At 39.8% G+C, this 72089-nt stretch overlaps 2 protein-coding genes across 2 annotated transcripts; both read right to left on the bottom strand.

The window, feature by feature from the left end:
- Window positions 1–19570: 19570 nt before the first annotated feature.
- LOC122020575 (pectin acetylesterase 8-like) lies at window positions 19571–39013 on the bottom strand. The gene is made up of 13 exons (XM_042578550.1): window positions 38741–39013; window positions 37047–37170; window positions 36845–36927; window positions 36437–36566; window positions 21241–21320; window positions 21025–21111; window positions 20839–20963; window positions 20682–20742; window positions 20531–20581; window positions 20377–20454; window positions 20186–20291; window positions 19954–20099; window positions 19571–19871 (listed from the first exon to the last, which is right to left on the bottom strand). The coding sequence occupies exons 2-13, from the start codon at window positions 37168–37170 to the stop codon at window positions 19746–19748; spliced, it is 1197 nt and encodes a 398-aa protein (XP_042434484.1). The 5' UTR covers window positions 38741–39013; the 3' UTR covers window positions 19571–19745.
- A 13051-nt stretch (window positions 39014–52064) lies between these two features.
- On the bottom strand, window positions 52065–54625 carry LOC122021198 (BTB/POZ domain-containing protein At1g30440-like). Its single transcript, XM_042579285.1, has 4 exons — window positions 54434–54625; window positions 53875–53943; window positions 52906–52975; window positions 52065–52375 (listed from the first exon to the last, which is right to left on the bottom strand). The coding sequence occupies exons 2-4, from the start codon at window positions 53940–53942 to the stop codon at window positions 52247–52249; spliced, it is 267 nt and encodes an 88-aa protein (XP_042435219.1). The 5' UTR covers window position 53943; window positions 54434–54625; the 3' UTR covers window positions 52065–52246.
- Between the last annotated feature and the right edge of the window lie 17464 nt (window positions 54626–72089).

Raw genomic sequence — 72089 nt, 5'->3', positions numbered from 1 at the left:
GCGCCATCAAGGGCGTGTCACATATTCAGTACTGTGTGAGGAACTACTTCACCATATGGGTGAAGAAGAGCCTGAAGAGGACCAGGAGATGCTCGAGGAAGATCCAGAAATGGATCTAATGGAGAATCCTGCAGCTACCCCATCTGAGATTATCCCAAATGAGTCCAGGTTAATAGGGATAGTGTTGGCTGCTATACTAGTGTTTGTCCTAGTGGGAGCAGTGCTGGCCTATCTAGTTTATTAGTGTTCTGTTTGCTGTTGTTATGTACAAGCAGTGTTAGCTCATCTAGTTTTTGAGTCACGTAACAATTTCTGTTGTTTTGTACGAACAGAATTATATAATAAAAGTTATGTTATATGTTAACTAACTTGGAAATGATTAGTTCATTTCATGATATGATTAGTTCATATAAATATGATTCGTTCATATAAAATGATTTGTTCATTAGTTAGGATATGTGTAATATAATTTATCAGTGTTGATTAGATTAGAACATACAAATGATGAGTGGAAATAATGTTATCACTTGATTTTGTAAACTAACTCTAATTTACACTGAGTCAATAAATAGTTGCACATATATGAATTACACTGAAATAATAAATAATTTGTTTATTTATGTAGATCATGGCAACTAAAAACATCATAGCTGAACTCAATAAGGGTGAGAAATTATATGGGGATAACTACAAAATCTGGCACCTTAAGATACAATATGTTCTTGAGGAACAAGAAGTTCTGGAGGCTGTAAATCAAATCATGGAAGAACCAGCTGATGGTTCTACAGCACAGCATAGACGTGACCTTGATGCCTATAAGGCATGGAAAAGGAAGGACTCCATTGCTAAGGGTATATTGATTAGTTCAATGGTGGATGACCTGTTATTTGAGTATGAGCCATTACCATCGGCTCATGCTGTCTGGGTAGCCCTTAGAGAGAAGTACAGTGGAGTCAGTCTGAGTAAGCTCCGTCAGCTAACTATCAAGTTTGATAGTTGTAAGAAGCGCTCGAATGTTACCATGGCCCAACATCTCAGGGAGATGGGTAACATGATTCGAGAGCTTAAGACTGCAGGTTATACGTTGACCGATGAACAACAGGTTCAGGCAGTTATCCGTTCCCTTCCTGATTCTTGGGAAATGATGAAACAGAACCTGACCCATAGTGAGAGTATCAAGACTTTCACTGATGTCTCACGCCATGTGGAACTTGAGGCAGAGAGGATTGAATCCGCAAGGATTTCGAGTCAAACTTTTGTAGCTGAAGGTTCTGGTTCCAAGAATAAGAACAAGTGGTTCAAGAAAGGAAAGGGGAAAGGAAGGGAGGTTAATGCTGTTGCTGCAAAAAACCAAATCAAGAAGAAAGGAAAGAAAAATGGACAAAAACCTAAGAGCAAGTTGACCTGCTTCAACTGTGGCAAGAAGGGACATTTTGCTCGGGATTGTACTGAGCCTAAAAAGGTAGATCCATTTTTGTCTTCTTTCCATAAGCAATATGTTGCAAGTACAGTGTTGTTAGCTGATTCGTATCCTTTGTGGATTGTAGATTCAGGAGCAACGAACCACGTAGCTCGTGATCGAGCTACATATGTGGAGTACCGTCGGGTACCAGCTGGCAACAAATGGATATATGTAGGAAACAATGCAAGAATTGAAGTCAAAGGAATTGGCACTTGCAAGCTCAACCTACGTGGTGGAGGCACCTTGTTTCTACATGATGTCCTGTACGCTCCTGAGATTCGACGGAATCTAGTTTCCGTTATTTGTCTTCTTGATTTAGGTTACAATGTAAATTTTTATAGCCGTTGTGTGGAACTTCGAATTAACTCTGTGTTAATTAGATATGGTTATGTAACAAATGGTTTTATGGTTCTTGATGTAGAACCAAATAATAATAGTTGTTTTTCAAATATTGCTCTTACTAGTAATGCTGATGTTAATGATGGAATTTGACATGCTAGACTGGGACATATAGGACAAGAACGAATGAATAGATTAGCTAAGGAGGGCCTACTAGGCACTCATGCTAAGATTAACTTGTCTGTATGTGAGCATTGTCTTGCTGGAAAGACGACTAGGAAACCGTTTGGTAAGGCTATTAGGGTTGAATCACCATTGCAATTAATTCATTCGGATATTTGTGGTCCAATGAATGTGAAGGCTAGAAATGGGAGTTCTTATTTCATTACATTTATCGATGACTTCACACATTTTGGTCATGTATATTTGATTTCTCACAAATCTGAAGCATTGGATTGCTTTATTCGTTACTTGAACGAAGTTGAGAATCAATTGGAACGTAAGGTTAAAACCTTGCGCACTGACCATGGAGGATAATATATTAGTGAGCGACAAGATGGAACCATCTCTGAGATAGAGTCAAGAGATGCTACTTTTCTAGAAACTGAGTTCCCAACACGAGGTGAAGTTGATAAGACAATTCCTCTATATGAGATAGAGGAGGAGGATAATGTTCCTTTATCAACGAATCAGGAGATGCCTGAATCTAGTCACCCGAGTGGGAGTAATTTGCCACTGAATGAGTCAGTTTCTCAACAGTCTAACCTTCGAAGAAGTAGTCGTCAGATTATTCCTCGGAGAAGGTTTGATATTGAGAATGAGGCATTGATGGTTCTCCCAGTTGATGATGAGGAACCTCAAACAGTTGAGGAAGCTTTGAGAAGCTCAGTTAGAAAAGAATGGAAAATTGCAATGGATGAAGAAATGGAGTCAATGAGGAAGAATCAAGTTTGGGATTTAGTCGATCTTCCTCCGGGCCGAAGAGCTATTGGGAATAAGTGGATTCTCAAAGTAAAGAGGAAAGCAAATGGATCGATTAATCGATACAAAGCTCGATTAGTTGCAAAAGGATATACCCAAATGGAGGGTATTGACTTTGAAGAGACATTCTCCCCAGTTGTAAAGTTTGTGTCAATACGTGTCATCCTAGCTATAGTAGCACACTATGACATGGAATTACATCAGATGGATGTAAAAACGGCTTTCCTTAATGGTAATCTTGATGAAGAAATCTATATGGTACAACCAGAAGGTTATGTTGCTGAAGGTAAAGAGAAAAGAGTATGTAGACTTCGGAAGTCTATATATGGGCTAAAGCAAGCGTCAAGACAATGGAACATAAGATTTAATGAAGTAATATTATCTTATGGTTTCGAAATGATCAATGAGGATCATTGTGTTTACCTAAGAAAGGAAAAAGGAAAGCTTGTCATTTTATCATTATATGTTGATGATATGCTAATAGCTGGAAGTGACATAAAGAGTGTGATAGAAGTCAAAAGTTGGCTTTCATCACAATTTGACATAATAGATATGGGAGAAACAGAGTACATCTTAGGAGTGAAGATCGTTAGAGACCGATCAAAGAGGCTTTTGGGTTTATCTCAAAAAGCTTATATCACTAAGATGCTACAACACTTCAATATGTCATATTGCAACATTGAACAGACGCCTATTGCGAAAGGTACTGTCTTGAGCAAAAGTATGTATCCCAAGACTCCTGAGGAAATAGCCGAAATGAAGAAGAAACCATATGCCAGTGCTATTGGTAGTTTGATGTACACTATGTTGTGTACTAGTCCCGATATAAGCTATGTTGTTGGCTTAGTTAGTCGTTTCCAGTCAAACCCAGGATCAAGACACTGGAAAGCGGTGAAGAGGATATTCAGATATCTTAAAGGAACAACTGATTATTGCCTCTGTTTCCAAGGATCATATATGAGCCTTAGTGGCTACTCAGATGCAGATTGGGCTGAGGACCTTGATGACAGAAAATCCACATCTGGCTATGTCTTCTTGCTGAATGATGGCGCCATCTCATGGAACAGCAAGAAGCAGGCTTGTGTAGCCTTGTCGACAATGGAAGCTGAGTATGTGGCTTGTGCAGCGGCTGTGCAAGAGGCTGTCTGGCTACTGTGTACTGTGATAGTCAAACTATGATAGCTTTTTCCAAGGATCCCAAATATCACAGCAAAGGCAAGCATATAGAAATTAAGTATAATTTTGTAAGGGATATTGTTGACAATAAAAAGATTATTCTTGAGTACATCCCTACACGAAATATGCTTGCTGATCCTTTTACTAAGCCATTGACTAAAGAGTCATTTCATGGGCATGTGAAGTCTTTGGGACTTCGAAGAATGTAACAATTGTAAAGACATTTTGATAAATAAAAAATTCCATGATCTATTCAGTGTATATGTCTTGGTTACATTCGAATAAAAGTCTCGATAAGCATGTTGGCAGATTGGGATTGGTCCACTCACATGGACAATCGTCTCTATTTGTTGAGTATGAATAGAGGTAAGACCGTTGCTTATGGGACAGCTTATGTAGCTGTGAATAGAGACATACCCATAAGTTAAGGTCGCCTTGACAATTGTGTCAAGATGAGATCATTTGTGTAATGATTGGAGTAAATGCACCCACCATTTACTGAATCTACTTGAAGCCAGATTAGAATTCATATGTTGAATTCAGGATTAGACATTGGGAATGTCTAGATCGAAATCTGTACGATGTTAAATTTAGAAAAAAACATGCGCTCTTTTTAGTAAAGAGAATAACATCGTAGCATGTGATTCATACCACATGTGCTATGCGACAAGAAGGGTTGTAGGAGAATGGATCCCTGCTTCTCTACTATGTGAGACCCTTGAGATTATAAGTTAATCTCGATTTTACCCTAAGTGACTATTTAGCTGTCTACTTGAAGTTCTGATCAGTGTCTGCTACTTTAGCATGTTTCCTATTGGCTATGGATGATTCGGTCTATGGAGCATAACTAGGAAAGCAACTGATTAGAGTGAATGGATTCTAGCTAAAAAAGAAGATTAAGATTGATGACATTTATTCACTGGTACCGGTTACATTTTTAGTTCAGTACATAAAATGTAATTGTGAATAATTTGTTTGATTGGAGGTGTTGAACATGCTCTTGACATATGGTCAATATGAGGGATTAGAGATGTTCATGATGATGTAAATAATTTAATCTGGGGTAAAGGCAAGCCATTTATATCTATGATTTGTTCTATGGACATTTATGTCTCTGATTTGTTCTATGGAGTAGCTAAGTAAGGTGTGACAATCTTCTTAGCAATTGAATGCTCACTGTGCTTGCTGTCGCACGAACCATTTTCCCTAATGTATGGAATGGATGTTCTGATCTGGTCTTCGTGACTTGATCCTCATAAAGTCTATGTGACTTATTTGGTCTATGTGACTAAATTTTGCTCTGGTCTTCGTGACTTGATCCTCATAAAGTCTATGTGACTTATTTAGTCTATGTGACTAAATTTTGCTCTGGTCTTCGTGACTTGATCCTCATAAAGTCTATGTGACTTATTTGGTCTTTGTGACTAAATTTTGCTCTGGTCTTCGTGACATGATCACCTTGTAGTCTATGTGGCTAACATGGTCTATGTGACCATTTGGATTGACTTGGACGAGTGGGAAATGTTGTGCGTTACACAAGAGACGAAAGGGTTCATCCCTTTCGCTGCCGCAAACGGCAGTTTGCTGGAAACGCCAAGGAGACGAAGGGGCGTCCTTTCCCCTTCGTCTTTCTCAGCCTTCTTATAAGAGGCGTCCAAGGCAATCAGAGAAAGAGAGAGGTTGATGCGAAGGTGAACAGCGAGCAAGCGATCGAGGTTATCAGAGGAGCAGCGGAGGTGTGCGATCAGTGTGAGAAAAGGGAGAACATCTATAGATCGGGATTTGGCTCGTGAACCTTGAAGCGCTTTCCGGCAACTCCGTGATCGTGCTTCCGACAGCGGCAATCTCTTCATCGATCGGCGTCTTCGGTTGCGGTTCTTCGGGAGATCAATGTGAGTGTTTATGGTTTCCGCATTATTATTTTAATTACTTTGTTTTAGTTTTCATGCTCTCAAAACTACCAACATAGTAGCCATTAGGCTATCGTTGTAATAAGGATAGCATTTTATCCAATTGGAGGCACCCTGTATGTCTTTGAAGGTGCTTCCAAGCCACGTCAGCAAGTAGCAACTTTATCTAGAATACTAAAAATAGCACCCCTAGAGCTAGGAGCTCAATGACACATATTGTAATCACTTTATGTATTATTTTTGAGCTTCCAAAGTTTGTAAGAGGCTACTCCGCCTTCACAGAGGAATTTTTTAGTGAGCTTTCAATTGTCTTGGATTAACAACCACCTAAGTTATAAGCAAGTAACCCCTCTACCTCTTATTTCTTTATGTTATTTATTTTTTGTTAACTAATTGTGTGTCCTTGCTAAGTTTGATAGCAAGATAAGGTTCTAACCTTTATTGTAGATCATTTAATCACCCCCTCTAGCCGGCCCACAACGGACCAACATGTTGTTTTGCTTGTAAGAGTTTGTTTATGTTAGTTTAATACACATAAAGTCAAATAAATGAATAAGTTTGAACAACTTGTTAAACTAAATGAACAAACTTGAACATATATATGTTTAGCTCGTTAATATTCATAAATATGGATTGTGAACTGTTCATGAATAATGTTCACGAATAAAGTTTGTGAATAATTCTCATCATCAACATAGTAAATTGTTAGGACCCGATGAACTAGGAGGGTGAATAGCTTTGATCACATTGAGATGATTGCGTAGCAGAAACTTAAACAAATCAACAACACAATGCAAACAAGGTCAATTTTACTTGGTTCATCTTCTCCCAAGGAGACTATGTCCAAGGCCTAGTCCTAATGACTATGACTACTATCCTTCTCCTTCTTGAATATCTTCTAGATGTAGAGAAGCCTCTTACAACCTATTCTTGATCAAGATACAAGTAAATACAAAGATAAAATGAAAACAGAAATACAATTTAAACTAATAAGTTTACACAAATTGAACTCAACATTGCTTGTTGTTGATCGCTTGATTTTGCCTCTTGTTAGTTGGAAAATGTACCAACACTTCACTTCAAAACCTCCTAGAATCGGCTCCTCTAATTTGTCTAAAAACATCTTTTATAAGTTCATGTTTGGTCTAATTTCCACTTAGAAATCGATTGCTAGCCTTCACCAATTGATTGCTTCATTGTAATTTGATCGTTGACACCTGTAACAACTCTTTCCATGTTATTTGACCACCATCAATTGATTGTTGAGACACGGTAATCAATCGCTAGCCTCTAGTCGAACTGACCAATTGATTTGGAAGTGTTTTGTTTGTTCGAATTGACTTAACAATCGATTGTTATCACCCAACAATCAATTGGTATCATCACATGCAATTTGACCCGAGCTCGAGTGGGTTGCTTCATGGTCAATCGCCGATGTCCGATGCTGAGTGGGTTGAGGTCGTGGCTAAACATTGAATTCTGAAGCTTGAGCCTGAGTGGGTTACAAGCGTGGTCAAAAGCCAAAGTTGGAGTCAGTTGAGGTCGCGGTCAAACCCCGAAGCTTGACTCAGCCAACTGTTTTGTTTTGAGCTCGAGTGGGTCATGGTCAACTCCAGCATGTGCTAGAGCATCCCAAACTCGATCAGCTCAAGTCTAAATGGGTTGTTGTAATTGACTATCTTGTTCCTGAGCCCGAGTGGGAAGTGACTGACTCCCACACATGCTTGAGCATCCCAAGCTTGATCAGCCCGAGTCTGAGTGGGTTGTTGGACACTCACCCTGTAACGCCCACAAAAATGCTAAGCTATACCTAGGAGTATTTTTCCTTAAAATAGAAGAATAAAAGAAAGAAAGAAAAAAAGGGATAAATAGAAACCAAAATAAAAAGAGGTGTGGTCAAGGATTGAACCTTGAACCTCCCACAAATGATAGAGTTAAATTGGAGTATGATAACCACTAGAGACATGAATGATATGTAAATAGAAAAGAATAGAAATATTAGTTAAAGGTGAGAGGATGGTTAAATAAAGGAACAAGAGAAAACCAAGTAGCTTACTTTCTCTTCCTCTTGGTTAAGAGAAGAAGCAAGCAAAAGACAAGTTGCTTGCTTCCCTTCTTTTCTCTATTTGCATGGGAATTAAAAGAGAGAAGTAAATAGGAGGGCTAAGGGGGATGAATGAAGGTATGTTCATTACAAAGGAAATAAAAAGGATGAAAAGAAGGAAAGACAAGTGATTAATCTTTTTCTTTCTTCTTCCTCCTTCCTTCTCCTTCTTCATTCTTCACCGAAACCAAAAGCTCTCCCCCTCCTCATTTCCAAAAGCTAAGCTAAGGTTCCTCTCCAAGAAAACTAATTTACAAGAAGGAGCCTTCAAGGTCTACCCCTTCCCAAGCAAGAGAAATCAAAGGGAGTATTAGAAGAAGAAGCTCTCTTCTTCCTCTTCACCTAGAGTATTCTTCCTTAAGAAAAACCACAAGCGAAAGGATGTAAGTATCCCCTCACCTGTGGTACAAGTTGCTTTTGTTATTACAAAGGAGTAGAATGCTTAAAACCTATGGTAACAAGTTGGAACTTTCGGCCAAGTATAAAATAAAAGGAGTTGTTTGGGTAGATCAAGATCTAAATAAAGCATGTCCATTATGATCTTATGATAAGTACCCTAGTATAAGAAGCTAGTAAATGTTTTCATGTTGAATGTTTGACTTAAAACCTAGATTTTTAAATATGAACTTTCGGCCAAGTATAGATGAAGGATCTAGGGAAGCTTAAGACCTAAACTAACCATGTTTACTACATCCTTATGATATGTATGCTATGTTAAGGGATTGGGCTGGTTTTTCTTATGCTTGAAAGTTGTTAAAGTTAGCTTTCCCTTCATGTATGTTTTGGCCAAGAACAAAACTAGGGCTTAGAGAAGTTAGAAATTTAACCTAACATGCTCATGTATCCCTTGATAATGTGATATGAATGTAGTTAGGTGTTCATGCTTTTATGTTGTTTTAAAGTTAGCTTTCTCCTTAAATATGTTTCGGCCAAGAACAAAACTAGGGCTTAGAGAAGTTAGAAATTTAACCTAACATGCTCATGTATCTCTAGATAATGTGATATGAATGTAGTTAGGTGTTCATGCTTTTATGTTGTTTTAAAGTTAGCTTTCTCTTCATGTATGTTTCAGCCAAGAACAAAACTAGGGCTTAGAGAAGCTAGAAATTTAACCTAACATGCTCATGCATCTCTTGATAATGTGATATGAATGTAGTTAGGTGTTCATGTTTTTATGTTGTTTTAAAGTTAGCTTTCCCTTCATGTATGTTTCGGCCAAGAACAAAACTAGGGCTTAGAGAAGCTAGAAATTTAACATAACATGCTCATGTATCTCTTGATAATGTGATATGAATGTAGTTAGGTGTTCATGCTTTTATGTGGTTTTAAAGTTAGCTTTCCCTTCATGTATGTTTCGGCCAAGAACAAAACTAGGGCTTAGAGAAGCTAGAAATTTAACCTAACATGCTCATGCATCTCTTGATAATGTGATATGAATGTAGTTAGGTGTTCATGTTTGTATGTTGTTTTAAAGTTAGCTTTCCCTTCATGTATGTTTCGGCCAAGACCAAAAACTAGGGTTTTAAAGAAGCTAAAAGTTAACCTAGCATGCTCATGTATCTCTCAATAATATGATATGAATTTAGTGTAACGCCCGCCCCTTTTACTACCACTCCTGCCTAGTGAGGGCGGGGTTACTTTCTTACCCTTAGACTTAGTAAATTTAAACATTCATACATACATACAGCGGAAGACATACCAAGCATATGAATATGAAATAACATGGTTCAACTTAAATAGTCATAGTATCCATTTCTAGCACATGCATAAGGAATCATAAAAGGCATCACATAACATAACATATTATTCTAAGTTCATTTCAGCAGGTCATTTTATTTCTTTAGCCAAGTCACCATCACACATCTCTTGCCCCTTCCCGCTGCTCCTCTAGTTTCTCCATTCTTTACCTTTATCTGTGGTATAAGGAAAAGTATCTATAAGCACTCAAGGCTTAGTGAGATCCTTTCCTACTCACAAAAACCAACGTAATCATGCAACATCATCAAATCATACATTAGAGTAATTGATGCTCATCTCATCATGAAATTAAAACATATCATATCATGGCATGAATCTCAATAATAACATAACGTAAGGTAGACAACATATTATGGCATAAATCTTATCATAATACATGTAACATCATATCCTAGCATGAATCACATCATAACATAAGAAATCATCATATCATGGTATAGTTCATATCATAGCATGGAGGTACTAACATAACATAAGAAAATCATCATATCATGGTATAGATCATATCATAACATAAGTGTACATCATAGCATGAGTAAATCATCATATCATGGTATAGATCATATCATAACATAAGTGTACATCATAGCATGAGTAAATCATCATATCATGAGCATGGATGCAAGATGTCCTTTAAAACATGAGAAATGTCATGTACAATATGCCTTTCAAAACATGATTTATGTCATGGGTGGGATGTCTTAAAACAATATCATATAGTACTTGAAAATAATCTCAACATGAAAGGGACCCGGCTTAGTACCACATACATACATAATGCGCGCATCCTAAGTAGACCCAAGGTAGCTAGTCTTGAACCTACTAGGAAACTAGGCCCGTAGCTCGACCTAGGGGCACGTAAGGAGCCCACCCTTTACTAGGCCCGTAATTCGACCTAGGGGCGCATGAGGAGCCCACCCTTTTGGTACAAGACATTCAAAGTAAAATACATGTCATATCATATCTCTATCATTTCATAACATAATTATATCGTTCATAGCATATCTTATTCATGTCATTCATAGCATATCATGTTCATGTCATTCATAACATGTCATATTCATGTTATTCATAGCATATCATAATCATGTCATTCGTAGCATATCATGTTCATGTCCTTCATAGCATATCGTTGTCATTCGTAACCTATCATTTCCTGTCATTCATAAGGTATGCATAAATGGGCACATAGCCATGCATACTTGGGCACACAGCCATCATACTTGTCTTGGGCACATAGCCATTATATTTGGGCACATAGCCATTTTTAGATATCATTCTCATGCATGGTTCATAAGCATATTCAAATGAGCAATATGACACAAAAAGAAAACATAATCATGCATGGTTCACAAGTTAACTTCTTCTAATTCATGTCATGGCAAGGGAAGTACATATTGAGTCATAACTTAGTCTAAATTCTCAACCCACTAAGGGTGGCCGAAACATGCATAGGCTCACTTAAGTTTCATGAAATCATACAAGCAATTGAACCCACATTCATTTCCATAACATTTAACATAGGGAACATCATAAGCATATGTGATTTTAGGTTCTATGCTTCCTAGGGTTTTAAACCCACCTTGGCCGAAACATACAAGGTCCCATCTAGGTTACATATAGCATGTAAGCATGTGAATCTAAATAAATTTTTCCATACATTTATCATAGGCATTCACATGAGCATATTAGGTTAAAGTTCAAGCTTCCTAAGTTCACCAAATGTAAGTGGCCGAATGCCACCAAAGCATGGATTCTAGACATGTGGGTACTCATAAATTTCATAGCATACATGGAGAGGAACATAAACATGTTAGGGTTGAATTTAGGCTTGCCTAAGCCCTACATTTCATGGTGGCCGAATGTTTAACATGTGAAAAACATAACCCTAAGCAACTTGAAAACTCAAGTGCATAATGTTATCTTCATATCTTTTCATAAGGTAAAACATAAACAAGCTAGATTTGAGGTTGAGCCTCACTAAGGTATTTAAATCCCTACATGGCCGAAACCTTGTGATAGGGTCCTCCTAGTTCTAAGCAACATACAAGTTATAAACATCAAGAGAACATTAACAACATATGGTGGAAAACTTCATACTTAATTCTTCTTCTAGAATTTACAAGCATGTGAGTACCTTATGAATTTCATAGCATATCATGGGGAGGAACATAAACATGTTAGGGTTGAATTTAGGCTTGTTTAAGCCTTACATTTCATGTTGGCCGAAAGTTTATCAAGTAAAAGACCTAACCCTAAACAACATGAATCCCAAGTGCTTTATGTCATTTTTCATATCTTTTCATAAAGAGAAACATAAGCAAGCTAGATTTGAGGTTTAACCTCCTTAAGGTATTAAATCCCTTCATGGCCGAAACCTTAAAGTAGGGGTCTACTAGTTCTAAGCAACATACAAGTACAAACATCAAGAAAAACATTCATATAACATCATAGAATAGGTCATAGACATGTTAGTTTTTAACTTGAGCTTTCCTAGGTTTTAAACCTCTTCATGGCTGAACCCTAAAGTAGGGTATTACCTAACCCTAAGCCTTATACAAGCATGAAATATCAAGGTTATATTCATAACATATCATGAGGAAAACTTAAACTTATGGATTTTGGTTTTTAAGCTTCCATAACTTCACAAGCATCATAACCGAAATTTCTAAAGGAGAACTCTAGGTTAAAATTTCATATAAACTCAAACGAAAACCATAGAACCACTTGTACCACAGGTGAGGGGATACTCACATCCTCTTGCTTGGTCTTTTCCTAAGAGAAGGTACCCTTGGTGAAAAGAAAGAAGAGAGCTCCTCCTCCTAGTGCTCCTTTGTGTTTTTCTTGCTTGTGAGAGGTAGATCTTGAGGGTTCCTCCTTGTAGTTTGGTTTTCTTAGGGAGAAAACCTTAGTTAGATTTTTGGGAAAGAAAAGAGGGGGCTCTAGGTCACGACAAGGTGAGGGAAGGGAAGAAAAAATGAAGTCTCTTCTTGATTTTTCCCTTTATGCTAGGTGGAAGTAAGAAGCAAAAAGAGGCTTTGCTTTCCCCTCTTCTTAACTCATCTTTTATTCTCTTAATGATGAAGAAATGTCTTCATTCATCCCCCTACTTCCTCTCCTCTCCTTCTCTCTTGTTATCCACGAAAATGAAAAGAAGAAGAAGAAGACAATTTGTCTTTTTCTTGCTTTCTTCTCTTAATCATGGTCTTATCTTTATCTACAATATGCATTCTCTATTTAACAATAACTCATGATGGTCTAATGGTAATTCTATAATTCTTAGCTTAAGAAGGTTCAAGGTTCAATCCTTGACTAATTCTATTTATATATATATATATATATATATATATATATATATATATATATATATATATATATATATATATATATATATATATATATATATATATATATATATATATATATATATATATATATATATTTTCTATCTTATCTTCTTTTATTCTAAAAGAAATCTTCACCTACTTAGCTTAAGAAATTCGTGGGTGTGACATTTAGCTAGGTGATTATGCTTATATGTTGATTTAAAATCTAGTTTCCTTCATGTGTGTTTCGGCCAAGACCAAATTAGGGTATTGAAGAAGCTAAAAAGTGAACCTACCATGCTCATGTACCTCTTGATAATATGATATGAATTTAGCTAGGAGTTCACACTTGCATGTTGCCTATAGCTTGGTTTTCTCCTTATGAGTGGTTCGGCCATTATGAGTTTAAAAGCTTAGATATGCTTCACATGATGTGTTATGTATTAGGAAATGTTATTTACTGATGCTATGCATGATTGTGTCTTTTATGATGTGCCTTGTGCCCAATTATGCATGTTTTATGATATGATAGATGACATGTTCATTATGTATGCTTATGATCCATGCATGTGCTTTGTGCCCAATTATGCATGTTTTATGATATGATAAATGACATGTTCATTATGTATGCTTATGATCCATGCATGTGCTATGTGCCCAAATATGCATGTTTTATGATATGATAAATGACATGTTCATTATGTATGCTTATGATCCATGCATGTGTTGTGTGCCCAAATATGCATGGTTTATGATGTGATAAATGACATGTTCATTATGTATGTTTGTGATCCATGCATGTGCTGTGTGCCCAAATATGCATGCTTTACTCCTCATGATATGATAAGATAAGATGTGTTATGTTATGATATGAACCATGATATGATATTTTACTTTGTATGGCTTGTACCAAGGGTGGGCTCCATAAGCGCCCCTAGGCCGACGGACTATGAACGGGTCTAGTAAAGGGATGGACTCCTTAGTACGCCCCTAGGTCGACGGACTATGAACGAACCTAGATCCCTAGTAGGTTCGGGGCTAGCTACCCTGTCCTAGGGATTGCGCGCATTTATATATGTATGTGGTACAAGCCGGACCCTCATAATGATATTATGTTCAAGTACTATATGCTATGTTTTAAACCATCTTGCATATGACATGACCCATGTTTTAAAAGACATCTTGCATGATACGATTTATGATTTATAGGACATGATGATTGATGATATGATACAGCATGATGTTATTTAAGAACTGATATGATATGATTTACGATATGACATGCTATGCTCCTATGACATTTGGATTTATGATATGATTTAGCATGATGTTCCTTATGATTTATGATATAACATGTTATGCCCTTATGATGTTAGATGATCATATTTTATGGTTGTATGCTTATGTGTTTATGCATTGATATATGGATTTTGTGAGTAGGAAAGGATCTTACTAAGCCTGTGTGCTTATAGCTTACTTTCCTTGTACCACAGATAAGGGCAAAAAATGGATGACCTAAGGGAGCTGCAGGAGAGGCAAAGGAGATGTGTGTGGTGGTGGCTCGGCTAAGACAAATGAAGACATGCTTAAGTTATTTGGTTATGTTAACATGGACTAGTGTGTTATGTTATTGTCCGTATGACTTCGAGATATTCTTATGTGTTTTTACTTTTAAAAGAAATTTTAATATGCATATATGCTTCCGCAAATAGAAATAGAAATGGTTAAGTATGTAACCCCGCACCCTACTAGCAGGAGGGACGGGCGTTACACACCCAAGCACACTAAGTTTGAGATTGTGTGTGTCCTCACAGCCGAGTAGCCCAAGTTCTGAGTGCGCTCCTGAGCACCCAAGTTTGAGTGGGTTCCCATGCACCAACTCCTGCGGGCTCCTAAGCACCCCCTAGCCCGAGTCTGAGTGGATTGATGGGCACTCGCTCAAGCACCCTTTTAGCAGTTGATTTCCCCCTTCCTAGCAATTGATTGCTACCCCCTGTTTCAACCTTTTCCAAGCTGAAAACTCATTTTGCTAAGTATTCGGTTGATCTCAACTTATTAAGACTTCCTTTCCTTAACATATAGTCACCCTTGACCTATCGAGCTTTCACGCACCTAGCATCCGGTCACTCTTTACCTACCAAGACTTCATCCATGCCAAACATTCAATCTTCCTTGACCTATTTGGGCTTCCTATCACCAAGTTTTTGGTCAACCATGACTCATTTGGACTTTTTGTCTTATGCCAACTCTATATTGGACTTCCGACCGTCAAGTGTCTGGCTACCCATGATCCACTTGAACTTTTCATCCCGTGTCAACTCTTGATTGGGCTTTCGATCACCAAGTATCCAATCTACCATGATCCACTTGGACTTTTTATTTTGCTAACTCTTTGTTGGACTTCTGACCACGAAGTGTCCGATCACCCATGACCCACTTAGACTTCTCACTTTTCAAGTCCTTATTGGACTTTTGATCACTAAGTATTTTGTCAAGCATGACCTACTTAGACTTTCTGTATCTTGTCAAGTATTGGTCAACCTTGACCAACTTGACTTTTCACTCAACTAACTTAATATATTGATCGACTATCAAGTATTCGATCAACCTTGATTTACTTGACATCTCAATCGACCAACTAACTGATTGATCAAATATTGAAACCCAACTCGAGTTAACTCGAGCTTGGTCAACCTTGATCGAAAGTCGATTACACCAACATAAATAAATAAACATTTAAAATGAGTAAATAAACTTCTATTATCAATCTTAATAACTAATCAAATAAGCTTAAAATTGTAAAAAAAAAAAAAAAACTAAATAATCAAACAAACGTGAACTGAGAGTTTGATAATATATAATCGAATCAAATTCAAGCTCGTAAAAAAAATCAAACCAAACTTGAACAATCATTTTAATAATTAAATTTATTTTAAGTTCGACTTAACTTAGTCCGATTATCTTATCATATTTGAACACTACAAAATTTAATTTTGCTTAACTCATTTATATGTCTATCCAGAGAATTACTTATGTACACTTAGAGACTGAACTTTAGAATATGGTTCTATTGAGATTTGAATTTTGGTCATCTTATTATTCCTCTAAATTCTTTACCATCACACTCGTGGGGCCACTCAAATACTCTTTTGGTAGAGTTTGTAGACATCTCTTTGACCTTTTCTATTTGTTTATAGGAATTTTGAAAAAAAAAAAATCATGTTTGCGACAGCTCATTTTCAAACCCTTGGCAAATCAATCAAAGGCTGTTCTTGTCGTTCATCCTAATGTCCTTCAAGGCATCGTTTTGGTTCACTAAAAATGTAGTTTCATAGCCCTTCTCAACCACCCTATATACATCTCAGGATCCAAGTACGATCTTCATTTGAATGCTCCGATTCTCAGAGTCGTTGGTGGAACATATATAGGATGGCAAAGAACATGTTGATGGCAAGAATAACTTAGCTTTAATACCAATTTGATAGATTTGGTATAAAAGGAGAGAAGACATTTTTTAACAGAGATATATATACACTCTAATATGTTTTTCTTCTTCTTGCACGCACATGCAAACACACAAAAAGTTGAGCTTTTGACGACCACTCTTTGTTTTAATTAACTCTCATGACTTCATGCATCCAAAAGTAGCCAAATCTAAGCTCGACTCATCTCCATACATGAGTTAAGCAAATTAAATTAACCCTCGCATGCATTGGATTGTTAGAACTCAAACACTAGAAAATAGTTAGCCGAATCACACTCATAACATAATGCGCGGGGAGTCCGACTAAACATTAATTTCAGCAAGTCCCTCATAGAGCTATGCCCTCAAATAACCCCCAAAGATCCACATTCTAAATTCACAAGTCTCTCAATCCCAATCAACAAGAGAAATCATATTGGCTGTCACGTTGGCAAATGACAACTGCATTAGTCCTCAATATCCCCGCCAATTCATTCCAGCACCAATACGGATGAAGATATTGGCTGTCACAAAGCTTATAGAAAGGGACACCTCAGTGTAGTTGAGCTTCACATATTATATATATCCTTCCTCCTGCAAAGTCATATATATTTTATATATTTGTGCATGAGTTGGAAAGTGTGGTGTACTGCAAAGTATACTTTAATAATCTCACAAAAGACAGGGCAATCCTTAGATACATGCACATATTTTGCATGGAAGAAATATATTACTAGAAAATTAAATGGGCCACTTTAGTTATTAGAATGGTGGAAATGATATTTTTTTTAAAAAAAAAATTTCTAGCATATTTTTCATGTTAGAAATACTTTTATTTTAGTATTTTTTTTTTTTTGTTTTTGCAGTTATGTTGTATAAACTATATAACATATAGTAGCTATGAAGTAGATGTCGTGGTAAAAATAATTATGCATAGAGTATTTTTATATTTAAAATAATTTTTATTAATTTTGATTAAAATTATTTAAATATTTAATGGTTGTTGCAATGTTACAGCAGTCTTTAAATAAATTTTAATAGTTGCTATAATAGTGTAAAAAATGATCATTTTAAAATAAGTTTGATTAAGTTTAAGTAATTTTGATTAAGTTAGTAAAGAATTTTTTTTAATATAAAAGTGTATTTTTTTTTATTAAATTAATAGGACAAAATAACATTAAAATAGGGTATTTTTCGGAATGAAAAAATATGATAGAGCACTATTTTAATTTATTTACTTTTTAAAAAACAAAGGACCACTCTTTTAACGTAGGGATGCCCTTTTAATTTTTTTCCCCCCAATTAAATAACAAGGGAAAAATTTTAAAAGATTATATTTGTTATTATTAAAAAAATAATTTTAAAAATATTAAAAGTGTGGTATTTAAAGAGTTTAACAATTTGATGGATAGCATCAAATCACATATCTTTATCTACTTTTTTTTCATTTAATATCTCTATGATCTCACCTACATTTTTAATTTTAAGACTACCACTCTTAAAACAAAACCTCAAATCTCATTCCCATAATGGTTAGAATTTTTTTATTTAACATTTTAGTTTCATAAATCTCTTTATAAATTTTATATTAGAGTTGTCCTTAGTCAAATAGACCCTTCGGATAAATGCCATTTAACATGCCCTCCAAACTAAACTTTCTTCCAACCCTTCTCTTGTCCTTGTAGTTGACATCGAGCCAATTTAACATCGAGCTAATTGCGATGAATTGACTTTAACAGCCAACGATCCAGTTTTAATTCGATTAATGACCTCCTCTAACCAATCATAAATTGAGACAAAAAGTCAACTTGCAATTAATTAGAGGATTCATAATTCGCAGTTGCCGTACGTAGACAAATGCTGCATCAATCTTTGAAAAGTGATTCCTTGGCAGGTTCTTCCACGTTCCCCCGTTGACGTTTGAAGGAGCAACCATAACGGGTTGGGAAGTCAAATCTTTTAGCATTCAATGCATCGCAGGATAAGGCAATCATGAAGCTTAGACTAAAGACACATACCGTTGACATTTTGAATGCGTATGGGTCAATTTCCAACATGGCTCTTGAACAAGGCCAAAAAGTAACGACTGGAGATCAAAAATGACAAACTAGCTAGGAACAGTCTCTAGCTCTGCCGACATCTTAATCAACGAATGTTTTGATCAAATCAACTCTTGGAAAGTCGCAACCAATTTCTTATTTTGACTAGTAGTTGATGAGACAATCAAATGCAAAAATTCTTATCCTAATTTATTTTATATATATATATATATATATATATATATATATATATATATATATATATATATATATATATATATATGGGTAATTTAGATATTTATTTTTTTTAATCAATTAATTTTAATGATGATCGATCTGATCTTATAAAAATTTTTAATCGATCATCAGAACAAAATCCAAAAACGCTCACAGTAGTGCGTTGGCAGACGACCTTCACAGCCCGTTCATTATTGTAGCATAGTCCATACCCCACTTGAGTTTACAAGACAATGTACTCTATTAACATGGTCGCTCCGTCAAATGTGGGCCCGCTCAACTCCATCTGGATTTATAAGACATTATATTTTTTTGCACAATCGCTCTGCCAAAATAGAGGATGCATGCATGCCCCAATTAAGGATTAAACCATGGTGCTCTGAAAATCCACCAAGCACCGTACCATTACATCGTGCCTGAAGACAGATATCATATCATCGTGTGTACAATAAATTGCCAAATAAAGTTTTTATGTAGTCAAATTTTCTTCGATGAAAAGATAGAAGTCACTTAAGAAAATATTTTTAAAAATTTACTACCAAGAAGTTATTTTTCACATTCAAACCCGTGACCTCTAGGTCACACGTAGATAATGACTACAGACTTTAAAATTTATCAAAGAGGATTATGCACCTCTAAGATAAGTTGATATGAAAGATCAAGAAGATCTCAAGGATCTTACTCATAATGAAGACAATGAGATGATCGGTAAGGGTCTCTCGAGTATCATGAAGATGAGAGAACGATGCATTTTGTAAGTTAATTTTCTTCGGCTTTATTGTTAGAAATGTCATTCTTTTACAGTTATGTAAATGAATGAATGATAAATTGCAAAGCAACAGCAATTTAGAATGCAATGCGCTTATTCTACTCGGGGACAAAGTTACTTAGCATTCCTTCTGAATGAGCTTGGATATGAGAATGAAACTTGCCGGATGCGAAACAAATTGCTATCCTTCTGACACCTCGTCAGGAGAGACATTGTTGTGACAAGTTGAATCGCATGGGTAGGGGCAATCGATCTTTATGATGGATCTTCGATCGTAGAACCAATCTGCAACTGCCGTCGCAATTCGCTGGACAAGTACAATACCCATAAGACAAGATAGACAATAAACGCAACGAGTGTATATCAATCGGACGGTTTAGGGAAATTACTGTCTTGTTAAGCATAGGAGAGTCAGCAGCAAACCATGTCTCTTGTATCTCCGACTGGCAGTGGACAAAGCAGGAGTTTATGAACAGACCTCTCGAGCTTAAATTGCCTAATCCATTCAATGCATTCAAGAAGTCCATTCTGTACCCTGTGGCGTGAAAAACAAAAATACTACTATGAAAGATATCGTTAGACATTTATTTTAATGCCTACTAAGGAACATGACTAGTTCACCTTGAATGATTTCAAGTTGAGCTGCAGAGCATTGATTTATATCAAGCTTGCAGGCCTTCCAAGTTCCCTGAGGATCAGCATTTCCATATACCAAAATATTCCTTATCTGAAGTGGGTACCGAAACCATGTAAAATATACTATGATCCATTACTACTCTACCAAGGCACACAAGTCAGTTTTTAGTACATACCTGCCATGTATCGTAAGCTGCATTTAGAATAAACAGCTGTGTATCGACTCCTTGAGCCATGTATTGAGGGAAGAAACACTGTATTATGTAGAGTTATCATTAGTCGGAAAGGAAAAAAGAGAAAGTTTACAATGCAAACTTCAAAACTACTTGCCAGTCCAGGTTCTGTTGTTGAAGAACAGTGAGGCAAATTCTTTGCTGATCCCTTAAAAACATGAACAACCATTTATGAACATTACAAACAAAAGTGTTTTGAATTTACATATAGAATATTTGTCTATTAAGTAGTTGCAGCAAAATCATACATGTGTTGTAACCACATCATTGTAGAAGGTCTTGATATGTTCAGTTCCAGTAATATCCTTCCTGTCAAATGGCACAATTAATGAATCTTTTGCTGAACTTGGTCAAGTAGAATTTTCCTTGGTGTGTTTTTTGATTCGACAAGAATGCACAGCTTACACATTTATGAAATAACCAGCATCTGAAAGGCATTTGACCTTGGCACTTTCTGGTAGAAAGTCCCGAAAGCTGTCACAGTGTAGTATTGAAGCCAATCCTCCAGCTGAACAACCAGAAAGAAGTGCCTGCAATACTGACTGCGTCACCAATGTTTTTCCATAACCAAATTAGCACCTAGAAGCATACGTTTTCAGCCTCACTCATTCCTTGAACAAGTAGATCTTCCATAACGGCACGCCATACCCTGGCTCCTCTGTAGTGAAGATTGGTGACCTAGTAAATTCAAAAACGAATTAATTTATATAAAGCCCAAACTTGTGATCTTGCTTCAATATGTAACATGAATGGTATCCTTCCAAAGTACATTATTGTAGCAGCAGATGGAAGGTCAATCTGACTCACAGGATCTACTTTCTCTACATCCCCCGTGAACGATGAGCCATCACAATAACGAATCTTGACTCTGTTCCAGTTGTAGAAATCTGAATGTCAACAGTTTGCACAGAAGATGTCAGAAAAGAAAAGTAGAACATAAATTGTTTGTGATCTGATAGCGGCATTTATAAGCAAAGATCTGTAGAGTAGAAGTGGCAACTTGACTTTGAGCTGGAAAAATTATATTTTGTATTATACTTTACAATATGAGTTATGTAGGTAAAAATCTGCATAATTGTACACCCACTTGGGTTTCTTTGTCATGATGGTGTTGTTCGGAATACTTGTCGATGTTGATCCAATGGCATCGGATCCAGTCAATTAGCTTGTTTGATTTTCAGTTTAATTATGCACAAGTCATACATAATTTAGACAGGATAATAGTAGGATGTGCAAATAGACTAACTCTGTGATTGCAGGCATCCTAAATCCAACTATTATGGCCCTATTGTGTTTTGTGTGTGATTAGACCCTCGGACATGTCGAGGGCATTTTATGTGTGTGCATAATTGTATATATTAAATACAACAGGAGTTGTATTAGTTATTAGGATTTTATATTCTGTTCGATCTAGATTACATGTACATTCCTTCGTGGAATATAGGATCAATAAATGTAAAATTTTATTTTTGTCGCGGATCGTATCCTTGCGAGGCGTGGTACTGATTGAGCACCGGAGGCGCAGCGGAAAAGTAAGTATGATGGACGCAACGACGTAAACCCTTTGGCGGCAGCTAGGGTTGGTGGCATACGGAGGACAGCATTGGATGAAGCCATAATAGTTGGAAAACTTTCCAACCTGCGAGTCTTGCTTGGAAGGGAAAATGACCAAGAGGCCTTTTAAGGCAAAGGGGTATACAGCCAAAGATGTGTTGGAATTAGTTTATTCTAATTTGTGTGGACCTATGACTATCCAGGTAAGAGGTGGTTTCGAATATTTTATCTCTTTTATAGATGACTATTCGAGATATGGGAACATTTACTTAATGCGCCGCAAGTCTGAGTGCTTTGATAAGTTCAAAGAATACAAGGCTGATGTGAAGAAGCATCATGGTAAAAGTATCAAGACACTACGATCTGATTGTGGTGGTGAGTACCTCTCGGGAGAGTTTAGGAATTACCTATCAGAGGCTGGGATTCAATCTCAATTGTCTGCACCTGGTACACCCCAACAGAATGGTGTGGCGGAACGAAGGAATAGGACTCTTATGGAAATGGTTAGATCGATGATGAGTTATTCTGAATTACCAAATTCGTTTTAGAGATATGCTCTAGAAACGACAGCATACAGTCTGAACTTGGTACCTTCTAAATCAGTATCCTCTACTCTCACAGAATTGTGGAATGGGCGTAAGCCTAGTTTAAGACATGTTCGGATTTGGATTAGTCTAGCATATGTGCTGAAAGGAGATGCTGATAAGTTGAAATCTCGTACAGAAGTCCGCTTGTTTGTGGGATATCCTAAAGGAACGAAAGGTGGTTTGTTTTATGGTCCTAAAGATCATAAGGTCATTGTTAGCACTAATGCCCGATTTTTAGAAGAGAACTATGTAATGAACCACAAACCCATGAGTAAAATTATTTTGAAGAAGTAAGAGAGGACACGTCTAATCTAGTACCAACAATACAAGATGAGATACCACAAGAAACTGTAACACGTGTCACAAATGATGCACAATTACAGGTAGTGTCTCGTCGTAGTGGGAGGGTTGTTAGGCAACCTGATAGATTCATGTTTTTAGGAGAGTCTTCAGACTTGATCCCTGGTAAACATGAACCTGATCCCTCGACATATGACGAAGCACTCCAAGATAAAGATGCAACATCTTGGCAAAGTGCAATGAACTCTGAAATAGAATCTATGCATTCTAATAAAGTCTGGGAGCTAGTAGAACCACCAAATGGTATAAAAGTCATTGGATGTAAGTGGGTATACAAAAGGAAAAGAGGGGCGTACGGGAAGGTAGAAACTTTTAAAGCAAGGCTTATTGCGAAAGGATATACTCAGAAAGTGGGAATCGATTATGAGAAAACTTTTTCACCGGTAGTCATGCTTAAGTCTATCCGGATTCTTTTATCTATTGTTGCTCATATGGATTATGAGATTTGGCAAATGGATGTCAAGACAGCTTTCTTTAATGGAAGTCTTGAAGAAAACATCCATATGAAGCAACCAGAGGAATTCATTGCAAAGGGCAAAGAGCATCTCGTATGTAAGCTCAATCGGTCTATTTATGGACTAAAGCAAGCTTCAAGATCTTGGAACATCCGGTTTAATGAAGTGATCCAGTCTTATGGATTTATTCAGTGTTCGGATGAGTCTTGTGTATACAAGAAGAATGACGGAAACGTGGTGGTATTTCTTGTACTATACGTAGATGATATTTTGCTCATTGGCAACAATGTCAAAGTATTATCAGACGTAAGGGTATGGTTGTCCAAACAGTTTGATATGAAGGACTTGAGAGAATGTAGGCATATTCTTGGGATCAAAGTAATAAGGGATCGCAAGAAAAAGATGTTATGCTTATCCCAAGCTTCATACATCGATACTATCCTTGCTCGTTTTAGTATGCAGAACTCCAAGAAAGGTTTCTTACCTTTTCGGCATGGAGTACCTTTATCTAAAGAGATGTCTCCTAAGACACCAAAAGAAATAGAGGAGATGAAGGCAGTACCTTATGCTTCGGCTGTAGGAAGCCTAATGTATACAATGCTATGTACGAGACCAGATATCTGTTTTGTCGTAGGCATGGTTAGCAGATATCAAAGTAATTCAGGACAGGAACATTGGACTGCCATAAAGCATATATTAAAGTACCTAAGAAGGACTAGGAACATTATGACTTGCTCCCTGTAGGATACACGAATTTTGACTTCCAATCAGATAAGGATAATAGTAAGTCAACCTCAGGTTATGTGTTTACTTTGGGAGGTAGAGTCATAGCATGGAGGAGTGTTAAGCAGAAGTGTGTTTCAAACTCCACCATGGAAGCTGAGTATATAGCAGCTTCTGAGGCAGCCAAAGAAGTTGTATGGCTCATGAACTTTTTGATGGACTTAGATGTGATTCCTGGTTTGCCCAAAATTATCATGGTTTATTGTGATAATAGTGGTGCAGTAGCAAACTCGAAGGAACCACAAGCCCATAAGGCAAGTAAAGACATTGAACGCAAGTACCACCTGATACGAGACATCGTAAAGCGAGGAGAAGTTGTTGTCGCCAAGATTGCATCAGTAGATAACCTGGTAGACCTTTTCACTAAGGCCCTTCCGACGAGAGCTTTTGATGGGTATGTTGAGGGGATGGGAATGAGATGTATGGCAGCATAGTCTTTTAGTATAAGTGGGAGATTGTCAGAATGTATACTAAAAGCCTAATTTTTTATATAAATATTTATTTTGAAATAAGAATCACATTGGTCAAATATCTTCATTTATGTTAAATGTAGTTGTTCATTTAATTTATATTGTAGATAACATGGTGTGTGGTGTCACACAGAAGATCATGTTATCAGTTCCTTATAAATTATAAATAGTAGCTCACGACCAAAATGGATAGGGACAAACCATTGGAACGGTCGTAGTGTGATTTAGTATTAGTTTATCTTGACTATAAAATTACACTAGTACACTCTGAGTGTATTGAGCATGACCATTTAAAGTTATTCTTTTATACTGATTGCATGAAAGAACAGGACCTCTGTTATTATGGAAATACATACTCTTAATCCCGATATAATGACAAACACATATATTTAGTATTTATTTCTTTAATTTATCAAAGGGTGAGATTTAGCTCATTAAATCAATAGGCCGATAAGTTGAGAAATAATATTATTTATATGGTGTGTTGTTGATTATAAAAAGAAACTATGTCCTAGTTATCTAGGTTGATGATGCCCCCTTGAGGAACTCATAAGGGTTGTCATGTAAACCCTGATGGTGAACTTAGTCCGGCATGACAATAAAGTTGAGTGGTACTACTGTTGGAGCTAGATATTAATTAAGTGAGTGTCAGTAACTCATTTAATTAATGGACATTAGATAATCTTAAATACAGGGAGTTTAACGCATTCATGATAAGAAGGAGCACATAATATAATTTGGGAATGGTGCGGTAGTTCAATAATAACTCTTTAGTGGTATGAGTTATTATTGATAAACTTGAGTTGAGTGTTCGGGGCGAATACGGGAAGCTCAAGCTCATCGGGAGACTAAAGTCAATTCCTCCTCTAGGTCCCTATTGTAGTCTCTTATATAAAGTCTTATATCCACCCAAAACCTAACTTATTAAGCCTAAGCTAAGGCCAGCCAAGCCTTGCTTGGTGTCCAAGCAAGGGGTCGGCCAAGCCAAGCTTGGAGCCCAAACTAGGGCCGACCAAGCCTTCCTTAGTGCCCAAGCAAGGGGTCGGCCACACATAGAAAAGGAAGTTTTATTTTTTGTAAAATCTTTTCTTTTATAAAGATCCATAAAAAGGATTTAAAAGGATGATTTTAATTATAAAACTTTCCTTTTTAGATTGGTCACAAAAGGAAATAAAAGGAGTTTTTATCTTGTTAAATCTTTCCTTTTATAGAGATTCATAAAAGGGATTTAAAAGAGAGATTTTAATTATTGAAATCTTTTCTTTTATAGACATCCACAAAAGGATTTAAAAGAGATATTTTAATTTTATAAAACATTCCTTTCATAGTTATTCACAAAAAGGATTTTAAAAAAGAGTTTTTAATTTTTGTTTAAAATCTTTCCTTGTTTGATGAAGAGGGTTTTGGCCAGCAATGATAAAGAAATTAAAGGAAATTTTAATTTTTTTTTAAAACTTTCATTTTTTGCATTCACCAAAGATTATAAAAGAAGAGGAGGTGGTGCCTTATGGTTTAACACATCTTCTATTCTCCTCTTCCCTTCCTTGGTGACCGACCCCTTCATCATCTTCTTCTCTTCTTCTTCCTTGTGGCAGGCGGCATCAAGCTTGGAGTTCTTTTGGTGGCCGGATACTTAGAGGTGAAGAAGAAGAGAAAGGAAGCTCTCTAGTTATGACATCCCTTGGTGGCCGAAAGCTTGGAAGGACGAAGAAGGTTTGGGTGGATTTCATCTTGGTAAATCGTCACCCACACGATGTCCAAGAGGAGGAGAGGAATACAATAGAAGATCGAGAGGTTATTAAATCTTCAAAGAAAGGTATAACTAATTATAAGTTTCCGCATCATAATTAGTTCATATTCTTTGATTGGATCCTGAAATACCAACACAAGAGGCTATCGATTTTAGGCTATCGGTTTTATGTTATCGATTTTGTGTTTCAATTTCATGTTTCAATCTTGTGCTCCTATTGAGGTCTCTTTAATTAAACCGAAGGTTACTGTAAGAAGTTTAAACATCGAATTTCTTTGAAAGACTTTGTCTAGGAAGTGGTGGATGATCCCATACCCAAGAAGACCTAGTGTCTCGCCATGTTTAACCTGGAAGCCAACCTTTGAAATAAATGTTTAATCATCTTTTGTAATATGGTTTAACTTAGGTAGATCACATCGGTTAAACTTAGAGTAAAAATGTTAAGTATCGTTTCCAATCCAAGTTTAACTTCTGAAGAGTAACTTGGGTTAATAATGTTAAGCATCGTTTGCAATCCAAATTTAACTTCAATAGAGCGCATGAGTAGTTAAGTTCTGTGCTTGTATAAATTTTTGTACAGGGGAACAGAACGGAATCCAAGTGTAGCAACCAGCAAAGGGGCTCGACCCTGCTACCACGATGGAGGTCAAAGGAGGTCAAAGTCAAGGTGGTCAACGCTTAGGAGTCATTTGTCGATCGGACGAGCATATCCCGATCGAAAAGAGAAAGGCCCGATCCGATATCACCTTTGATATGGCCATGAGTCGAGCACGCGACGCTCAAATAAGAGGACGACAAAGGGAGCAGTATGCAAGAACCAGGCCGAGCGGCTCTTCCGCTCGGCCTAGCAGCAGACTCGACATCAGCCGAGCACGCGGACAGTGGACTTCCAGTCGAGCGGTTATCCCGCTCGGCCCAGCAGAGTACGCGAATAGTGGACTTCCGACCGAACGGCTATCCCGCTCGGCACCGCAACAGAACAGGTGGAGTGGAATTCCGGCCGAGCGGCTATCCGGCTAGACCCAGCAACAGATAACACTCAGACGACGGAATTCCGATCGAGCAGCTATTCTGCTCGTCCAAGAAACAGAAGCAGGCTATCTTTCGACATCCTTTTGGGAGCTAGTGTCGCTGACAGGCGGTATGGTCAGACAGAGGATTGTACGGCAGAACCTTCCACTGTCATTTCAGAGATATGTTCAGCCTGTTAAGGTACTATGTCAGGGACGTTTTACTGGCAAGTCTTTTCAGGGAAAGCTTTGAGATGCGTGCTCATCTTGGGAAGCATGCACGCGCGCTACCGGAGCTCTATATAAAGAGGGTTCCAAGCATCGGCGAAGATATGCAATATTTTACTATTGCGCTACAGTCTTCTTGTTGCTCCGCTCTTTGCTTCTTCTTCGCCGGAGACTGACTTGAGCGTCGGAAGGTCATCGCCAGGACCCATTCCCTGGCTCAGCACTGACGCCACTTGTGTTGCAGGTCAGAGCGAAGTCTATAGGAGGTCAGCGGGAGCGCCACATCTCATCGACTTTCAGACAGGATCATATTTGACACCGTCTGTGGGAACGTCACCTGCATCCGAGCCGAGAAGATAGAGGATGTTGGACGGCTCACCACCGTGACGCTCACTCAAAAGGAGCTGGAGATGCTCGTGCAAGCCCGAGCGACAAAAATGATCGAGCAACAACAACAAGCGTTCGCCGATCGGCTAGCGCCGCAACCCGCGACATCGACAGCAGGACGAGCGGGGCACGAAGACCAAGCGGAGCAACTCTCTATATGGGGACAGAATAGAAGGCTGACCGGCACGCTAGGGGAAGCGCCGCCCGCGCCAATCCCCTTCCATCGCGCCCTATTCCAAACCCCCTCAGAGATAGCCCAGGCGAACCAAGAGAGGGGATCATCCTTGGATGACGCTCCTGTTCAGGACGCACGAAAAGGCAAGGCGCCCCGGGGCACCGCGTTGCCCGAACGGATCAACCGACAGTTCTCCGAGGAAATCTTGCAAGACCCCCTGCCAAGGCATTATACTCCATTGTTGATCGGAGAGTACAACGGGTCGACTGATCCAGACGATCATCTGGATAAGTTTGACACTGCGGCCACACTTCACCAGTACACAGATCGGGTGAAGTGTCGAGTGTTCCTCACCACCCTCTCCGAGTCGGCGCATAGATGGTTCCGAAGACTACCGGATGGATATATACGCAGCTTCAAAGACTTCCGAGCTACCTTCTTACACAAGTTCGCTAGCAGCCAATGCTATCAGAAGACGAGCGTCGGCCTCTTCTCCATGAAGCAAGGATTGAAGGGGGCACATGCGAGCAGCACAGTGGGTGGTAGAGCAAGTGTGAGATGGTGCGGGCCTCACAAATTGAGAAAGTGAGGTGGGGCTACTCATGTATGAGTGTGAGAGATACCATATAGGCATAGAGAGAGCATGTACAGAGAGGGGACAAATTGAGAGTGAGGGCGGTGTAGCTTGTATTTTGGTCATTGAGCGGGGCATGGGGGGTGAGGCATGGGTGAGGATGGTGAATAGATCTACCATAATGATCTATCTAGTCCGCAGCAAATGGCTCGCGGTAAGGACAACACCAAATCCGTTGATGGCTGGGGCTTTGCCAAAAAGCCCAAGAGGGCTCATTGATCGACCAGAAAGATCTATCTAGTCCGCAGCAAACGGCTCGCGGTAATAACACGACAAATCCGTTGATAGTTGATCACTTGCTAAAAGTGGAGCAACGACACTTTGCGAATGATATCCTTGGTATGGGTGACCTCGTGACCTCATGTGGATTAGTAGCGTCACCATACAGGCGATGGACTGCACACTACAGCAGGCGGATGCCCTTACGGACGGTTGCTACAGACAGGATGCCAGTAGAGGTGTTGAGGATGAGCTGCGACCAGGATCGGATACACTCTAGATGCAGATACTGGTGGGCCTTGTACGATTGAGATGTTGGATGCGGACAACACCCGACTACTCATTGCATAGTGCTGGGACGGAGGAGACTAGATGCGAACAGCACTGAGATACACATTGCATAGTGCTGGGACTAATGAGACCAAGTACAGGGAGGTTGAGCACTGCGATATTGGCGCCTTCTTGGTATCTTCAGAGACTAGTGCAGTGGAGCGCAGGATGTTGATTGTATTTGGGAGAATGGTATAGTGAGGGCATGTGAGACTGCATGTGAGTTGCGATTCGATGTATTTTGAGGAGATGATACAGTGAGAGTACATTACATATACATGGGCTCCTTAGAGGCCATACCTCAGATAGCCACCCGGATCTGACACTTCGTCAGAGCCGATTGGATATCCTAGGACATGTAGATTGTACACCTTTCTTTGATGATATATAATTTACCTTTTATCAAAAAAAAAGGATCGAAGGAGACACTCCGAACTTACATCCAACGCTTCAATAAGGTGACCATGGACATCCCATCGGTCTCATTCGAGACCATGATGAACGCCTTCATACAGGGGCTCGTCGAGGGAGAATTCTTCCAATCGGTCATCAAGAAGCCACCCAAGGACTTCGACCACCTGCTCAGAAAGGCCAACGAGTACATAAATGTGAAAGAAGCCTAAACGGCAAGGAAAAAAGAAGCGTTGGCCGAGCCTACACTAGCACCCGAGCGGTGTCTGACAAGTAGTCACCAACCGCCCAAGGGGCCAAAAACGAAGGCAGCACGACCACACCAGGAGGCCCGGACGCATGCTGTGCAACATGTGTTCGTCGCTCGGTAGAAGGCGTCAAGAGGCAAGGTATAGACACCAATGTTTTATTCTTTTCATTAGTCAGCGACGCACAACACGTATGATTGTCACGGTCTGACGCCGATCGTAAGCCGACCGGCCCCCAGAGGATATCGTCACCGCTCCCCATCTCCTGATCGGCGAGATCGGCACCGATCCACCAGGCAGAGAGAGGACAAAAGAAGGTCGGTCGAGCGGCACCATCAACGGCAGCGGAGAGATAACGCTGATCCCTCCAGAATCTTGGCCGAGCGAAATAGGTCTTCCGCTCGGGAGGAAGAAAACAGAAGCAATGCCGCTCGCGGAGAAATTGGCATGATCGTCAGTGAGCCGACCGGCGGTGATTCCAACCTAGCCAGGAAGTCGTGTGCTCGGCGGTTGAAGATCCACGTCGTGGGATGCAGCAAGGAGAAGGTCGAAGGACCCCAGATCAGCTTCAACCCTAGCGACTTGGATGGAGTGGAGATCCCTCATGATGACATGCTGATCATCCGGGCGATAATTGCTAATTACTCTATTCACCGAACTTTTGTTGATACAGAGAGTTCGGTGAACGTTATTTTCAAGACGTCGTTCGATCAATTACAAATTGATCGGAGTGAGTTACTGCCCATGACGACCCCGCTGTACGGCTTCACGGAGAATGAAATACTGTAGCTCGGACAGGTGCGTATGGCCGTCTCGCTCGGAGAGGAGCCACTGAGGAGAACAAGGACCACAAACTTCATCGTTGTGGGTGCATAGTCGGCCTACAACGTCATCCTGAGCCGACCGGCCCTTAATGAATTTCGAGCGATGGTATCTACCTATTGCCAAAAGATCAAGTTCTCGGTGAACGACCGTGTAGGTGAAGTCAGAGGCGATCAGCTAGCCGCTCGACGATACTACGTCGAGATGATCAAGACCGAAGTAAGAAGCATTCGGAAGAATCCGCGCTTGGAGGTGAATGTCGTCATCAGAAAGCTTCGGGGGATGATCTACGAAGAACCTCAAGTCCAGAATCATCCCAGCCGGACGAAGGTCACCATATTAATTACGGTCGATCGGGAACATGAGAAGAAGGCAGAACGATTGTAGAGCGCGAATCATCTCCAACTTTATAGGGTCGGATAAGAGGTGCGCAAGTGAATTTATGTATTTTTGTATGTCTCCCGAACGTAGGGCAAAATATGAAAAGCGAAGGCCTTTTTGAAATATGTCTCCACCAACAGTCAAGCGACGACCTTAAACCTGAGTATACATCAAATCGTCGAGCGGCGACGTTAAACACGAATCTACATCAAATCGTCAAGCGGCGACATTAAACCCTTGTCTCCATCGACGGTCGAGCGACGACCTTAAACCTTTGTCTCCATCGACGGTCGAGCGACGACCTTAAACCTTTGTCTCCATCGACGGTCGAGCGACGACCTTAAACCCTTGTCTCCATCGACGGTCGAGCGGCGACCTTAAACCCAAGTCTACGACAAACCGTCGAGCGACGATGTTAAACGCGAGTCCACACAAACGATCGAGCGGTGACCTAAAATCAGGGTCTTCATCAACAGTCGAGCGGCGACTATAAACCTTTGAGCCAGAGAATCCCGCGCCGATCGGCCGGGTTTGAGTTATATTAGAGTCATGGGCTCTAGAAGTCGAGCAGTCTTCACCGGTCTCGAACCAGCTTATCGGATCTCATATCTCCCCCGTTCGGGGTCGAGTGGCCTTCCCTGATCTCGGACCAGCATACGGGATTCCTTGTCTCCCCCGTTCGGGGTCGAGCAGTTTTTCGAAAGCTCAGTGAGTGGGCAAACGTCGATGAATGGCCGACCGTGAACCCAGGCTACTCAAAAGCTTGAAGTCTTCAGAATATAGTGACCGTTCAGCGCTATTCTTTAAAATACTCCCATGGCCGAGCAGGAGATCACGGAATCATGGACTCTGGATACCAGAGGAGTCGACCTGCTGATAGAATCATCATGAACAAGGTCGCGAGCACTTGCAAATAATCAAAGGGAGTTGAAAAACATGCAAAGAAATAAAGCTTGTCCAAACGGACAAGTATGCATTTAAATTTCAAAAATTTCACATCTTACAGGGGCGCTCGACCTCACTCAGGAACGCTCGACCTCACTCAATATAGTCTAGGACATCATAAGGCAGCGCGGCTGTGAGCTTATCTCGGCTAATAATGTTGCTTGTCAGAGCTGCCGGTAGATAGTCTCCCTCGCGGAGTTGATCGATCATCCCATCGATCGCCAGATCGAACAGCCGGAGGGCCCGATCGGCGACTTTGTTGTTGAAGGCATCCGAGCGGATGAAGGCTTGCGTCATAGCGTCAAACCTACTCGCCTCGGCATCTTGATAAATCCTCAGGGTTGCTCGAGAGCCCTCCAGTTCGTCCTTGGCAGTGGCCAGCTCCTTATCTTCATCGGCGAGTTGGCCCCGAAGAGTAGCTTCTTCGGCCGACCGACTGTGTCGCTCAACCACCAAAAAGTCTTCGTCCTCCTTGAGCTTTTGGGTGAGGGCCCGAGCCTCTTTATTCTTCTCGTCAAGGTCGGTGATGGCCCCGTTCTTCCGCGCGTTCGCCGATTCTATCTTATTGTCAAAAGTGGCAACCTGCTTGTTAAACCGCTCCAGCATCGTGGCCTGACCGGCGCTCTTGGCTCGTTCGACGTCAAGCAGTTTGTCGCGCCTCTCCAGAGCGGCCCGCAGCTTGGCCACCTCGACGTCTGTTTTCTCCTGAGTGGAGGATTGGTCGCTCGACGCATTCAGTTGCTTTACTTCCTCCTCCAAAAATGCAAGCCTATGGCACATGGCCAGGTTCTCCACCAGTACTGCGGACGAGCAAGAAAAGGTCAGCGCCGATCGAAGGTAATGTAAGAAGGTATAATAAAGGGAACATTTACCCCAGTGGGCATCTGGGTGTGGCTATTCGCAAGCAGACCCGGAGGCATCATCGTCGCCTGAGCTCGTGCGTCCACCCAGATCTTAGCGAGCGACCCTTGGATGATGATCTGGTGCTCGAGGCCGCGAGAACCAGCGCTCAGCTCGCTATATTCTTCGGTGGGCAGATGAAGGATCGTCGTTATGTGGCGTTGGCCGCTCGAGGCCGATTGCGTCGAGGGCGCCCGGCCCGATAGGCGAGACGCGGACGTCGATCGAATGTCAGACTTTTGAACCTTCGAGGGCTTCGAAGGTGGCGACATGAAGGCCACCGGAGGTGCGGCGAGGGTTTCCTGCAACAGCTCAGCTAATGAGGGAGTTCGGTCGGATGATGTAGCGATCGCAGTTTCTGGAATAGTGGTCGAAGTCTCGACCCGCTCGGTGGTCCTCACTGCCGAGGAAGCGAAACGTGACGAAGGCTCTGCGCCGCGCCTTTCTCGACGGATCAGCGGCTCTCCTGAGGACGCCGAGCCGGACGCTCCCTCAACATGGATGGACTTCAGCCGCTCGAGAGGTTGTTGCGAACCCTCAGCCGCCCCAACACTGGGAGTCCGGCTGGTCGTCCCTTCGCCCACCACAGAGGACGTCTCCTCGCTCTCGCCAAGCGGATCTTCGTGTGAGCTAACCGGCTTCAGGCCGCGGCTCATCAGTTCTTCAACAGCTACCGCATTGATCGCAGCATCCTTAAGCTTTGCCTTGCCAACCAGACGCACGCGCAACATGACTTCGGCTGCAAAATAGAAAGAGAAATCAGTTAGCATCAAAGGAAGAATTAAAGAAGCTTCATACCTACGCTGGTCGGTAGCCGGGTGCGGATCAGACTTAAGCCGAAGATATAAAGGACGCCTTCCAACAACAACTTGTGGATGTCGTACTTCTGACCGGCCAACATCGAAGCTGCATTCAGGTAGTCCGATCGGCTCTTGTAGCTTTTCAAAGGGGACTGAGGCACCACTTCGAGCTGCCAGTGGATCGGGAAGTCTGGCCACTCGGGAATGCGCATGAAGAAAAAATATTCTTTCCAGTGCTTGTTGGAGGTTGGCATCTTGTCGAAGAATACTAAACCGACTCGAGACTGGAAGAGGAAAGTCCCCGGATCAAACAATTTAAGGTAGTAAAAATAATGAAAGATCCGGAAGTAAGAGGAATGTCGTGCAGACGGAATATGACGATGACTTCGCACAGCAGCCGAAAGGAGTTCGGCACAAGTTGAGGAAGGGAAATGCGAAAATATTTACAAACTGCGGGAATAAAGGGATGTATAGGGAACCGCAGACCGACGATAAATTGGTCTCCGAAGAAACAAAAGCAGTCGGTCGGTGGAGAATTGGGCCGATCGGACGGAGAAGGCAGAACGATCTGATAGTCAGGAGGGATTTCAAAAACATCTCGCAGGCTCTCAGCGTCGTCCCCATCAAACCTAGACTCCATGGATGTGTACCAGAGTCCAGGGACAGAGACAAGCGGTTGCGAAGAACTTGCCATTGCAAAACCGAGAAAGGCGAAAAGAAAGCTACTAGAATATCGCCGGAACAAAAAGAAATGCCGAAAAAGATCGAAGGCAGAGACGCGATTGGGAGAAGGCTAGCGGGAGAAAGGTCACCGGGGAAGCAGGAAAGGAGGAGCGTAGCAGGGGCACAGGCGGAGTGTCGTCGGAGAATGAAGCGCAGGAGCAGAAAGGTCACCAGAAGCACTCGACGAAGGCGAAGTGTAGAGAAGAAGACGACGCTGCAGGCTTATAAGCCTCGGGCTCGGCCGACCAAGGCCTCCGATCTAGGTCATGGAAACCTAGGCAAAGATCGAGCCGTTGATTTCAAACCGCCAAACGTCGCATAGATATCCTGTCACGTCAGGCATACGGCGGCAGCCGGCGTAACACGTGGAGCCTCGCCACAGGTCGACATTTAATGATGGCATGGAAGCACGCTCAACCTTAATGCGCAGAGATTTGCACGATTTCCCAAAAATCTGGGTGACATCAGCATGGCTCGCGCTCGCCCAAGACATCCCAAGGAGAGATTTCACAAGTGCAAACCTTCGTTGTGCCGATCAGATGGGGGAGCTTATCTACAGCCGAACAACAAACCTCAACAAGCCGACCGACAGGGTGAAGTCGCCTCTCGAGCAGAAACCACACAGTGTCGAAGGTCGATCGGGAGGAAATCTGCTCACACAATTGTCCAGTCAGTCGGACTTACAACCTCGTTCGACTAGACTTGAGGGGGAGGCTTGTGATGCACTGATGATGAGGGGCCCTACCCTGCTGCCACGGTGGAGGTCAAAAGAGGTCAAAGTCAAGGAGGTCAACACTTAGGAGTCATTTCCCGATCGGACGAGCATATCCCGATCGAGAAGAGAAAGGCCCGATCCGATATCACCTTTGACTCGGCCATGAGCCCAACACCCGACGCTCAAATAAGAGGACGACAAAGGGAGCAGTATGCAGGAATCGGGTCGAGCGGCTCTTCCGCTCGGCTTAGCAGCAGACTCGACATTAGCTAAGCACACGGACAGTGGACTTCCGGCCGAGCGGCTATCCCGCTTGGCCGAGCAACAGAGTACGCGGACAGTGGACTTCCGGCCGAGTAACTATCCCGCTCAACACCACAACAGAACAGGAATTCCGACTGAGCGGCTATCCCGCTCAACCCAGCAACAGATAACACTCGGACGGCGAAATTCCGACTGAGCGGCTATTCTGCTCGACCAAGCAGCAGACACAGCAGGCTATCTTTCGACATCCTTTTGGGAGCTAGTGCTACAGAGACATGGTCAGACAGAGGATCGTATGGCGGAAGCTTCCACTGTCACTTCAGAGATATGTTCGGCCTATTAAGGTACTGTGTCAGGGACGCTTTACTGACAGATCTTTTCAGGGAAAGTTTTGAGATAAGAAAAACTGACTCATCAACTTTTAAGGCTTAAGAAGGAATCTAAAATTGCTAATCTAAGCTTATAAAAGTTTCTTTATTAGTACACAATCCACCGTGCAAAACTAATCATGCTGAGTTTCAACATTGAAACAATAGCATACAATTCCGACCAAAGACCAACGTGGAAGGATGCCTTGATAATTAGATTTCACTTAAAAGAAAAGTTGAAGAAGCATTGACTGGACTTTTGCAATGGGTGAGGTGTCGACATACTTTACAGTTTTTCTAAAAAGAAAATAGTATACTGCAAATTTTAGATAACCAAGTAACATGTGCAAAATTTTCAAGGCACATTAGGAAGTAAAAATATTCAAGCTGAATAAAGGCAAACAACCACTACAGCAAACATGAAAAATATTGCTATGCTAACAAGAGCAAGTAGCATATAAGACAAAATTTCTTGCTTGTGTACCTGGATTAAATGCTTGACTATTGCTTAAGATGCCTGAAAAAGCAAGTTGTGTAGCCATTTGTTTGGAAGAGCCTAAACGGGTATTCTTTCGTGCTAGACAAGTGGTTAAATTGTTGCACCATCCTCCTCCCTGAAAATTAGAAGAGTATCTTTTATGGTCTCAAGAATGAAAAATATTCCTTTGATAACAAGATAAATTTACTTACAAAAAAACATTGCTTGTTACTGAACAAGACTACTTTGTGTTTGGTCTATATGCTTATTTTATTAACTTGAAGTCAAGATTATGACGGCATTACAAAATACAAAGATAATGTAAAGTATGAAGTCCAAGGAATTTTCTAATTCAGATAAGCATACTTTTAGCTAGTAGTCTTATAAATATTAGCGTAAGGTGTTATGACATACCTCAAAATGGACCAACCAACTATTGTTTCCTGATCCAGAACCTCTAGACAGATGATAAGCCGGGGGACTTCCATCCAAACATACTACAAAAATATATCATAGTGAATAATAGATGAGACCTAACTGCTCGATCTCGTATGTGATGGCAGATTGAATGATGTGAACTGCACACAAATAAAGAGGAAATCCAAGATGCTCTCACCTGCACCTGCAGCTTTGGCTACACCACTTTCGACATATGTAATATTTACAAACTCTGCTTCTGCTTTAAATGGTATCAGTACAGCAAGCATGCAAATCCAACCATATAATATAGCATTTAACATCTACAAAACAAAACAGATTTATCATCACAACATATACCCTGCTTTCGTAATTGGTTCAACAATTTTTCTAGAAAACATCACAAATCCAATATAGCTAGATAATAATTATTCAGATGGGTTGAAAAAATTGGTATGGAATAGTTCCTAAACCTGAGATCAAACTGAAACGATACAGTTACACTGAAGGGCTTTTGAGTATAATTTTACATGTCACTTGGCTGATATAGGCTTAGAAAAAATCAAAATCTTACATGATAATGAAAATCTTACTTAAATACCTTGCAAAGGTTTGATTTAATCCAACTTGCCAGGAAGAGAAAATCTATCTGTACCAAAGATTTTGATGGGTACGAAATCAGGTTTATAGAACCAAGTGGTAAGTTGTAACATTGAAATGTATGATTATCTAATAATAAGTATGGTGCATAACTAGGCAGGAAAAGAAAGGAAAAGGGGGACAAAATCCTACTCATTGAGAAGGAAGGGAAGTTAATTCAGTCCAATTTCTTCATTTTATCTTCCTTTGAATCCCAGCAATATATAAAGTAATTCCTTTCTTTCCTTTTCCTACTTCCTTCTGATTAAACACAGAAGCAAATAAAGTAAGAACTTTAACTCAAACTCCAACACACAATTCGTAGCCGACAGCTATAGTCAGTGTGTAAAAAAGCAAGTTTCTACTTTAAAGAAAATTTCATTTTACTCCTTATAGATTACTGCCTTTTCCTAAATGCCTCCTGCACTTTTAAAGTTATCATTTTACCACTTATACTTTGAAATTCTCATCGAAATGTCTCATAATTCATTAACTTTAACCAAAGCTGACAGTTTGCACATGACAGAATGTACAGCAAGTTGATTTGTAAATAAGTTTGCTATGGAATTTTTATTAAAATAATTTTTTTGGAATGAAAAATATTAGTATATTTTTCAAGTGGAGCTAACAACCTTAAACTAGCTAAAAGTGTTGATTTTAAAATCAATTTACACCATAAAAAATCGAGCTAATATGACTTATTAGTGGTATCGAAAAGCTCAAAGTGGCCAAAATATTTAATTTTTAGGCCACACATTAATTTTTCAAATCAGCTTGCACCATTATAAATTTCATCACAAACTATTCTGCAAAGCAACTAACAAGGAAATTAACTTTTTTCGAGTAAATAAAATTTTAAATATGTCCTGTTCGTTGATTTAGCTTATTCTTAAACCAACTCGCAGTATATTCTGTCACGTGTAGTATATACGATAGCTCAGTTTTAAATTCTACGGCATAAAATAACAATTTTGAAAGTACAGGAACATTTTTAAAAAGTAGGCAAACTACAGGTGGTAAAATGGCAATTTCTTTGACAAGGAAGGAAAACAAATTTTCTTTTCTTCCTCAATAGAGATTCTAATACAATCAGAGAAGAAAGGAAAACAAATTTAGCAGAAAAGCATGAAATCTTAGCGTTGAATGCTAAATATCTCAGATAAACATCGAATAGTTTCACCCAAAACAAGGGCAAAAGATCTGCATTCACATTTTCTTCCTCAATCAAGCAGCAGATAGAGAGTCAGAAATCACCTGAAAATGGCGGAATATGCCGTGCCCCTTGTGGAAATCCGCAAGGCGTTACTTCCGATATAACTATGAATGAATCTCCAGCCCAAGGAATCCAAACAACAACAGCAAGGAGACAAACAAACAAGTAAAAAATTGGATCTTTGAAGAAGACGTTTTGGTTGCAGGCAGCACAGAACAGGTGTAGTGTTAGGTATTCAATGAAAAACAATGGGAAGCCAGAGAGCTGCGGTCCTTTCTCGGGTCTCGCGAGTTTCAGCAGCAAACACAGCGAGTCGTGATAAAGAGCAATCTGGGGTGCAAAGAGTAAATATTGATTAGATAAATTTTATAATATTTTATTATTATTAATTAAATCTAGAATATTTTTGATGAAAATTATTATAACATCACTAAATAACGATATTATTTCTTTAAAAAAATATATATGTGTTCTTTTGATATTATTTAAACATACAGTGTGCTTTTGGTAATAATAATAATAATAAATAATATTTTTTTAATTGATAAACAATTAAAGAATGTTTTTAAATATCTATATTGTTAAAAGATATCTTTTTAAAAAATTATCAAAATAATATTTAATCTATAATTTTTTTCAAATTAAAATTATTCTAAATTTGTCATGTTAATAATTTATTTTCCTAATTAAGAATAAAAAAATATTGATGGATATTATTTTGATAATTTTTAAAAGATATACTTTACTGACAATATAAATAATTAAGACATTTTTATCTTTTTTATTTTTACTCGACTAATTTTAAATACTTAAAGGCAAAATACAAGTGCATTAAACGGGAAAAAGCCAGAAATTGTTTGGAGAACACTGTATTTAAAATCGATTCTTTTTGTTTTTTTTCCCTTGAGATTGGTATAAAATTTGATCGTTCAGCTAAATCGGTCCGATCTGTGTTTCATAGCTTGACCACTGTAAATTAGTAGTTAGATCCTATCTTTAAGTATATATAAATCTACTACTACATTTGGAAATACATAATACTAAGGGTGATAACTCTCATTATGAAGCCCTTCTAAGGTTATTCACGAAAGATTTTATTTAGAACGGTGGCCCTTCGTATGAGGTCAAGTAACCCATGATATATTTTGAATATACTGAAAATCGATCTCTATTACAACAATGTCATATGCAAATACCAACTGTATCAGTCCGTGGGAACTAGAAATATATATAGAGTTTTATTACCCTATACACTCAATTATGTGCAATCTATAAACACCTAATATTAATTTTAAAAAAACACTTCTTTTAATCCAAACCCTAAATTCTAAATCATACATCATAAGTCTTACTCTCAAAAAAAATAAATAAATAAAACGAGGTGCTCATGGGTTGTTCATAGATGGGTGCGCAAAGTAACAAAACTATGAGTTTTGTTACCTTGTACACTCGTTTACAAGTAACTCGTGAGCACCTAGTATTAATTTTTTAAAAAAAATCATTTCCTTTAGCCTAAACACTAAACTCTAAATCTTAAATCCTAAATCTTAAACTCCAAACCTTAAAAAAAATGAATAATAGGTGCTCACGAATTGTCCATAGCTGAGTGTGTAGGATAACAAAACAATATAGAGAGAGAGAGCGAGCGAAAGAAAGGTTACACTGTGCGCCTGAGTGCATGTGGGGTGCCCAAATCAGTTCCGGACACCCTACATTCACTCAAGCGCCCATGCAGGGTGCGCACGCAGGGTGCCCAGCAGATCATCTACTTATATAAGATGACGCGTAGTGCGATCCTGTGTGCGATTGTGCATCGCCCAATTTTTTCCTTTTTTAGTTTATTTATTTTTCTTACACTTAAGCCATTTAGGTGTAGGGAGATTGTTGGTGCAATTGTCTTCAGGTTAAGGTTGACCAATTTGACTAAGCTCGAGTGAATTCGAGCTTGAGTTTCGATCTTTAGACAATATATTTAGAAAATATCTGAAAAGGTCAAGTAGGTCAAGGTAGACCGGATACTTGACGATATGTGAGAAGAAAGTCAAGTAGGTTACGAAGGATCGGATATTTGATTGATAAAGTTCTAACTAGAGGTTAGACAAGGCAAAGTAATAACTCAAGGATTAGGCAAGGGTAAAATCCTAAATGGAGATTAGGGAAGGTAAAGTCCAAGTATGTCAAGGAGGATCGCATGTTGGTAAAGAAAAGCCCTAATTACGGTTAGGAAAGAAAGTCCAAATGGGTCAAGGAGGATCATACGTTGGAAAGTAAGTCCAAACTGTGGTTAGGAAAAAGAAAGTTCAAGTGGATCAGTGAGAACCGCACGCTAGCAAGAGAAAAGTATTAACTACGGTTAGGCAAGAGGAAAATCCAAGTGAATCAAGAAGGACTGCACTTGGTGATCAGGGGTCCAACGAGAAGTTGACAAAGTCCAAGTGGGTCAAAGGTTATATTTGGTGAGAAAGTCTCAACAAGTCACAGTTGACGAGATGTTGGGTAATGGAACCCTAGACTTGGATCAAGCAAGTTAGGGTTAAACAATCAATTAGGACAATAGATTAGACCGAGTCTCATCAATTAAGGCCGCTCCAATCAATTAGGATGCATTTCTAATCAATTGGGAGCTTCGTGAAGAGAAATCATGAAAATATGGTTGAATAGATTGACCCAATCGATTTAGCCACTATTGGGTCAATCGATTAGGTAGTATTTTATCACGAGAATGAATAATCGATTGAGACAATTGATTAAGAAGTCTTAATCTATTGGGCTAATCGATTAAGGCATTCTTGCGAAATCGATTGGGTAATTGATTAAGGCTCTCTGAATTGATTGAGATGTTTGACAATCAATTAGGGTTTGAAAAAAGAGTTATTCTACAGGTTGAATGGGTATATCCTACGTGGCAATTGATTAGGAGTGAGCCTAATCAATTTGGAGACGTCGAAGAACCCTAGTGATCCGGCGGTTAGAACAGGAGACCCCCATTTTGAGGGGTCAACGCCACGTGGAAGTCAAAGGCTAGGTGGTCCGTCGAAGAAGGGTGAGCCGACCGGACTCATGAGAAAAGGGCAAGCCGACCGGTCTGCCAGTAAACATCTGATAGTAAAAGGCGCCCTGACAGGGATCGGGGTTCCGACGCTCAATGAAACAGTAAATAATGACCGAACGGAAGGCCTAAGAGAAGGCAGGACGTAATGGGCGCGCCGCCCGGCGGCGCAGGGAATTAAAGCCTTCCGGACGGCGCTCTTCGTCTAGCCGGCCGGATGGGCATCCTGGCCGGCGGTGGGTAAATAGGGACAGGAACATCTGCTGACAGCCGTCAAGTCGTATGGCTAAGCCATACTCCTAATCTGACAACGGGGTGTCCTGTTGTCCCATCAAAGGCGTGATGGGACTGTTGCAGTATGGCGTCAGGTAAGCTTTTTGACAAACACATACCGAGGTATGGGCTGCGGACACGTATGCGCCTCGGTGGGCGTGTAGAAGCTCTTTCACCGCTCTATATAAAGAGTCGCAGACTTCGCCGGAGGTACGCGTTCAAGGCCTTTGGAGCTACTTTTTCCACCATCTGCTTGCCTGACTTGAGCGTCGGAGGGTCGCCGCCGGGAGCCCCTTCCCGGCCCGACTTCTTTGTAGGTTCGCCGGAGCATCGTCCGACCGGCCGGAGATCCACGTCATCGACTCGGAGAGCGCCACATGCCCAGCGTCCGTTGATTCAGCATTCGGACAGGATCAATTTGGCGCCGTCTGTGGGAACGCGCCTGCATCCGAGTGGAAGAGATGGACGAAGCTGGACGACCACACACCGTGGCACTCTCTCAAGAGGGATTGGACGCTCTAATCAAGGCAAGAGCAGCTAAGCCCATGGAGTAGCAGAAACAAAAGGCGCAAGCCGAACGCCTCGAGCAACAGGCGACGACAGCATCATTAGGCCGAGCGGAAGTACACCTCCGACCAGAAAATATCTCAACATGTGGCCGAGATAAAGGTCCGGTCGGCAGTCAAGGGGAAGCACCACTTGCCCAAGGGCATTACAGGTCGGCAACCTAGTATGGAAAAAGGCAAAGTCGGTTGGAAGAGATGGGCAAGTTGAAGACTCCTTGAGCGGGCCCCTCCAAAGTCATCGAGAAGCTCCGCTCGGGTTCCCATTATTTGGAACGCAAAGACGGGCGACCCGGAAAATTCTGCCATCCTCATGGCCTTGATGGGTTTCGATGAGTACATCGTATCCTCACTCCACGGGTATTCGGGAGTTGAGAAATTGAATCAGATCCTCTGCTGGTCGGCAGGTTAGTTTTCAAGCTGTATTTTATTTCGGTCATAGAATTTCAGTTCCTCAAGCGAAGGCCCCGAGTCGTTCGGCCGGAGGTATAATATCCGAGCCAAGCGCTCGACGGACGAAGGCCCCGAGCCATTCGGCCGGAGGTATAGTATCCAAGCCAAGCGCTCGATATCGAAGGCCCCGGACCGTTCGGCCGGAGGTTAATTATCCGAGCCAAGCGCTCGATATCGAAGGCCCCGGGCCGTTCGGCCGGAGGTTGATTATCCGAGCCAAGCGCTCGATGACGAAGGCCCCGAGCCGTTCGGCCGAAGGTTAATTAGCCGAGCCAAGCGCTCGATAGCGAAGGCCCCGAGCCGTTCGGCCGGAGGTATAATATCCGAGCCAAGCGCTCGACGGATGAAGGCCCCGAGCCGTTCGGCCGGAGGTATAATATCCGAGCCAAGCGCTCGACGGACGAAGGCCCCGAGCCATTCGGCCGGAGGTATAATATCCGAGCCAAGCGCTCGATATCGAAGGCCCCGGACCGTTCGGCCGGAGGTTAATTATCCGAGCCAAGCGCTCGATATCGAAGGCCCCGGACCGTTCGGCCGGAGGTTAATTATCCGAGCCAAGCGCTCGATGACGAAGGCCCCGAGCCGTTCGGCCGGAGGTTAATTAGCCGAGCCAAGCGCTCGATAGCGAAGGCCCCGCGCCGTTTGGCCGGAGGTTAAGTAGCCGAGCCACAGGCTCGAGGACGAAGGCCCCGAGCCGTTCGGCCGGAGATATAGTATCCGAGCCAAACGCTCGATATCGAAGGCCCCGGATCGTTCGGCCGGAGGTTAATTATCCGAGCCAAGCGCTCGATATCGAAGGCCCCGGACCGTTCGGCCGGAGGTTAATTATCCGAGCCAAGCGCTCGATGACGAAGGCCCCGAGCCGTTCGGCCGGAGGTTAATTATCCGAGCCAAGCGCTCGATGACGAAGGCCCCTCGCCGTTCGGCCGGAGGTTAAGTAGCCGAGCCACAGGCTCGAGGACGAAGGCCCCGAGCCATTCGGCCGGAGGTATAATATCCGAGCCAAGCGCTCGACGGACGAAGGCCCCGAGCCGTTCGGCCGGAGGTATAATATCCGAGCCAAGCGCTCGACGGACGAAGGCCCCGAGCCATTCGGCCGGAGGTATAGTATCCGAGCCAAGCGCTCGATATCGAAGGCCCCGGACCGTTCGGTCGGAGGTTAATTATCCGAGCCAAGCGCTCGATATCGAAGGCCCCGGACCGTTCGGCCGGAGGTTAAGTAGCCGAGCCACAGGCTCGAGGACGAAGGCCCCGAGCCATTCGGCCGGAGGTATAGTATCCGAGCCAAGCGCTCAATAACGAAGGCCCCGAGCCGTTCGGCCGGAGGTTAATTATCCGAGCCAAGCGCTCGATAGCGAAGGCCCCGCGCCGTTCGACCGGAGGTTAATTATCCGAGCCACAGGCCCGAGGACGAAGGCCCCCGAGCCGATCGGCCGGAGGTATATTGTACGAGCCGCACGTTCGATAGCGAAGGCCCCGCGCCGTTCGACCGGAGGTTAATTATCCTAGCCAAGCGCTCGATAACGAAGGCCCCGAGCCGTTCGGCCGAAGGTATATTGTACGAGCCGCACGCTCGATAGCGAAGGCCCCGCGCCGTTCGGCCGGAGGTTAATTATCCGAGCCAAGCGCTCGATATCGAAGGCCCCGGACCGTTCAGCCGGAGGTTAATTAGCCGAGCCACAGGCTCGACGAAGAAGACCCCGAGTCGTTCGGCCGGGAGTACGATATCCAAGCTGGGGGAAGGTGCGCTAAATGTAAATTTATACACATTTCGGTCGCCTATGTCCTTGTAAGGCAGGAAGCAAGATTATAAAGATGGCAAATATCTTCGCCGACCGGCTGTATTGAAGTTAGCCTTGAAAAAGACCGTCGAGCTCCGACGTTAAATATCGAGAGACGAGCCGGCGTCTATAAACGTCCGAGCGGAAGACCGTCGAGCTCCGACGTTAAATATCAAGAGACGAGAGCCGGCGTCTATAAACGTCCGAGCGGAAGACCGTCGAGCTCCGACGTTAAATATCAAGAGACGAGCCGGCGTCTATAAATGTCCGAGCGGAAGACCGTCGAGCTCCGACGTTAAATATCGAGAGACGAGCCGACGTCTATAAACATCCGAGCGGAAGACCGTCGAGCTCCGACGTTAAATATCGAGACGAGGCGGCGTCTTATAAAAGACCGCGACCAGGCGTTAAATATCAAGGGCGGTGACATCTATAAACGCCCGAGCGGAAGACCGCGAGCCGGCAAATATCGAGACGAGCCGACGTCTATAAACGTCCGAGCGGAAGACCGCCGAGCTCCGTTAAATATCGAGACGAGGCGTCTATAAACGCCGGGAGACCGCCGAGCTCGGCGTTAAATATCAAGGCGAGGCGTCATAAACGTCTGAAGGAAGACCGCCGAGCTCCGGCGTTAAATATCGAGATGAGCCGTCTTATAAACGCGTCCGGCGGAAGACCGCTGAGCTCCGACGTTAAATATGGAGAGACGGCGCGTCTATAAACGTCCGCGCCGTCGAGCTCCGGCGTTAAATATCGAGAGCGAGCGGCGTCTATAAACGTCCGGGCGGAAGACCGCCGAGCTCCGGCGTTAAATATCGAGACGAGCGGCGTCTATAAACGCGTCTGACGAAGACCGCCGAGCTCGGCGTTAAATATCGAGACGAGCGGTGTCATAAATGTCCGAAGCGAAAGACCGCCGAGCCGACGTTAAATATCGAGGACGGCGTCTATAAACGTCCGAGTGGAAGACCGTCGAGCTCCGACGTTAAATATCGAGAGACGAGCCGGCGTCTATAAACGTCCGAGCGGAAGACCGTCGAGCTCCGACGTTAAATATCGAGAGACGAGCCGGCGTCTATAAACCCGCCGAGCGGAAGTCCGTCGAGCCCCGACGGTAAAAATCGACGTTAAAAGGCGGGCAACTGGAGCCTATAAAGCCGCAGGACGGGTAGCTCTCTGCGTGGTCCTACTCGGTTGTAAAGGTCGACCTCAGATCGGGCGTGCTAATGAGGCAAGAATAAAGAGAGCGTGGGGCCGAGCGACTCATTTATCAAATGTACTTGGAAGGGAATACAAGGCACGGGCCAGACACCGCTGAACGGATGTGCATCCCTAAGCCTGGCCGAGCGGACTAATGCAGCGGCCGTTACTCAGTCTGACCGGCAGTCCAGTCAGTCGGACTTCGCCTCCTTCGACTAGACTTGAGGGGGAGGCAAGTGATCCGGCGGTTAGAACAGGGGACCCCCATTTTGAGGGGTCAACGCCACGTGGAAGTCAAAGGCCAGGTGGTCCGTCGAAGAAGGGTGAGCCGACCGGACTCATGAGAAAAGGGCAAGCCGACCGGTCTGCCAGTAAACATCTGATAGTAAAAGGCGCCCTGACAGGGATCGGGGTTCCGACGCTCAATGAAACAGTAAATAATGACCGAGCGGAAGGCCTAAGAGAAGGCAGGACGTAATGGGCGCGCCGCCCGGCCGGCGCAGGGAATTAAAGCCTTCCGGACGGCGCTCTTCGTCTAGCCGGCCGGATGGACGTCCTGGCCGGCGGTGGGTAAATAGGGACAGGAACATCTGCTGACAGCCGTCAAGTCGTATGGCTAAGCCATACTCCTAGTCTGACAACGGGGTGTCCTGTTGTCCCATCGAAGGCGTGATGGGACTGTTGCAGTATGGCGTCAGGTAAGCTTTCTGACAAACACATACCGAGGTATGGGCTGCGGACACGTACGCGCCTCGGTGGGCGTGTAGAAGCTCTTTCACCGCTCTATATAAAGAGCCGCAGACTTCGCCGGAGGTACGCGTTCAAGGCCTTTGGAGCTACTTTTTCCACCATCTGCTTGCCTGACTTGAGCGTCGGAGGGTCGCCGCCGGGATCCCCTTCCCGGCCCGACTTCTTTGCAGGTTCGCCGGAGCGTCGTCCGACCGGCCGGAGATCCACGTCATCGACTCGGAGAGCGCCACGTGCCCAGCGTCCGTTAATTCAGCATTCGGACAGGATCACCTAGAAAAGAGTTTTCGTGGATATTTTGAATTAATTCCTTCACACACACACTCTCTGCCAATTCTTGAGCAAGTGTTGTTGCACTTTTCAAGATTCAAGAGGCATCTACAAGCAACGAGAGATCAAGCAAGTAAGGTTTTCATTGTATTGTGTATTACTTTCTTGTTTTCTTTATATTCTTGTTGTGAGCTTGTACGAGGCTTCTCCGCATCTAGTTTGTTTCCAAGGAGTGTGTTATGCACCGCAAGTGTATGGTTACATTGTCAGTAATAAAAAAAATATCGAATCCACAAGGACTAATTATAACCACTAAAGATGTCTCAAAGCGAATTAGCTAAACAATCGAACAAATGATTATATGACCTAAGAAACAATCAAAGAATAGAAGTAAAAGGTTAAATGTAGAAACTTAGTTTTGTTAAGGTTCTAGGAGATCTGGTTTCTTTGTGATACTCATTAATGTGAAACGATCTACTGATCCTATCCTCAATTGAAATGTATTTGTAAGAAGTCACCGATTATTTACTACAGAAAATACCAGTCAAAGTTTCTTATCTAAACCTTAAGTAATCAAATAGTTATGATCCCTATGAAGTCCGTTTAATGGGGCAGCTCTGTCACGACGCCACACGGTCATACAACATAGAAACACATCACTAATCAATTCACATTAAGATATAGAATTCAGTACTTCAATCCATCCTACTTCTTTGTAGATTCTTGTTTCACTCCTCAAAGTTATCCCCTAAATGTCCGTTTAATGGGGCAACCCTGTCACGACGCCCCGCAAAATTACAATCTAGAGAATTCCTCTACAAGATTCCACAAGAAATACAAACAACCAATCAAGAATGGTAATTAGGTTCAAAGCACAATAATCCATACAATATTGAATTGATACAAAACATTTCAATGTCATTGAATCAAGAAAATGGCAAATCCTTAAAATCTCACATCAATTACATCACAAATACTCGCTCCATCCTAAAACAATGAGATATACTCCATATAACACAAGAAAAAATCGAAGACAAGAAGATCATAAACATTCCGATCCCAATCAAGAAGATAGAAATGAAATGCTTATCTAAAAGATGACGAGTGGTCTTAGGAACCAATCCATGCTATCGGAGTCGAATCTTGGATGAGAATGTCTCTTGATCCACTAGAGGCACGCCAAGGATGTGGAAAGAAGCCTCAAGAATGAATCTCCCCAATGGGAGAGTCTTCCCCTTTCAAAGAGGAAGAAACCCCTTTAAATAGAAGAGAGCATTTGGGTGTCACATGGCTCATGGCACCGCTGTGTGAACCCCACACAGCCATGCCCACTTCCCTCTCGGCCAAGGTCACACGACCGTGTGACCATCATACGGTCGTGCCTTTCTTTGTCCCTGGTTGGCTTGCGCGGCCTTGCAGATCTACACGACCTACCCAATCTTCATCTCTGGAAATATCACACGGTCATGTGCCACACACGTCTATGTTATTCTTTGTCTCTGGAAAGGCTACACGACCGTATAACCATACACGGCTATGTACTGGTTGGCTTCAAATGTGACACGGCAGTGTGGCTCTCACACGGCCATGTCATTCTCCTTTGCTATTGATGCTACACGACCTATCATCTCCACATGACCAAGGCCATTTTCCCTTGGCATGACCATGTAGCCCTCATGGCTGGTGTTAACTTCCTTCATTTGATTGCAGAATTGGCTACGAGCATCAATTCTTCTCCAAATTCACCTCCTGAAATCAAAAAATGCACAAGAGCAGATCCCAGAACAAAGAAAAGTAAATATGCTAAAAGGGAAACAAGGAGCATGAAAATGCATAGATAAAGCATGTATAAACTATAAGAATGTGCATCAAAACATGCTAAACAAGTGTATACAATCTACGCACATCAGAGTGATTTTATAGTGGATAAGATTGTGATGAGAGTGAACCCTTGGATTTGTCACCTTAAGAAGATGGATACCAAGTAAAATCCAAGTGTTAGCATTGGTGAGCCTTCGCTTCAAGCACTACAACAAAAATCCTCATAGACATCGGTTTTCCACCGGTGTCTATTTCATTTTCGACCGATGTCTATGAAGCCGATGTAAAAGGTCTGCCATTTTAGACATTGGTTTAAAACCGGTGTAGTATCACTTAACGACACCGATTTTTGAATCGGTTATTAACCGGTATAGTATTATTTAACGACATCGTTTCATCAACGGTGTAAAACTGATGTAATATTGTATGTTAATAACACCAGTTTTGGCAGCGGTAAATGACCGATGTAATATTAGTTAATAACACCGGTTTTGCAGCGGTGAAAAACCGATGTAATATGGATATTTTTTAACAATTTGATTTCCGAAACAATGAAAAACCGACAATAATAATAAAAATACACAAATATTCATAAATTATACAAATATTCTTCATTCAACAATATCCATAAAATATACAAATATTCACAAATTATATAAATAATCTTCTTACAACAGTATTCATAAAATACCCAAACATTCTTTTTACATTAAAAGCTAGCTAATAGATATCAAAATCAATGTAGAACATTCTTTTAACAACACATCAAGGTAGAATCGCACTTCAAATGTAATCTAGCATGCATTCAACCCACTCGAACCGCACTTCATCAATTTCAACTCTGGAGTACTTGAGATTTGTAAACTGTAAAAACACATAAATAATATATTAGTAAAGATGCAATTTTGAAAGCTAGAAATGATAAAGATGCAATTTTGAAAGCTGGAAATGGTAAAGATGCAATTTTGATTTATTTATTTTTCCCAAATATCTGCTCTAGCTCTAACGAGGCCAGTCTAAAGATGCAATTTTGAAAGCTGGAAATCAAGCATTTTGAAAGCTTTTCAGTGATCTGATTTTGGGTTGAGAACTACCAATAAACTAAATTTGGAGTGCAAAATATCTAAACCAAAGAAAGTCTCTTTCTAATTGATACTTGCAACAAAGATAATCTACAATACTTTATACAAAGTTAATTCATGATCAGGATCCAATAATCCACCATATGTCAAATAACTAAAATAAATGTGTACATGTATCAAATAAAATAGAATACTGAGTTTTTAAAGGCTGCTGTGGAAGATAACGAATATAACATAGAATCTAAAACTTTCATATATGACACTTAGTATATGCTGCTTAGAATATAACATAGATAATTTGCTCCTTCTAATTCAAGTGTACAGATTGATAAGAACCGACAACATCATACAACAAATTACTAGGCATGATAATGGTTGAACAAAGAAATATAACTACACAACAAATCCAGTGAAGGAAGCATAGAAGAACAAAGCTACCTCTGATGAAGAGATATACTATTTATTGTACTACCTCTGATGCCATCTTCCAAATCTCATAAGCAAGAATGCAACTGTGCCCTTTGTATACACATGGCTAATAGACATAATACAAATAAGGAGCAAAAGCTATAAAAATCATTGTAACAAAAGCATAGCATCCGGTTTGTATCAAAAAAATCATAGCAAGCACCAGGGGAAAAGCATAGAAATTATCAAAATCACCAGGGGAAAAGCATCCAGTTGTTCACAAAAAAATCATTGTAACATAGAAACACATCAAGCACCAGGGGAAAAGCATAGCAGCAGGCACTGGATATGCAAGTGAGAGTGATATATAATGTTATTCTTACTCACCCAACATTGCATGGCACAACAACCAATTGACCAGTTGAGGTACCAATTAGCCTACCGCTTAAGTAACAAGCCCTTTTATTTAACTGTTCTTGGATGAAATCTCTATTCTGATTTCTTGATGGTACATACTCCACAGGCACTGGATCCACCAATGTGAAATCCTGCAGTAACATCGTTTCCTGCATCTTTCTATATAGATGCCTATAATTGAAAAATATCCCAAAAAAATGATTTGGAGAAGACATCATTCCCAAGGAACAGCAGACTTTTCTGCTATAGAAGAATGGATGATTCTAAAGATCATGTTTAACCTTATCATACATGTTAAGTATAATCATGTCATATAATATCATATGTTTAATATGATTATAGCTTTAATGTTTAATAATTTATTTCCTCAAGAATGTCAGTATGAAGATGAGAAATTATCTTCATAAATTAATTCAAAAAACCAATTACCTATGATTCAGTAAACTTACTTTAACCTTGTTTAATGCATCAAGGAGATTCCTAGGATTAGTGCAACCATCTCGAAAGTATTCTGCAACAGCAATGCTATGAAGAACTTGAAATAAATAGAAAATGATTAAGAGTTCACACAAACAAGAACTACACATAGTAAATAAACTTCTCTTCTTTGGTACGCAAGTCAACAACAAATCATCATGTACTTTAAAAATGAGTAAGATATTAGTTAAAATAGAAATAATTAGAGGAAAAAAATAGACATGTTTCATATAGCAGCCAATTAATACATTTTGACATGGAGAAACAACATCAAACCCTGAGTTGCAACTATTAGGGAGACCTAAAGACAAACAATGTAAAAGCCTTCGCACAAAAAGTAGAAGTGTGGATACCAAATATGCAATTTCTTCTTTCATATCAAACCTAGCAAAGAATCATTGGATCACTGTCATCTTTGGGAAGCAATGAGATTTCAATTAAAATAGAACAAATTTGAGGAATTTTACATTCTTGATTTGTATAATAACTGGTCAATTGATTTTCGTATGGAGAAGAACCAAGTAAAATATAGTCAGTGTAAAATCCTTAAGAGTTGAAGTCGAATTATATTTCAACTAAAATACACATTAAATCAATGACAAATGATAATCAAAGTGAAGAAATAAACAAGTAGACAACATGTTCCATTATCACAACAGTTCACAGAACCTAAACATTCTAAAAATAATAAATCTAAGAATTTATTTGTGATAAAGAATCTTAGCTTGCTGCGCATGAAATTTAATGAATCTGGAATGCAAATGTTAAACACACTAGGAGTTGAAGTCTTATGAAAGGTTAGGTGCAAGAAAAGGTGAGGACGCTAAAGTTAATGCAGGCTGATGACTTTAACTCTGGAATCTACAATATCCATAGTTCACACATGATTACAGTACACTCTTCTTCATAGTACACAACACAGAGTAGGATCCACATGAAGTCAACGTACTCAACACTAACTTCAATAACCATAAGTAAGAATTTAATGTTTAACTTAGCCACAAGTTCAGAACTTAGCCACAAGTTCAAATGCTTGTGCACCACCAGGAACATCAGCCTGTCTTGTCACAATATCTTCTTCATCAGAGTTCTTAATTAACCTTTCCAAAAGGCTACTTTTTGATAACAAAGGAAACTGCAAGAAGTACATGAATTAATTTTATAGCACAAGGAATTTGCCTATCCTCGCAAACTAACTCAAAGCCATGAAATCTAGCACGGATACCAAAAATGATCATTATCCAATATACTACAACATTCAGAATAAATTTGTTTCAAATCCTTCAATGAGATATTTAGAGTGCCTAAAATGGTATGTACTGAATAATCCACATTGCTTGTGAGGCTAGGCCATGATTATATAAATGCCATGACTTGAACCTTAAAACTATGACCAGTAGAATTGAAAAGTAGTTACACCTTCAAATTGTTGCAGCTATGTATTACTTGCGAAACAAATGCAAGTGTAGGAATATTCAAATCAAAACTTGGCTGATGCAAATCAATTTGGAAAAAACTACAACAATATCAAAGCTTTAAAAAAAAACATTCCCACTTCAATTGATTTAAGTTAATAGTATGATTGAGGAATGCAAAAGATATCAATGAACATGACTAACTAGTACAAGCCAATTTCAAGATAAAATTCTGAGTTAGTGCCCTCGCCTTGTGGAGATGGAAGGTCATTTCTTCAACTTCGACAATAACATCACTAGGAAGTCCTGTTGTGCAAAACCTGAAAAATACAAATATATAATTTGATGTCTTATTTCCTTATTCAGGTACAGCCTCTTGAAAGGTTATGTGCGGAAAAAGTGAATACACATGATTTTATTGCATTTGGAAGCTTACGGTAGAAATAAAATTAAGAAACCAATATCAACCTTCTGCAAGGTCTCAGCAATGATGAGACCAACATAATTGGTTATGTTTCAAATGTAGCCAACATAAATATCAGAAAACTATCTTGCAAATCCATAATGTGTCATGAAGTTATAAGGACAAGCATTTCATCTACTGAACCCGTGGGGGCATCTTCAAGTCAGTAACAGCATGCATGCTAGCTGTTTCATTCTCTCAAACGTAGCAGTCGATACTAATTAACACATATCTTGCTCATGCAATTGTAGTCAATATAATCATATGAGAGAACTTTGTTGCCCATCCAATGATTGGAAAAGTAAAACTATGAGAAGCAGGAAATTCAATAGGAAAATTCTGAACTAGGTACCACATCCAGTAAAATGAATTTGCAGAAAACCAGCAATGACATTCTTCTAGATAAGAAGCACAAAACTGATACTTCATAGAGATTTTTGCTAAAAAACTTCATGGAGGTGTAATAGATCAGAGTAAAACCTTTTCAAAGGCAGGACACTTTTTGAATGCCAAAATTATATATGTCATCAATATCATAAATCATATAAGTACTTTAAAATAGAACCAGAAAGTAGCGTGGAGATGTAAATCTCATAAGACATTACCCAAACTACCAAAAATAAAATAAAATGGCAGATCTGAACTACTTAATTCCTGCAGCCTAGAAAAGAAGTAGGTCTAATGACTTCAATTATTATAGAAGTAGATTTCCAGTTGACATCAATAAACGAAGTAAAAGAACAGAATGAACCATACCAAGCTTGCCCTTGTTGGTGGAAGGCATCGGGTTTTGATCCCAGTTTCATGCATGCCATTTTGTACATCCTAAGCAAAGAAAGCTCAAAACAAAAACTCTCAAACAGAATCAAGTAGAAACCAAGAATCCCTAGCCACCACCTTGATTTTAGAGTGTCTTGGTCGATGTTAAGCCTATCTTCTTAAATTGCTAACGAAATCGACAAATCTACAGAAAACCAAAAGAAACACGCTAAGTAGGAAAAAACTTTGCAGCTTGGTTTCCGAGTCCAGTAGCAGACATCCGAAACTCTCAACCAAGAGGAACGCTGAGTTCATCGCCCATCTATCCAACTCTATTAGACTCCTCTCATCTGTGCAACCCTAAAAATGCCTCACCTGAAGCAATGTCAATGGCATTCTCCTAAAACCCACAGATCTGATCCCCAACTCCAACCCTAGTTAAAAATGGGGATTTGAAACAGTAATAGAAGATTAAAAAAAATAAATCTTTTATCCAGAATCAAGGTCGCAGTCCCATGGTAACCTCGGTAAAACGAAGAAGGGCTCCTCTTCTCACCCAAAGGGAGGAGTTGGAGGAGATGCGGTGTGGTTGGACGGAGAAACAAGGGCGTCATGTGTTGATCCTGATCGAGAGAGGAAGGGGCGTCGATCTAAGAAGGGAAAGAGGGAGATGAGGCTGAGAGAGATGGTCGAACGGCCAGCGGCGAGGAGGAAAGTGGTGGCGGCGTTGCGACGGTATACGGTGGACGACGCGATATAGGTTTAGGTTTGGATGGAACTTTGTGAAGTGTTATAAATTTTGGCAGTGGGAAAATTAAATTATTTTATTTTGGTTCATTAACACCAGGTTTTAAAAACCGCTGTTAAAATCGGTGTCTATTAACGAAAAAAAGGGCGCTCATAGAAGCAAAAATCTGCGCTCATAGACACCGGTTTTTGGAAAAACCGATGTAAAATACTCAAAGACATCGGTTTTTGCTTAAAACCGTTGTTGTTCCACTGATGTCTATGAGGATTTTTGTTGTAGTGAAGATATCTATTGTAAATCATCATCGACGAAGCAATTAAAACTATTCACCCCCTCTAGCTCCCAAACTGTTCTAACAAGTGGTATCCGAGCGAGATCGCTCTTTATTGGACTAATCACCGGGAGAACAACTAGTTAGAGGAAGAAGAAGACATTGAAGCTTGAAGCCCTAATTTCAAAATCAAGAAATTATCATTTAAGGAACTCAAGTTCAAAAATAGAGTGTCAAGATGGATTCAGATGTGATATCCGAGCACCTCCACCATTTGGAATTGAAACCTTCGATCTTTGAAAATCAAGGGTCAAAAATTTCTTCATGATGGAAATAGAGCAATAGTTTACTCTAATAGTGGAATTTCAAGCTTTAATAGATAGCAAAGGGAAGCTCCTTAAGAAAAGAAAATGGACCAAGGAGTAACTAAGAAAATATGAGGCAAATGATAAGGTAACCAAAGTTTTGGTTAATTTATTGTCTAACAATATTTTACGCAAAATAGGATATTACAAGAGCGCAAATGAATTGTGGAGCAAATTGACCAAGCTCCATAAAAATCCCTCCACTTTGTCAAATGAAGACAAATTCAAAGAGGGAGACTCTTTAAATAAATAACAAGAGGATTCAAAAGTTGAGAGGTGCTCAACATTCAAGGAGGAAAGTAAAGAAGCATGCAGGGGGGGGGGGCATAGATCATTGACATTGGAACTAGAAAAAGCATCATCATCATCCAAAGTCAATGAGGAGGAAGAAAGTGGCAACCCTACAACCATAACTTGTGAAGGTATATCAATTTCAAATTGCAAAAATAAAAATCGCATTACATGCTTTGAGTGTAGGGAAAAATGACATTATAAGAGCAAATATCCAAAATTGGTTAAGAAAAAGGGTGAAGTGGTATCCAATGGTAAGGAGAAGCCAAAAGAGGTTGGCTCCATGGTACGAAAAGGTAAGGAGCACATTGTATACTTTTTTTGAAATCAGAAGAGATATTATCAGAACCAATATCCAAAGGAAATAATTTCAGCCAAGAAGAAAGGAGGAAGTTTAAATCAAGGGAGAGCTTCCAAGGATAAAACTAAGATACCATTAGTTAATGATACTTATTTATATAATGATAAAAAGCATGCTAGAAATAATTTGTATCATTTTAATGCTATTTATCATGAAAATAGAAAGCATGAAAAATCTAAGGATAATTACAAGTCATTTTATGCTAGGACTAGCATACCTAAGGGTAGGAAGGTAGATAACAGTTTAGGCAAGAAACCGCAACAAGTTAAATATGTGCCTAAATAGAAAAGTGTCCAAGGAAATAATAGAAAATCCACATTTGAGGATTTAAGGATAGAAAATCAAGTTTTGAAGTCAAGACTTAATAAATTAGAGAATACCCTTAAGAAAATGACAATTAGTGTAAAAGGGTCTGAGAGGCAAAACCTAGGTTTAGAAAAACAAGAGTCTTTCAATGGCAAAAGAGGTTGGGGATACAAACCAAAAGCCAAGCAGAATGTGCCTTTGTGCCATAGAGTTTCATATGGTTATGGAACTAATCCTAGGTCTAGGAGTTAAGCCAAGGTTATAAGGGAGGTTACCCCTAGAGTTATACTTAAGAAGATTAGTGTAACCAAGGCTTCTAAGAATCCTAGGAGGGTCATTAGGAAGGTATTAAAGGAAATTATCCCTAGTAAATATCTAGAATACTCAAAGAGCACCAATAGATTTTAGGTTCTTAAAAGTGTGTTCTCTATACCTGATAATGAGCATTTTTATTGGTTATTTTGACTTTTAGACTTATCATTTTTACCTTCTCACATGCTTGATTTGGTGTTTATATTATATTTTGTGAGTAGGAATTCATTTTAGACTTAATTATAAATTTTCTATAAATTGTGGAATTTAATTTCATATTTTTATGTGATTTTGTAGGAAATTCAAAGAGTCATGGATTACGGTCGAGTCAGATTGAATTTGGTTTGATTTAGAGGTCAAATGAAGGAAATCAGCCTGAATTAATATGAACCGTTGATCCAGATTAAGAGAGATCTTGCCCCTTCAGTCAGATCAAGTGATCCAACCTTTCATCCTGATTTAAAGCGATCTAGATCGTTCATAGAGATCAAGGCATCCAAGGGTTCATTTAACAAGTGGAGCTCCAATTCAAACCCAATCCAAAAGTTTACTCTTCAAGCCCAATTTCATCCTCTTATTGGATCCGAATCCCATTAACCCAAAATCTCAACTTCTCAACCCAATATCCAAAATCCAAAAGCCCACTTTTAATCCTATTAGTTATTGGATTCGGATTCCTCTCCTTAACTCAAAACCCGAACCCGTTAAGAACCCTTCTCCTTATTCTCTCCACGCACGTCACAAGAAAGGAGATTCTTCTCTCGCGATTTTCTTCCTCGCAACACACCTAGGGCACGCAGACTTCCCCCACCGGCACCTCCATCTTCTTCCTCTTCTCTCCGACCAGCGGCTCAACTTCTCCCCTTACCTTTACTGCCGCCAGCCGGCCATCCATAGCCCACACATCTTCTTCTCAGATTCAAGCGACGACGACAGCGAGCTCAAGTGGTGGGAGCAACGGGTTTTGGCAGCGGTTTCCGACCAACTCCACCTCGCTGGAGGGGTTCTCCGGTGTGACATCCATCTTCCGATCACCTTCTGGCAGATTCACCACCTGGGGTTTAGGCGGCAGATTCCAGAGGCGGCGGTTCTTCCTTCCACAGCAGCACCACCTTCATTTTTAGCCATTTCCAGTCGAGGGTTCTCTGTTGGAAGATCCGTTCATCCTCGTCGGTGTTGAAGCTAGCAGCGAGTCCATCAGAGTGCTACTATTCACCGATTTGGGGGTTCCGAGCCGGGTCTCCGTGTGACAGCGGAGATAGTAGTTGGTATCATAAGAAGTTGTGTGGATTGTAGTTGGAATTCTTAGGTTATTTCATGTTAATAACTTAGTTTAATTCTGTTCATTGCTTAAATTTGCTTGTGTTGAAGTTATTTCATTGAATGCTTGTAGCTAATTTGATATTTCATGTTTAAATTGTATTAATTATGCTTAATTAGTTTCACGCCTACAATGTGTTCGATGAATTGCTTCAATCAAGAGTTAGGTTTAATTTGATGCATTTTAGTTTGTTTAATTCTTGTTTTGTCTTGTTCTGTCAATTTAGTTAAGTTCTAGTTTTGATTGAATACAATTAGGGTAGATTAGCTTAGGTTTTTTTAATGTTTTAGGTTTTGTTATATGCTTTAGGTTTCATTATATGCTTAGTTTAGTTAATGCTCTACTTTATGTCTTTTATTTTCTGCAATTGTAGTTAAGTTAGATTTAGCTTTTCTTTACTTGTATTATCTTTCATTTATTAGATTAGGTTTCATTTAATGCTTTTGTCATTTCGTTCCTTAGTTTATTTGTATTGATAGTTAATTCATAGTGTAGAGTGACAATGCGTTGTGGATTAATTATTCACACTTAGTTAGATTTCATTCCGCATTAGAGTAATTTCTTACTTGTCTTGCTTTTAATTTGTTAGGTTTAGAATCAAAATCCAAAATCCCATTTCCATATAAAAAAAATCACAAAAATAGAAATAACGTACGATCCTAAGTTTACCATCCTATCATTGCTTTCGTTGGTGGACGATCCGAGTCATTCCTATGCTACATTAGCGTAGGAGGGGTTTGGTATTTCATTATTTGATGCCCAATTCACGACAAATTGGGCCGTAATCAATACTTTATATGGGTTTAGAAAGTGTTAACTCTAAATGAAATGGTGGTTAACCCAACCATGGTAAAATTGACACTTTAGGATATTTTCAAGGTAATGTTAAACCTTGAAAATGAAGGTTTAAATTTTTACTCTTGAAAGAGTAAGAATGTGCCAATAATTTGAGGAATTGATGATTAAATTAGCACAATTAGGAGAGAAGTCGAAGAAATATTAAGTTAGAATTTTGACATTTTCTAGGGAGAAAAAGGGCAAACTTAGGCTTATTTTAAATTTTGCAATTAGTTAGTGATACTTGGATAGAACATCAAGGTATTTTTTATTATGCTCAAAGGATGTTCACATATCTCCATAATGACATGATATTGTCCATTTTGGGTATAGGGCCTCACGACTTTGCTCTTGAACTCTACCCAAAAGGGCTCATTCCAATAGAGATATCTTATATCCTTTAAACTTATGATCTTTTCCATATCTTTCTAATATAAGACTTTGATTGTATCCCAACAATCATTCCTTCAAATGAAGGACCATAATTACTTTGGTGGTTCGAGCATCCGGTCACCCTTAACCTTCTATGAGTCTTCCCTGTGAGCATCCAGACACCCTTGACCTGCCCTGGCCTCCCTGTGAGAATCTGGTCACCCCAGTAAGGATCCTCTGGTCCGCAAATTGCGGACCAGGGGATGGTCCACTGATGTGGACCCTTGATTTGGATGGATCCTACTTATTTAAAAATGGGGTCCATCCAAATCAAGAGTCCTCATGTAATGGACCATCCTCTGGTCCGCAATTTGCGGACCAGAGGATCTGCTCTCCGGTCACCCTGACCTTCTTTGGGTCTCTCTATGAGTATTCTACATCCAATCATCCTAACCTGCTTAGGCCTCCCCGTAAGAATCTAGTCACCTTGACCTGCTCTGGGCCCTCCCTCAACTTCGTTAAGGCCACTCCACATGGCATCTGGTTTGAACCATGACTCTGATCTCATTTGTTGTGCCCAAAAGATGTTCACATATTTCCATAATGGCATGATATTATCCACTTTGGGCATAGACTCTCATGACTTTGCTCTTGGGCTTTACCCAAAAGGCCTAATTCCAATGGAGATATCTTACATCCTTTTAAACCTGTGATATTTTTCATATCTTTTCAATATGTGACTTTGATGGTATCCCAACATATTGGGCATGAAGTTCTAGTCAAGGGAATTGGGTATGAAGTCCTGGTTGAGTGGACTGAGCAGAAGACTTGGCTGATCAAGGACATCGAGCATAAGTTCTTGGAGTAGCAAACATCGGGCAGAAGTCTAGGCGGGTCAAGGATCGGACTTCTAGCGGAAGTCCTAGAGTCAAGGTTGGAGCTAAGCAAAAACCAAACAAATGTTTGGTAAAGATAATCTCTCCTGAGAGGAGTAAGTGAGAATGCAATAATAGACATTGGTTCGACCTAGGATTTCAGTGAAATCCAAAGTCAAAACTAGACAGTCCCGAGACTGTGCAAATTATTATATTTGTTGGTTGCTACTCGAAAAATCTAGAGGTTCCACTGTACAAAAATTTTGTACAAAGGTCTGAACCTTTTCCTAGCTACCATGTGTTCTTTTAAATTAAATTTTGAATCACCTGCGGAACTTAACACGTTTGATCCAAAACTTAATCTATTTGTTCTTTTAGGTTTTGACTTGGATCTCCTGCGGAACTTAACACGTTTGATCCAAATCACCTAAGTTATTAATTCCATTAAATATTAATTTCCAAAATTGGTTCCCAGTACTGACGTGGCGAGGCACATGACCTTCTTGGATATGGGAGCAACCACCACCGACTAGACAAAACCTTTTAAGGAAAACTAATATTTAATTTCCTAAAATAACTTTAGGTCAACCGAAAAGAACAATCAAATCACAAGGAAAAAAAACAAAAGAACACTATATCGAAAACAAATTCGAAACACTAGAATCGTATGCCTCTTGTATTTAGTATTATTTCCAAAAATAACTAGTATGATGCGGAAAGAAAAATTACTAGTTATACCTTTTAGAAAAACCTCTTGATCTTCTACCGTATTCCTCTTCTAACCTCGGACGTTGTGTGTGCAACGATCTTCCGATATGAGAACCACCTAGGCACCTTCTTCCTTCTTCCTTCAAGTTTCGGCCAAGCACAAGAACTTTCAAAGGATGAAGAATTTTCCACCAACCAAGCTCCAAGGGATGCATGCTTTCTCTCCTTCTTCTCCTTCCTTGATCCAGCCACATCCTCCAAGCTCCAAGAGATGATAGATTTCGACCACAACAAGAGAAGAGAAGAGAAAGGGAAGGGCCGGCCACCACACCAAGGAAAAGAGGGAGAAAAATAGAATAGAGTCCTTAGCCTTGAAGCCTCCTCTACCCCTCTTTTATAATCCTTGGTCTTAGCAAATAAGGAAAATTTAATAAAAATTTCCTTAATTCTTTTGTCATTGAAAAGGAAAATTTATTTAATTAAAACAATTTTCTCTTTTCAAATTACAATGGCCGGCCATAACAAATAAAATCTCCAAGCAAATAAAATTTTAAACACCAATTAAAACTTCCTTATTTGCTTCCGAAAATTTAAAAATTTCTCCAATAATTTTTATCCCTTCATGATTGATTTATAAAAAGGAAATTTAATAAATTAAAATCTTTCTTTTAAACATGTGGATAAAAAGAAAGTTATCTCTATAAATTAAAAACTCTTTTAATCTACAAATAAGGAAAGATATCAAATCTTTTCTTAATCTTTTGTAGAAACTTATAAAAGAGAATATTTAATTTTAAACTCTCTTTTAAATCATGAACATGGTTAAAAAGGAAAGTTTTCTTAAAATTTAAAATCCTCCTTTAATCGACAAATAAGGAAAGATTTCAAATTTTAAACTCTCTTTTAAACATATAGATGATTTACAAATTAGGAAAATTTTTACCAAAAATTAAAACCATCCTTTTAAACTACAAATAAGGAAAGAAATTAATCTCTTCTCTTAATCTTTTATAGAAAACTATAAAAGGAAATTTTTAATTTTTAAACTCTCTTTTAAAATTATGATATCCACATAAGAAATAATTTTAATAAAAATCCTTTTTAATATTCTAGTGGCCGGCCACCTAAGCTTGGGACCCAAGCTTTGGCCGGCCACCTACATGGCTCATCCACTTGGTCTTGGCCCTAGCTTGGGTTCCAAGCTAGCTTGGCCGCCCCATTGGATGGGTAAGAAGGTGGGTATGGGGTGGGTATAAATCTCCATATACTAGAGGCTACGATAGGGACCGAGAGGAGGAATTGGTTTTGGTCTCCCGATAAAATTATCGCCCCCAACACACAACTTAATTTTATCAATAATAATTCATTCCACTAGAGAACTATTATTGAACTACCGCACCAATCTCAAATTACATTTTGGGCTCCTTCTTATCATGAGTGTGTTAGTCTCCCTGTGTTTAAGATAACAATTGTCCAATAATTAAGTAAGTTACTGACAACTCACTTAATTAATATCTAGCTCCAAGAGTAGTACCACTCAACTTCATCGTCATGTCGGACTAAGTCCACCTGCAGGGTTTAACATGACAATCCTTATGAGCTCCTCTTGGGGACATTCTCAACCTAGATTACTAGGACACAGTTTCTTCTATAATCAACAACACACACTATAAGTGATATCATTTCCCAACTTATCGGGCTTATTGATTCATCGAACTAAATCTCACCCATTGATAAATTAAAGAAATAAATATCAAATATATGTGCTTGTTATTATATTAGGATTAAGAGCACACACTTCCATAATAACTGAGGTCTTTGTTCCTTTATAAAGTCAGTATAAAAGAAACGACCTCTAATGGTCCTACTCAATACACTCTTAGTGTACTAGTGTAATTATATAGTTAAGATAAACTAACACCTAATTACACTACGACCTTTCAATGGTTTGTTCCTTTCCATCATGGTCGTGAGCTACTGTTTATAATTTATAAGGTACTGATAACATGATCTTCTGTGTGTGACACCACACACCATGTTATCTACAATATAAATTAATTGAACAACTACATTTATCACAAATATAGACATTTGACCAATGTGATTCTTATTTCTAGATAAATATTTTATACCAAAAGCTAGACTTTTAGTATACATTCTAATAATATTATGCATATTTTTTTTTTAACTCTGTGGTGCAGGAAATTGAAGATGAAAGTTGGCTAAAAAAGGGATCTCTAGGACTCCGGGAAGGGTCCAGATGCTCGAATTAGGTCTAGATGCCTGAATTGGCTGAACCTAGGCACCCGAGTAGAGGAGTCGACACATGTTGATTGGCCATCATAAGTCAAAATCCAGCAGCCAGATCGAGTCCGGGCACCAAGAGATAGATAAACTTTGGCGGATAGACCTTCGCTGAGGTCACTCAACGTAAGCTTGATGGGGGCGACCAGGCTGGTTCAGGCGCCCAGACAAGGCTATAAAAAGAGGATTCGACCAGAACCTTGAACACATCATTCCAAATGACTTCCATGCTTGTGTGCTACTCCAAAAAGCTCTCCATGATGCCGAGACGTTCCTCCTACGATGATAGTTAATCTTATATTCTAAAGTCATCAGTGATAGGACCTTGAGTATGGCTAGAGGAGGGGGGGGGGGGGTGAATAGCCTTTCTTTGAATTTTCACCTACAATTTGTTAGCGGAAGCACACAAAGAAATGAAATTGAAAAATAATAAGAGAACAAGGCTAACTCTTCGATTTACTTGGTCTCCCCCTCCTTGAGGTGACTAATCCAAGGCACACACACCCAATCAAGCTCCACTAAGATCTTCTCCTTTTCAATCCAAGAGTGATGGTGGAGAAACCTTTACAAGATGATCTTCTCCTTTTACAAGTTTTTGATGAGCTTAGGGAGGAGAGAATAAGAGTAGTAAGACTGGAAGATCACTTGGAAAGCTTAAACAGTAATTTGAATCAGTTGAGTTATTCTTTCCAAGCTCTCAACTTTATATATAGTATGCTGGAATTCGCGACATCAGTCGACTGCTAAAACATGCAGTCGAATGCGTCATCATCCCAACGGCATTATACCAGTCAACTGTTGAAATATGCAGTCGACTGAACCAGACGACTGCATGTTTCATCAGTCGACTGGTGACTGTGGACTGAGCGAACAGAGGCATTCTGTTCGCTCCCAGTCGACTGCATCAGTCGACTGGTGTCCGGAGTTGCTCTTGAAGTCTTCCTCCTCAGCCTTTGTCCCTCAGATGCACTCAAGCCTGCAGCTATTCTTCGTGCCATCCTTCACATTGCCTTGAGATTCACTTCCCTTCACTCCATTTGCTTCTTGTCTGTGGTCCATCGGATGCACCATCCTTCACCAATCTTCAAGAATCTGAGCCATGAAACTTTCCAAGCTTGTGCAATCTACCAAGTCCTGTGTAACGCCCGCCCTCCCTGCTAACTCTAAGGGACGGGACTACGATACTCCATGTACAAATTTTTCTTTTTAAAACAGCGGAAGACTTAAAATAATTTTCTTAGTTTAATAAAAACTTTTCTTTTGTTTTTCTTTTCATCAAATCTGAACTACACTATCATGGCATCAATAACATGATATCAAAATTAGTAGAAACATAACATCAAGTCACACATACAGTACTACAATTCATGATATCAAAGTATAGTTCTTTAAAAGTTTTTAAAGCAGGTTCTTATTTGGTTGCCTAGCCACTGCCACACACATCTCCTTGCCTCTCCTGCTGCTCCTTTAGCTCATCCAGCTTTTTCCTTTATCTGTGGTACAAGGAAAGTAAGCTATGAGCACTCATGGCTCAGTAAGTTCCTTTCCTACTCACTAAAACCAAAAATCATCACATGATCAAAGAATGTCTCAACATAACATGATCTCAACTAGTCATGGCATAACATATCATACTCTTTAAGCATATCATGCAACATAACAAAATCATAACTAGTCATGACATATCATCTCTTAAAGCATAGCATGAAACATAACATAATCATATCTAATCATGGCATATCATAGTATCATCATAAGGTGGCATGGCATATCAAGCTCTTAAAGCATAGCATGAAACATAACATAATCGTATCTAATCATGACATATCATAAATCATAGCATCATCACAACATGATCATAAGGTATATGCAATATGATTTTGAAAACATGTATCCGAAAAACATGTGTATGTCTCATGATCTTTAAAAATCATTTCTTCTTACATATATACTTGAACATAATATCAACATAATCAGGGCCCCGGCTTGTACCACACATAGATAAATCACGTAGATATGCGCGCTTCCTAAGTATATCCAAGGTAGCAAGTCTTGAATCATACTAGGAACTAGGTCCGGATCACATAGCCATAGACCTAGGGGCGTACTAAGGAGCCCATCCCTTTGTTTTTACTAGCCTGGATCACACAGCCAAAGACCTAGGGGCTGATTAGGAGCCCACCCTTGGTACAAGCCTTACAAAGTAAAGTAGCATGTATAAAAATGCATCATTTAGTCACATAGCATATCATAGAAGTATGCATCACTTAGGCATACGTTATGTCATAAAAGTATGCATCACTTAGGCATACATCATATCATAAATAGTATGCATCACTTAGGCATACATCATGTCATAAAAAGTATGCATCACTTAGGTATACATCATGTCATAAAAGCATGCATATTTTCACCACATAGCATATCATGAGAGCATGCATATTTTAAGCACATAGCATATCATCAAAGCATGCATATTTCTATCCACATAGCATATTATGAAAGCATGCATATTTTAAGCACATAGCATATCATCAAAGCATGCATATTTCTATCCACATAACATATCATGAAAGCATGCATATTTTAAGCACATAGCATATCATCAAAGCATGCATATTTCTAAGCACATATCATATCATGGAAAGTATAAATCACAAGCATACATGTTTAAGCATAAGGGTGTATCATGTGATTATACTATCATAAGAAACATGGTAACATAGTTAGCTTGGGTTCTAAGCTTCCTAATCCCTTGGGTTCTTATCATGGCCGAACCCCCCCTTAGATCTCAATTTAGGTAAAAACAACCTCCAAGCATGTGGAACCTAAATTATCATCACATAAATTTCATAGGAAGTATTATAAGCATGATTAACTTGGTTTCTAAGTTCTCCAAGTCCCTAAACTTCATGTGGCCGAACTCTATCAGGTGTGAAACAAGGTCCCAAATGTCATGAAAGCATGGAAACCTTAAACCATATTTATAGCATTTTTTTCCAAGTAACATAGTAAGCATATTTGAGCTAGTTCCTAAGTTCTTCAAGCCCTTAACATATGTCATGGCCGAAATTTAACAAGTATTCATTAGGGCTAAAAGCAAGCATACAAACATGTGAACTTGAACTAACATCATGTATAAATTCATAATAAGGCATCATACAATGGGTATGGCCGAAACTTACCCTAGCCTCATTTTAGTTCATTAAACAACATATAGCATGAGAACTTTGGCTTTCTACTTATCATATTTCATGTAGAGTGACATGAGCATATTTAATTTTTGTTCTAGGGTTTCTAGGGCATCTATCCCTTCATGGCTGAAACATACAATAGTCCATTTAGGTCATGGAAAAATTATACAAGCATATGACTCAATCAACATATTATCATATTTCCATAAGAAGCATTTTTAACACAATTGGTTTCAATTCTAAGGCCTCTAGGTCATTTAAACCCTACTTGGCCGAGACTCATCAGTGTTTAAATTTGCTTCAAATAGCCTAAAAGCATAGGAAGTCATACAAGTTTCATAGCATGTACAAAGACAAGCATAATAAACATACATGTGAATTGTGTCTTAGGTTTCCTAGGTTTCTTTCCTTTTTCTTTTATTTTTCCTCATGGATGAAACCTACCAATCTCTAAACTAGGTTTTAAGTGGCCTAAAGCATGGAAAACCTAAGTAAGTTTCATGGCAAAAATTACTAAGAGCATCATATACAAATTTGGTTCATAAACAAGCTAGGACCCTTGTGATCTTACATGTCATATATCATGTAACTAAATTCTCTATACCCTAATTAAGCATGAGAGCATTAAACAACTTTCATATCTTAATATCACAGAGGTCTTGAGCATGTTAAAATTTTGTTTAAGCTTTTTAAGCTATCCATCTTATCATGGCCGAAAATCTTAATGAAGAGTTCATGAATTTCTAGCAATATTCAACATGCAATTCTTTAAGAGAACTCTATATTCTATCATATAAACATGGTTACTTAAATTTAAAGGTCTTCCTAACCCTAAGCTCTTTTCTTGGCCGAAACATATGAGTGGATTTCTTTTGGTTCCAAGTAACTTTTAAGCAAGAAAAACCAACAAAAGACCCTTAGTAATTCATGGAGGAAATCTTGTACTAGTTTGGTTAAACAATGATTTCCCTAACCTCTTTACAATATTTTTGGCCGAAATTCTAGGGTTAGGTACTCCTCTGACCAAGCATCATATAGGTATAAAAACATGAAGGAAAACCTTCCTACATAGCATAGAAAAATATCATGAAATGAGGACTTGTTTAAACCTTCCTAGATTTGAAAACTCTTCTTTGGCCAAATTTTTCTTAAATTCTATTCTAGGTTTTCTAATCCTCATAAATTCCGAAAAGCACATAAAACGCCTTGTACCACAGGTGAGGGGAAGCTTACTTCCTTTTCGCTTGTGGATCTAAGGTGCGGTGATGGAAGAAGTAGCCTCTTCTTCTAGTTCCCTTCCCTTGATTCCTTGCTAAGTCCTCCTTGTATCTTAGGCTTTCTTAGGAGAAAACCTTGGCTTGGGCCGAAGATGGAGGAGAGGGAACTGAGGGTTCGGTGAGGGAGAGGGAGGATGAGGGAAAATGAGAGAAAATAGAATTTTTCCTTTACATCATTTTTTTTTATATTAAGGGGGAAGAGGTAGCAAAATTGGTTTTTGCTTTCCTTCTCCTTTAACCCATTTTCTATTTTCTTTTATTTATTTTATTTTCTAATTTATTCTCATCATTTATGATGAGAACAAGGGGGAATGAATCCCCTTCATTCTCCATTTAATGTCACGGCAAGAGAGGGAAAAAGAGAGAGAAAGGGAGGAAGGCAAATTGCCTTTCTCTTGCTCTTTTCTTGCTTTCTCTTCTTAGATCTTTACTCCTATCTTTATCATGCATTCCCTTTCCTTGCTATCAATGTCTTCTCTCTATCCCAATTGGTTTCTACTAATTAATTCTATAAATTATAATATAAGAGGTTCAAGGTTCAATCTTTGACCTCCTCTTCTTTTTATTTCATTTTATTTCTTTTTGCTTCAACTCACTTCTTATTATTTTTCTAAGGCAAAATTCATCATTCTCTTATTTATCTTAAAAGTTTAGTGGGTGTTACATCCTGCACAACTTGAGTACATATTAGAATCAATGTAAAGTCTAACTTAAATCCTTTGACACACACATCAAAAATAAAGATCATCCTATTTAATCCTAGGTCGATTGTATCAACAATCAGTATATTTATTTTTATTACTTTCACTTTAAATTTTGAATTCTCTTGTAATATTCAAGTTATTAGTGGATTTACCATAAAAAACACTCAACAAATACAAGCCTTGGAGTATGAGTCGTCATAGACTTTGAATCAAGTAAAAAAAATAACATATTAGCGATTGTTTTTTCTTTACTTTATTTTATGTCATGTATTCTCTGTTTTCTTAAAAAAAAAAGTAAAAAAGTGACTTGCGCTATTCACCCCCCGCCCCACTAGTGTGCTTTTACGATCCTATAATTGGTATCAGAGCGGGGACACTCTGAATTGACGCAACCACCATAGGAGCATTTAGTTACTTTTTTGAATTTTTTAAAAACAAAGAATATATTTCATTTATTTTTGTTTTGCGAGAATGATTATATGAAATGACCCATCAAGAATGCTACAATACCGCTCACCCGTCTCTTTTCTCCTGCAAGGACTTCGGCTAATAGAAGAGTTGAATGAAGTATTATCTGCAGACCCAAGTTAAAATATGGATCATCATTTAAATAGGCTTTTCACTACCACTCGACGGTATTGGAACATCGATGACAAGCTAAAACTAGGACCCACACATGATAAAGAAGGTCAAGGTTGATGATAAAGTTACTCAAACCCTATATTATGACTTAACCAAAGAAGAGTTGAACTGGGTCAGTCCTTTCAACATCACTAAGAAACTATGGAAGAAAATGATCAAGTTGCATGAGGGAACCTCTAGCACCAAGGAATCAAAAAGAGATTTAATTTTAAATAAATTATATAATATTAAAATATAGGAAGTAGAATCGACAAGTTAGCTGCATACCCAGATTCAAGATTTGCTCAACAACCTCCACTCTATTTGTCAAAAGATAGAGAACCACAATATCATAAGGTATACTTTGAATGCTTTCTAAGGAATACTTTGTGGGCATCCATGTAGATGCTTACAAAGTTTCTAAGGATTTTTCTTTAATTAGATTAGATGCATTATTTTTTGAGTTTGAACTTCATAAATAATCTAATGCTACTCCGATCGAGAAAGGTATTGTCTTGCTTACAAGAAAATTTAAAACTAAGGAGTCAAAGCCTAAAATCTGACTCGAACCCCAATCCAAAGATAAATCAAATTTTGACAACGACAAGATCATCATTGAACTAGTAAGTCTAGTTTAGGAATTGTGCAAAATGAAGAAAGAATTTACCAAACATGAGATAAAAAAGGTGATCTAAACAAAAGACAAGAAGTCAAGTTTGGATACAAGTGAAGAAGGCAACTGCTACCATTGTAACTAGAAAGGGCACTTTAAGTCAACATGCCTGAACCTAAAAGGAGAAAAGAAGTAGAGCAGAAAGAAGGTCCTGAAGTCTACGTTGGATGAATCATCATCAAAAGAATCAGAAGAAGAGGAACAAGCCCAAGCAAGCTTCTCGCCCTACCAACCCGTCAACAAGTAATTGACTCCGAGTCTGAGATTGAAACTAAAGTCGAGTCCAAGTCAGAAGCCGAGTCTGAGAGAAGCCACAGATTTGTGTCTGTTTCCAAAGGGCCAAGCAACACTATAAGTTCTCCTCTAGTAGATAAGTTGTATAGTTTAATAAATTGTTTGATGTGTAAATTAGCTATGTCACGCCCTGAGAGTATACTTGTCCTCCAAAGTGGACGGTACCTCCTAGTGACAATATATAAAATAATCGATATCAAAGCACTTAAAGACAACACAACAAGCTAAAAATGATAATGCATGTATGCATGCATGTACCTATGAACATACTCAAAATTTGATATAGAAAGAAACTATAATCATAAGCAACAGGAACAATAAAATGAAGCAACTCAATGGAAAACCAACTCGAGCGAGACTAGCAGCCAGGACATTTGAGCGACACACATCCTTTATCTACTAACCTGAAAGTTAAGGGAAAGCAAAGGGTAGTGAGTATAATAACTCAGTGGATAGAAGAAGATAGTGCATGAATAATATACTGTCAGGAGATTAAAGGATGTAGTCTTAGGTAAAATACTTACTAACCAACGAAGGTGTCCCAACATAATCACCAACTAACCAAAAGTATAATCAATAACATAGTACTTCACTAACCTGCTCAACCAAGTATAACCAACAAATCGGGAGTACATACAGTACATCCAAACCTACACAAACAAATATAGGATCAACATATAACAAATATATAACAAGCACTAACTGTAAGAGAATGCTTTACCATGGATGGTCCCGTGGGCAATCAGGGTAAACAAACAGTCACTGTGTGCAAGCGAACTCGCCACCACAAATGAACTCGTGGGTAGATAGGATAAGCAAACAGTCACTATCTACGGGCGAACTCACTACCACGAATGGTCTCATGAACAGACAGGGTCTAGACGTAGCTGTCTAGCTATGGATTGCATACAAACTTGCTACCACGAATAGTCGCATGGGCAATCGTATATATCATGATCGCTGACGACTCTCTCAACCATGAATGGAAAACAATGGTCAACAGGAAATACTAACGGTTATTGACGACTCTCTCAACCACGAATGGGAGGCAATGGCCAACAGGATATACTAACCACGGGTCTAGTAGGATACTCAAAATATTACACTATGGTATTATCTTACTAATGTATAGACATGAGCCTATATAACAAGTAAGGGTCTACTTGGATACTCAGTATCCTATACAACGATATGATCCTACTAAAATATAGATAGAAAATAGATAATCAGGTCCTCAAGATACTAGTCAACCAATCTCATCAAGAGAATAGTAGTCATCTATAATTAATATCTCAACTAATTCCATGGTATCATCACACATATAATAACCAACGGGATCAAGATCAAGTAATCCTAGGGGTTGATTCGAAGGGAAAAGCTTAGTGGAATACGCTACCCCTTGGCTAGGGAGTGATTTTCATCAAGTATAGGTCAGCATCATCTCACTAATATATATGCCCTCACAAATATACAACTATATTGAAGGATATTGAAGGCGCTGGAATTCTGTTCTGTTTAAATTTCCCCGTACAAAAGTTGCACAAGAACAGAACTTTTCCTAGCAACCCGCATGTTCGATTAAACAATCTTCCTTTCTATAACCTTGCCGCCGACCCTAGGAGGATGGAGAAAACCAAACCAAAACCAAGTTAAACCAAACCCAGTTATGGATGAGTGGATGCGAGGCTTTATATAGAGGCTACAACAGGAACCTAGAGGAGGAATTAGTTTAGGCCTCCTGATGGGCTTGGGCTTCCTGTGTTCGGCCCGAACATCCAACCTAAGTCCATCAATAATAACCCGTACTACTAAAGGGATATTATTGAACTACCACACCAATCCCATATTACAATATGAGCTCCTTTTTATCATGAGTGCGTTAATCTCCCTATTTTTAAGATATCATATGTCCGCTAATTAAATGAGTTACTGACAACGTAATTAATTAACATTTGATTCCAAGAGTAGTACCCCTCAACTTTATTATTATGCCGGACTAAGTCCACCTGCAGGGTTTGTATGATAATCCTTATGAGCTCCTCAAGGGGACATCATCAACCTAAATAATTAGGACACACATTCCTTCTATAATCAATAACACCCCATATACTATTTCCCAACTCATCGGACCTATTGATTTAACGAATAAATCTCACTCATTGATAAGTTAAAGAAATAAATACTAAGTATACATGCTTGTTATTATATAGGGATTAAGAGGATGCATATCCATAATAACAGAGGTTCTGTTCTTTTATGTAGTCAGGATAAATCGAGCAACCTCAAATGGTCCTGCTCAATACATACATAGTATACTAGTGTAATTTTATAGTCAAGACAGATTAATTTGGACAACCGTTCTAATGGTTTGTCCCAAT

Source organism: Zingiber officinale, chromosome 9A, assembly GCF_018446385.1.
Source record: "Zingiber officinale cultivar Zhangliang chromosome 9A, Zo_v1.1, whole genome shotgun sequence".
NCBI classification, from domain to species: Eukaryota; Viridiplantae; Streptophyta; class Magnoliopsida; order Zingiberales; family Zingiberaceae; genus Zingiber; species Zingiber officinale.
This window is presented reverse-complemented; position numbering and strand designations above follow the sequence as displayed.

Coding starts and splice junctions, on each gene's coding strand:
- LOC122020575 (XM_042578550.1), bottom strand. CDS start 37,170: ATGTTAAATGCTATATTATATGGTTGGATTTGCATGCTTGCTGTACTG. Junction 21,321..36,436: donor TAGTCAAGCATTTAATCCAG/GTACACAAGCAA, acceptor GTTGACATTCAG/ATTTCTACAACTGGAACAGA. Junction 20,455..20,530: donor CAACAACAGAACCTGGACTG/GCAAGTAGTTTT, acceptor TACATAATACAG/TGTTTCTTCCCTCAATACAT.
- LOC122021198 (XM_042579285.1), bottom strand. CDS start 53,942: ATGTACAAAATGGCATGCATGAAACTGGGATCAAAACCCGATGCCTTC. Junction 52,976..53,874: donor CACCAACAAGGGCAAGCTTG/GTATGGTTCATT, acceptor TGTATTTTTCAG/GTTTTGCACAACAGGACTTC. Junction 52,376..52,905: donor TGACCTTCCATCTCCACAAG/GCGAGGGCACTA, acceptor TACTTCTTGCAG/TTTCCTTTGTTATCAAAAAG.